Genomic DNA, 72,089 nt, shown 5'->3' with positions numbered 1-72,089 from the left:
TCCCTTCATGTCTTGATCCCTTGTTCTAGTTCATGTTCCTTGTGGTCTGGCGTGTCTCCCAAGGTGTGTGTGTGACCCAGACCTTCATGCCCCGATTCCTCGTTCTCTTGTTTAAATGTCTGTGTGGTCTGGTGCGTCTCCTACAACATTGCACAATACATAGATCATTATCTGAATCCCCTCTCCAGCAAACACCCTAGCTACATCAGGGACACATACCACTTCTTGGAAATAATCCGGCCCATGGCTGTTCCATGGCAACAATACCTACCTTTTTACCCTGGATATAGACTCTCTCTACACTAATGTAGACACAACTCTAGGCCTTCAAACAGTCAAATCTTGTTTCATTAGATTCCCTGACAAGAATAGACCAGATAATGAAATACCACAATTATTAGAAATCTGCCTCCAAAATAACAATTTCACTTTTAACCATAACCATTATCTTCAGATTAGTGGAACAGCCATGGGCCAAAAATTTGCCCTTTCCTACGCAAATATATACATACCACACACACAAAAAGATGTACACTAAAGTATACTTTAAAACTACGGACACAAATGCTCTCCTTGATGTTACCATCCCAAACACACTTTTCCCGGTATTATATCACAACTCATCAGGTTTCACCGCATTTCATCAACTATAGAAGACTTCAATCAGGCCACCCAAACACTTTTCTCAGCACTCCGCTCCAGGGGCTATTCAAAACGATTTCTAAGGACCATTAAAATGGCAACGCTCAGGGCCCTTGCTCCCACTAACTCCTTGGATACCGGGTCCCAACCCCAGACACTAGAACAATTTGGTCATCGCACATCACACCTGGTCCCTTCTCTCATTCCCCCAGCGCCACATCCAAGTCAGAACCTTAATCCTTTACTTTCCTACGATCCCCAACCGATTAACAACCTCAACCCTTCCACCCAAATAATACCCTTTGTGTCCACCTTCTCTCATCAAACCTTACACTTCAAACACAAAATAAAACAATCTAAACCACAGATTAATCTCAGCTTTCTGGAAAAATAAAAACCTCCATAATATCCTCATCTGCTCAGAATAAAAAGACCACAATTCAAAAGCAAACACAGACGCCTACTATCGACACAGGAAGTATATCCACAAGCCTCACAGAAATGCTGGCTTCCCAACCATAGGCACTCATACACAAAATACAACGTCAGAACGTAGCACAGATCTGTTTCCGGGTAAGTGAATCACTTCCTATTGCAAGCATGTTGTGCTGTGTGTCTTGTATAGTTCGTCTACAGATTAGCAACAGACTAGCTATAGTCTAACACTCCTAAAAACTAACTAAACTCTCTAAACAATTCACTAACCACTACATTCCAGTACTAGTCAAGTACCTTTCTGTTTTGACCGGTATTTATTACTATTCCCAGACTCAGCATTCGTTAGCCTACGAGTTAGCTTAGCTAGCTAGTAACATGGCTTCTCCCTCTCTTTCCTGCTTGGTGTGCCACATGGTTAGTTATTCCTCTGCCTCCTTTAGTGATAATGATACCTGTAATAAGTATAACGTTCTGCTAACTTTGGAGGCGAGGATCACTGATTTGGAAGCGCGGCTCCGCACCTTTGAACAAAAGCCAGCTAGCTTAGCCCCGTTAGCAGGTGTGGAGCCACCGAGCTCAGGCTCAGGGTCTGTTAGCGATCCAAGGGCAGCTCCGGAGCAGCCCAGAGAATTGGCCTGGGTGACGGTCTGACGGATGGAATTCAAGCCCACGGCTCATCACCTGCCTGTTCACTTTTCTAATAGATTCTCCCTGCTCAGTGACACACCTGCTGACTAATCGACTCTGATAATTGGCGATTCCATAGTCAGATGGTCATGGTCATGGTCACTAGCGACCATAGTCAAATATATTCCTGGGGCTAGAGCGGGCGACATTGAGTCAAATCTGAAGCTGCTGGCTAAGGCTAATCGTAATCGTTATTCATGACACCCAATAACGCCAATCGGAGGTCACTAAAATTAATGTTGAGTCGGTGTGTAACTTTGCCAAATTAATGTTGGACTCCGTAGTTTTCTCTGGACCCCTCCCCAATCTGAGCAGCGATGACATGTTTAGCTGCATGTCGTCGTTCCGTCGCTGGCTGTCTAGGTGGTGTCCAGCAAACGATGTGAGCTTCATAGACAATTGGGCCACTTTCTGGGGAAAACCTGGTCTGATAGCGAGAGAAGGCATCCATCCCACTTTGAATGGTGCAGCTCTCATCTCTAGAAATCTGGCCGAGTTTATTAGCCAACCTAAAGCCTGACAATCCAGACTGGGGACCGGGACGCAGAGACTCAGTCTAAAACACCTCTCTGCAGTTTCCTTAGAGTTGTCGCCCCCCTCAAGCCACCTAGAGATTGTGTCTGCCCCTCGAACATATAAATCAATAAATCTGATGTTAACAGAAGAGGAGTTATTCATAAAAACCTAATAAAAATTAAGACCACTCCTCTTATCGAGCAGGAAAACAGAACAGTCAGATGTGGATTATTACATATCAGGTCTCTTTCATCTAAATCTCTGTTAGTAAATTATTTGATAACTTATCACCTTCTTACTGAAACCTAGCAACAGCAGGATGAATATGTCAGTCTGAATGAATCAACCCCCCTCAGTCATAAAAATTGTCATGTTCCTCAAAGCACAGGCTGAGGTGGAGGAGTAGCTGCAATCTTCCACTCAAACTTATTATTCAACTTTCATTCTCAGAACAGTTATAACTCATTTGAGAGCCTCACTCTGAGCATCTCATATCCAAAATGGAAAACACAAAAACCAGTTCTACTTGTCATTGTGTACCGTCCACCTGTCCCTTACTCAGAGTTTTTAACTGAATTTCCAGACTTCCTGTCTGATTTGGTGCTTAGTTCAGATAAAGTCATTATAGTGGGAGATTTTAACATTCAATGTAGATGTTGAAAATAAAAGTCGCAGCACTGTATTTAATTCTATATTCAGTTGGTTGTGTTAAATGTTAACAAGCCCACCCACTGTTTCAATCACACCCTTGATCTTATTCTGGCTTATGGCATCGAAATTGAACATTTAATAGTTTCTCCCCAAAATCCTATTTTGTCAGATCATTCTTTAATAACTTTTGAATTTAAGATGATGGATCATGCAGCGTTTGGAAGAAAATTCCACTTCAGTATCTGACTACGCTGTTAATAAATTTAAGAAAATGATTCCATCTTTAGCTATTTATCTATCATCCATTTATCTATCATCTATGCCATGTGCCAACACAGTGGAGGGCAGCTGCCTCAATCCCACTCCCTACCAAATTGATCATGTTGACAGTACTGTAGCCTCACTGCGTGAAACGCTTGATACTGTGGCCCCTGTCATGATTTGTGTATCAAATTGTATGGATCACAACCTCGTCTAACACAAGTGCCCAGGACACAGAAGCAGATTATACCAAAGTTTATTAAATGCAGTACAATGAATGTGATGTGGAATGGTTGAAGGCCTGTGGTGATGAGTGATGAACCAAAAGAGTCGGCAGGTGTTGGTTTCTCCAACGGCCAGTATCGGTACAGCCGGGCTGGTCCTCGGAGATGGAGGTGATATGTCCGTCTCGGGTCCGCAGAGCAATATCTGACGGTGTATGGATCCCTCTGGGGCCTACCAGAGGCCAGGCTCTCTCCAGACTCGGAAAACAGGAAACAGGAGATAACCAGGTTAATGAAGGAGAGACACAGTAACAGAAAACAGTGTTCGCACCCGAACCTCCTCCGGTGCGGGAGCACAGTAGGTGCCTGTTTAATGACAACGACAGTCAAAAAGTAATCCACAAGAGAGAAAGCGTCCCCCACGCCGAGTCTATTCCTCTTCGTGTGAACCACAGTTCAAGGGTTAGCTCCTCCGAGCCGTATCCGCGAAACGAATGAAAAAGTCACTTGCCGTAAGCTATTGATTCCTCCGATCTAAGCAAACAACTAACAAATGATCATATACTGCCAAAGCGTGAATCCACACGGGAGTAATGGTAACAAACAATCCGGCGATCTGTGTCCCCACGATCCCTGCTACTTAAGCCAGGTCCGCAGGTGACACAGATCAGTAATCAAACAAAGCTGAGGACATAGCACCCAAAAACATTTCCCCTTGTCCCTTCAAAATAAAATCCCGGCACCGGAAACCTGGTTTCCGGGACCTGACAGGCCCCTCTGAAAAAGAAGTTAGTGAATCAGAGGAGATTAGCCCCATAGTATAATTTACATATTCATACCTTAAACAGTTTATTAACATATAAAAAAGCTCTCCGTAAAGCCAGAACTGCATACTATTCATCACTAATAGAGGAAAATAAGAACAATCCCAGGTTTCTTTTCAGCACTGCAGCCAGGCTGACAAAAAGTCACAGCTCTGTTGAGCCCAGTGTTCCCTTAGCTCTCAGCAGTGATGACTTTATGAGTTTCTATTAGAGATAAAATTCATCAGATACTACCTATACCTGCAATAAATGAATCTTCTACTACATCTAAATCATCAATGTGTCTCTTAGACCCCATCCCGACTAGACTGCTTAAAGACACCCTACCATTAATTAACTCATCTTTATTAGACTTTATTTATCTCTAGAATCAGGCTACGTACCACAGGCCTTTAAGACTGCAGTAATCAAACCCTTACTCAAAAAGCCTAGTCTTGATCCAGGAGTCTTGGCTAATTATACAACAATATCCAACCTACCATTTATTTTTAAAATCCTAGAAAAAGCTGTTGCTAAGCAGTTATCAGATCACTTACACAGGAATGAACTATTTGAAGATTTTCAATCATCAGGATTTAGAGCACATCATAGCTCAGAAACAGCACTGTTAACCCTCTGGGGTCGACGCACGCACCGGCGCGTTTTGACGCATCTTTTTCTGATAAGGCCGAAACAAACTTAAATTACTCCGTCAATTCTGATCGTAAAGATAAAAGAAGCATATCATTCAAATCTGTAAAGGGTCTAGTTTTAGTGGTATACCATCATAATAACAACAAAACGTTGTGCTTTTTTTAAATAAAGAAAGCCGACAGGGTGCGCTCTCGGACTTTTCTGTCTTTGCCATTTCTCTTCACAGACGCGTAAATAAAACAACCAGAATCTCAGCGAATACTTGCCTCATAAAAATAAGAATTATATGGCTAGAAAGCTTGAAATGTTTTCTTTTGAGTGAAACAATTCAAGTCAAAAACAAATCATCACTTTTTATTTAATCCGTATGAACGTAAGGAGAAGTCCGTTTTTTCCTGTCTCACCTCATTACAGGTAATGCGACCCCGCCTTGTACACTGTCCACTGTTCACATGTAAATAATCTCAGGTGAACCAGGTAAATATGTGCACGCCCCCGAGAAATGACACAAAATATCAAACTTCATCATAGAATTTACTCACTTTTTCGGCCCGTTTGGATGATGGCGCGTTACGCACGTGAAGCGGCGCTCCTTACATTCCACACAGAGACAAATAGTTTAGCTTGTCCTCAAAGTAAAAACACTGATTTTAACTCAAATGAGGATCGTTTGGCTCCTCATTGTGTTGTATTGTACAGCACTAATCCGTCCCATCTACATTGACTGAAAGGCTCATTATGCGCGCCTTTGTCTGGACGTTCAGTGCGTCTTTTGTGTTCTCAGGTAAATCACATGACTATTCATCCTCAGACACACCCTCTTGCATATGGCCTTTCTGGACAAAAAGTGTCTTAGAAAATTTAAATCGGTGTATTGTTTTCTGTGAATGTGTGAACAAGATGACATTCACAGCACTCTGAAGTAAACACTTTAGCCTACAACATGCTGGTCTCCAAAGTCTTGTGAACCAATGTTCTGTTTGTGTTTTATGGTCTTATTTCAGTGAGTAAAAAATTGTAGTTTTTCACTAGCCATGCATAAACACTTTTTTCTCAAAAACACAATAATGTATAAACTTGCTGCTCACATATTATTGTAGCCAATTTTGTGCTGATTACAGTGTTATCAGACTTTAGACATTAATATGTTTAAAAGACACTGAAAAAAGCACAAATGTCAGGACATGTCAAAATTTGTCCAGGCCCCAAAAACCCCCTCAGACCCCAGAGGGTTAAACTATGGTTAGCAAGTGTTACATCTGCCATGTATTGATTGTGTGTGACTTTTTTTTGCAGGAAGCGGAGGTGCGTCTGCGGGTCAACCCTTGGTGGATTGGTGCCCTTTAAAAAGGAGAGTGGGACCTTAGCTCGGGGGCGTCCTATACGGCGGCCCTGCAAACCTGGGAGCCAAGGAAGAACGTGACTCCGCCTCCCGTTGGTCTAGATTCCTGTTGCGACGCAGCAGTCCTATGGCTTCCGGCTCCTGTCTGCATTTGCTGAGTTAGATTTGTTAAGGTGTTGGGCGCGGTGGTTTGTTTTTTACGTTATTATTTTATGTTAGGTGTTAGATTATGTTAGGTAGGGACAGAGGAGGCTAGTCCGGTACGACGGTCCTAAGGCGGGCTGGCCTGGCTTGTTTCCTTCTTTTGCTTGGTTTGGCCAACCCTTCACCGTCTTATGTCTTTTGTTTGGTGACTTAATAGCTACAATTGTGTGCTCCTTCTGTTGTCGGAAAGCTTTATTTCATCAATAAATGATGGTTTTGAGTTTTTGTGATGTGTTTAATGTTGGCCTCTTGTTGTGTTTAGGGGAGGTCGTAACATGTTTGGGGGCTCATCCGAACAGATTTTCACGTTTGGCTTCGGACGTTTGTTTGTTTTGTAGGGTAACTAGGCTTCTTGGGTTATCTGATTGACTCGAGTTAGGGTAATGTTTGTGTGGTCAGCTTATTTTGGGCGAATATGGAGTTTGATTTAGATGGATTCGTTAATGCTCCCTCGTTGGAAGTTTTGCACCGGTGTAGAAAGGATGATTTGTTAATTATTGCTGAACATTATAAAGTGGTGGTCTCGAAACATGCAAAAAAGGCTATTGTGAAGACCGCGATTTATAATGCTTTGGTGGAGCTTGGCCTGTTGACACCGGTCCAGATCCAACTTAAAAGCCTTACCACGGCTGTGGGTGAAACTACAGATGATGCAGTTAAACTAAAGGAGCTTGAGGTTGAATTAGAACGGCTAGCTTTGAAGGAAAAGGAGCTGTACTACATTAATTTGTTGGAGACAAAGAAGTTAGAGCAGCAAACACAGATTCGTATACGTGAATTAGAGCTTCAGGTTGGGTATCAGGCTAAGCATTCGGGTTTCGATGTGTGTGGCAATATACGTTTGGTTCCTCCATTTAATGAAAAGGATGTGGACAAGTATTTTATACTGTTTGAACGAATTGCACATTCGCTCAATTGGCCAAAAGAGGTATGGACGTTACTATTACAGAGTGTTTTGGTGGGGCGGGCACAAGAGGCATACACATCATTATCCTTAGAAGATAGTCTGGATTTTGATAAGGTTAAAGCTGCTATTCTCCGGGCTTTTCAGCTTGTCCCTGAGGCCTACAGGCAAAAGTTTCGTAATTTGAGAAAGCGATCGGATCAGACTTATGTGGACTTCACCAAGGAAAAGGAAATTCTTTTTGATAGATGGTGTGTGTCGCAAGGGGTCGCGAACTTTAATCAACTGAAACAGCTGATTTTGATGGAGGATTTTAAGAACGGCCTTTCTAACACGGTAGCAACTTATGTGAATGAGAGTAAGGTTGCGGATGTTTCTGAAGCTGCTGTTTTGGTTGATAATTATGTCTTAACACATAAGGGCTTGTTTGTGGAGCGTTCAGCTGATTGTGGAAGAATGGAACGAATTAGTGATAGCACCCGAGACTGGGTAAAGCGTGGGCCGTTGCAATTTGAGTATACGGAAAGCCTGGGGGCGGGTAAAAGTGACAATAACTCAGACGGGGCTGTGAGAGAGCTACGGAATAAAGATGAGGTTAGGTGCTTCTATTGTAGAAAGGAAGGACATATCATCGCTAATTGTCCGGTATTAAAGAAAAAGAACATTAAACCAGTGGCTTTGATTAAAACTGTGGGCCGGGGTAATGATTCGTTATTCCCCGAGGGAGTCAGTGAGTATGGTGATTTTAAGCCTTTTGTGATGGATGGATTTGTTTCTTTGCCTGGTTGTGTTGATAAGACACCAGTAAAAATACTGAGAGACACTGCGGCTTCACAATCGTTCATTCTTGAGGGAATTTTGCCGTTGACTCAGGAAACTGTTGGTTTAAAAGTACCTGTGCGTGGTTTTGATCTTAAGGACGTTGGTGTTCCTTTGCATAAAATTACACTCCAGTCGGACCTATGGTCTGGGGACGCTGTGGTTGGTGTGCGCCCTGGTTTCCCAATTAGGGGAGTTTCAGTGATTATGGGGAATGATTTGGCTGGAGGCAAAGTGTTGGTTACGCCGGAGGTAACACCGGTTCCGGTGATCAGCCGCACGCCAGATATGCTTGCTCAGACATATCCTGAGGTATTTACAGCTTGTGTTGTTACTCGTGCGGCGTGGAAACATCGGAATGAGCAAGATAAGGCTGACATCGGTTTGTCCACGTTATTGGGGGACGCCGGTGTTGATGCTAGTTCAGGGGACAACACCCGAGTGGAAACATCATCCATGGTCTCTGCTATTGACTCTGGTTGCCTTACTATGTCAAGGCAGGATTTAGTAGGGGAGCAAAACAAAGATAGTACTTTAGCGCCCCTTTTCGAACGTGCTGTGAGTGGTGAGGATATTAAACATATGTCTACGGGGTACTTTTTGAAGGACGAGGTGCTTATGCGTAAATGGCTACCAAGGCATGTTTCTGTAACGGATGAGTGGTGCAGAGTGACCCAAATTGTTGTTCCGTTGCCATATCGGAGTCATATTATGTCTATAGCTCATGATGGCCCTTTTTCGGGTCATTTAGGGGTTACTAAGACGTATGATCGTATTTTGAGACATTTTTTCTGGCCGGGTTTAAAGAAAGATGTGTCACGGTATGTTAAGACGTGTCACCGGTGTCAGATAGCAGGAAAACCTAATCAGTCCATACCTGTAGCTCCTTTGTATCCAATTCCGGTTGTTGGGGAACCCTTTGAGCGGGTTTTGATTGATTGTGTGGGCCCATTCCCTCGCTCAAGGTCTGGAAATAAGTTTCTGTTGACGGTTATGTGTACCGCTACTCGTTTTCCTGAGGCGATTCCGTTGCGGAAAATTACCACTCCAGCTATTGTGAAAGCTCTGATGAAATTCTTTTCGTTGTTCGGCCTGCCGAAAGTCATTCAAACTGATCGGGGATCTAACTTTATGTCTCGGGGTTTTGCGCAAGTGCTAAATCAGTTAAACATTAAACACTGTTGTTCTAGTGCTTATCATCCTGAGAGTCTAGGGGCTATTGAGAGATTCCATCAGACATTGAAGTCCATGTTACGCACATATTGTTTGGAATCTGATAAGGACTGGGATGACGGGGTGCATATGTTGTTGTTCGCTGTTAGAGAAGTGGTTCAGGAATCATTAGGATTTAGCCCTTGTGACTTGGTCTTTGCACATGTGGTGCGGGGACCGTTGAAAATTTTGAGAGAGCGTTGGATGACTGAGGAGCCACGACAGAATCTTCTGGACTTTGTCATATCATTTCGATCTAGGCTTCGTCGGGCATGTGAACTGGCAAAGGGCCACCTTGAAAGCGCACAATCTAAAATGAAGAGTTGGTTTGATAGACGGGCTGTAAACAGACAGTTTTTGCCCGGTGACAAGGTTTTAGTCTTGTTGCCAGTTCCGGGTGCGAGCTTGCAAGCTCGTTTTACGGGTCCCTATGTGGTGGAAAAGAAAATGGGTGACAGAGATTACCTGATCTCCACCCCTGATCGTCGTCGTGGCATACGTTTGTGTCATGTCAACATGTTGAAGCCATATTGTCAACGGAGTGACAGCTCGGTTGTTTCCGCTAAACCTACAGGGTTGACTGTAGAGGCGGAACCTGGGTCCCTTGCGGAACCTTTATCGGAAGGGTCAACTACCACTTGTCCTAAGTCTCATGTTAGTCTGGCAGCTGATATACCTGAGATAGCTAGTGGTGGACATTCCGATGATGAGGATTTTCAGTTTGGAGCTGTATTGCGGGGTAAATATTCAAACTCTGTGGCATTAGAAACGTTGCCGGTTACCCTGGCTCATCTTTCGGAGTCTCAGAGGGCTGATGTGGAGAAGTTAATTCAGTTCAACAGGTCCCTGTTTGCTGATGTACCTTCTCAGACGCAGGTGCTCAGACATGATATAGATGTGGGTGATTCGAAACCCATAAAGCAGCACCCATACCGCGTTAATCCAGACAAACGCGAGCGATTAAAACAACAAGTGGAGTATATGTTGCATCATGGTATAGCCGAGCGGAGTTGCAGTGCATGGAGTTCACCTTGTTTGTTAACAGTAAAAGCTAATGGTGATGATCGTTTTTGTACGGACTTTAGAAAGGTTAATCGAGTGACAAAGCCTGATTGTTATCCTCTTCCGCGAATGGAGGATTGTGTGGATCGGATTGGTGCTGCTAAATATGTTACGAAACTTGATTTGTTAAAGGGATATTGGCAGGTCCCTTTAACCGAGCGCGCCAAAGAGATCTCTGCTTTTGTGACCCCTGATGACTTCCTTCAATATGCAGTTATGGCCTTTGGCATGTGTAATGCGCCGGCTACATTTCAGAGGCTGATGAATGTAGTTTTGGCCGGGTTACCCTTTTGTGATGCATATTTGGATGATGTGGTGGTTCATTCGTCTACATGGGTTGAGCACGTGAATCACTTAGAGATTGTGTTCCAGCGGTTGCGAGGAGCTAACCTAACCGTTAATCTGCCAAAATGTGACTTTGGGAAGGCAACAGTGATTTATCTTGGAAAAAGGGTGGGGGGGGGACAAGTGTGTCCGGTTCAGGCTAAAGTCGAGGCTATCCTCGTGGTGCCTGTACCTGGCAGCCGTACGGAGTTGTGTCGTTATTTAGCCATGGTGGGCTATTACCGGGGTTTTTGTAAAAACTTCTCCACCGTGGCCGCTCCGTTGACTGATCTCCTCAGCCCTAAAGTTGATTTTTGTTGGACAGGCAGGTGTCAATCGGCATTTGAGCAAACGAAATCTCTGCTGACTAATGCTCCAGTCCTTGCGGCGTCTCAATTTGATCAGCCGTTTAAAGTAGCGGTTGATGCGTGTGATTTTGGAGTCGGCGCCGTTCTGCTTCAGGACGGGGCTGATGGTATTGAACATCCTGTATCCTATTTTTCAAAAAAATTGGACAAACATCAGCGGTGGTATTCCACTATCGAAAAGGAGGCATTGGCTTTAATATTGGCTCTTGAACATTTCGAAGTTTACGTGGGTGGTTCTTGTGAACCTGTGGTGGTTTTTACGGACCATAATCCCTTAGTGTTCTTGGACCGCATGTGCAATACCAATCGTCGCCTTATGCACTGGAGTTTACGTTTACAGCCGTTTAACATACAAGTTCGATATATTCGTGGTAAAGAAAACTGGTGGACGCGTTGTCGCGTCTTTAGATCCGATTTACTGAATGGTTTGAAGTTTTGATTTTCGCTTCAAACTTATTCAGTGTCTTTGGGTGGAGATGTTACCTCTGCCATGTATTGATTGTGTGTGACTTTTTTTTGCAGGAAGCGGAGGTGCGTCTGCGGGTCAACCCTTGGTGGATTGGTGCCCTTTAAAAAGGAGAGTGGGACCTTAGCTCGGGGGCGTCCTATACGGCGGCCCTGCAAACCTGGGAGCCAAGGAAGAACGTGACTCCGCCTCCCGTTGGTCTAGATTCCTGTTGCGACGCAGCAGTCCTGTGGCTTTCGGCTCCTGTCTGTATTTGCTGAGTTAGATTTGTTAAGGTGTTGGGCGCGGTGGTTTGTTTTTTACGTTATTATGTTATGTTGTCGGAAAGCTTTATTTCATCAATAAATGATGGTTTTGAGTTTTTGTGATGTGTTTAATGTTGGCCTCTTGTTGTGTTTAGTGGAGGTCGTAACAGCAAGAACCATGGCTAATTTATGGTTACCACTGTTAAAACATTGTACTTACATTGGCCAGAAATTTGAGTTTGTAACTTTATCAACTTTTCCTCTACTAACTTGATTTTCACAACAGCATCTTGAAGAGGGCCACCTCGTGGTGGGAGTGATGGGTATCAGACGATACTCGTAAATAAGGTCAATCAGATGGGAACAAAAGTGCTGAAGTTACATAAAGCTACGACTTGATGGCGCTCTCGCACAAATCTATTTTAAGTAAGACGGTGACAGAAAAAGAGTCTGACAGCAGATGAACATTGAGCTGCTTTTAATAAACACCACAACGACTACAAAAAATATTGATAAAGAGTTGTTCTATTAAAACATCACTAGAATCAAACAATTTGGTAAGAAAGTGAATAAGTGAGCAACCCAAAATAAAATGCTAAATAAAAGCAAAATAAAAAGCCGCACAAACGGAGCTTCAAGCAGCACAAACCAGCACAAACGGGACTATTTCGGGTGAGTTTGGAGCATGTAGGGGGGCTGATGACGTCATCACCAAAAACGTAATGTCTAATATTTTAAAAACCGAAGCAGCACAAACGAAAATTTTTACAGCACAAACCAGCACAAACGAAGCACAAACGATTGAGACTATTTCGGGTGAGTTTGGAGCATGTGGGGGGGCTGAGTGACCGGAGAATGACCTTTAAATAAATCTTTTATATCTAAAAAACCAAAACAGCACAAACGAAACTTTTTACAGCACAAACCAGCACAAACGGAGCACAAACGATTGAGACTATTTTTGCGAAATTTTGCGTTGGGTGGGGGGCCAACTTCACGGAGTTAGGTCTGGACAACCTGGAGCCGGTTAATTGATTTATGGCACAGACAGGTGAATAGACTGTTGCAATAATCAAGGTGTGAAGAAATAAAAGCATGTAAAACATGTCTGGACAGTCTTTGTGACATGGCGCTCAAAGTTTAGTTTAGAATCAAACCAAACACCAAGGTTTTGTGCGGCGGATGTTGGGTTATGTAAGAGAGGGTCTGTACAGGGCAGAATATGTTTGGTTATATGTTGTGGGCCAATAACAACTAGTAGTTTTGAGCCATCCAACTTTTTATCTCAACATAACAATGGAAGGAGACACCATATTTACGAATGATATGTCCAAGATGGAGCATATAACAGGAGAACAGGATCAGTCCCAGCACTGAACCTTGTGGGACTCCGTACTTTACAGGAGAGAAAGAAGACTTGTAATTATTAACGGAGACACAAAACGATCTATTGGACAGGTAAGAAGAGAACCAGTCCAGTGCAGAACCTGTTATTCCCGCCCACTGCTTCAGCTGCTCCAACAAAATGTGGTGATCGACTGTATCAAATGCAGCACAGAGATCCAGAAGGACAAGAACAGATCACAGACCAGCATCAGACGCCAGCAGGATGTCATTAGTCACATTTAAAAGAGCGGTCTCAGTGCTATGATGTTTGTGAAAGCCAGATTGAAATTAATCAAAAATGTTACAGTTATCTGTGGCTTGGAGTAGAAGAATAGACACATATTTTTCTAAAATCTTCGATATGAAAGGCAATTTGGAAATTGGTCTGTAATTTTCAAGGCAAGAGGGGTCAAGGCCCGGTTTTTTCAAATGCACGCAGGCCATTTTAAAATAATCCGGGACAGACCCGATTGCCAGAGAAGTATTAAAATTGTTAAGAAGAGAAGGTGCAAGCAAGTCAATAATAGAAATTAAAAACCTGGTTGGGATAATGTCCACTGGGCTAGAAGAGGGTTTCATATCTAAGATAATTTGCAGTAACCCTGATAATTACATAGGAGAAAACCGACTTAAAGTGCTTTCTCTAGGGGTATGGGAAACTTTGATTGGTGAGGAGTTGTGGGTAGTAGAAGCTCTAATAGATTAAAATAAATTAAAAATTTCTCACACTCCGCATCATTTTCGGCCAGAATGCCGGGAGGGGTTGGGTTAACCAGTTGATTAACAGTCTGAAAAAGAAACCTTGGGTTGTGGTGATGAGTAGTGATCAGATCAGAGAACTATTTAGCTCTAGCATTCTTTACCATAATATTGTAGTGGAGTAATGAGTCTTTCATAGCTTCATAATGCACCTGAAGCCCGTGGATTTTTGGCGTACAATGGTTGGGTGAAGACAGATATCAAATAAAACACATTTATGGTCAGAGATGGAATCCTTCAACTCAGTGGAATTTAGAGTCAATCCTAAAGTGAATATTAAGTCAAGTGTATGACCCAGGTTATGAGTGGGGCCTTTTACGTTTTGAACCAGACTGAAGGATTCAGTTAGACTGATAAACTCATTTGCTAAAGTATTTGTAACATTATCAATATGAAAGTTAAAGTCTCCGGCAGTAATTACTTTATCATATCTAACAACAATGTCAGCAACATAGTCAGAGAACTCCGATAAGAGTTCGGTGGGCGGTAGATAACAGTACAGCAAACAGGAACAGAGCAGTGGATGAGAAACGAAAGAGCTTCAAAGCTATTTACCTGCTTTAGTGTGAGAAGGGAGCATTTAAAGTGGTTTTTAATGACACTCAGTTGTATCTATCTATTACACCTGTTAACACAAACCAGTTAACCAGACTTCAAGTGTAATGGGGTGAGAAAATGCTATTTATGAGTGACCCCCATATGTGTGTATTTGTGTGTACCGTTTTTTATTTTTTTTACAACACGAAAACTTTTCTAATGTAAAACATTATATCTGTGGCCTTACACCGCCATGCCAATCGATGGCACACTGAGCGCTTGTGAAAGACGCGAGAGAGTTACTTCTCAGTAATAAACTGAATGCCGCTGTGTTAAGACGCAACTTTCTTGTCCTCTCGTGTTTTTTCACAGGTATGAAAATATTTCAAAAACGTGTTCATTTAATCGTATGTGTGTAAAGTGAGATGTGGGATACAGGGAGTTTGGATGAGTATTGAATTGTACCTACAAAAGAAAAAGTGTTTTAATTCACTGAGGATTGTAGGAACAGTTAAAGAGTGAGTCGGATCGTGTTTTACGCCTGACCTGATGTGAATTGGGATGGGAGGGATGTTCTGTCAGACTGAGATGCCATGTCGGTGCCGTCTATTGTATGTTTTAGGAACCACGTTTCTCCATGTTTGTTGTATTCTTGGTTCAGTCGCCATTTTGCGTGTTCAGCACATGCGTTGTTTCCGTGTCTGCATGTGCAGGAGTTACATGAAAACAAGAAAAGAATCATAACAAATGAATTTTCAAGTGCAAGGAAATCTGTAGTATTTTTCTTGTGAAATCTGGTCTTTTAGACTTCCTGGTATCTTGACAATTGGTGTGTGTATTTTTGATACTCTCTCATTGGAAACTAGGATTATTATGAGAAAATGTATGATCAAGGTGTATTTTGCACATATATCAAGTGTACTCATGGATTTGTTAAATTGTATTTCACAGAATGCACTTTGACTGTTGAGTTGTGAAGTGTTGAATATTTTTCAGAATTTCAAGAGAACTGATCTCAGTAATAAACTGAATGCCGCTGTGTTAAGATGCAACTTTCTTGTCCTCTCGTGTTTTTTCACAGTTTACTTACTGGTCCACAGTGCCTAACGCCTGTGTATCCTTTGCTGCTGGCCCAGATATCCCCTAGCTCTGAGGCCGGTAACACAAGCCTGTCTAACTGACATAAAGGCCTGGATGACCAGTAACTTTCTACTTTTAAATTCAGAGAAAACAGAAGTCATTATATTTGGGCCTAAAAATCTCAGAAATAACTTTTCTAAAATTATAGCTACTATAGACCTGGCCTCCAGCACTACTGTGAAAAACCTTGGAGTTATTTTTGACCAGGACATGTCCTGGACAAATCTCTAGAACTGCCTTCTTTTACCTGCACAACATTGCCAAAATAAGGAACATCCCGTCTCAAAATGATGCAGAAAAACTAGTCCATGCATTTGTTACCTCAAGGCTAGATTATTGTAACTCATTACTATCTGGATGTCCCAGTATCTCCATAAAAAGCCTCCAGTTAATCCAGAATGCCGCAGCCAGAGTCCTGACAGGAACTAGCCAGAGAGCTCAAGCTATCAAGCTCCTCTCCTGTGGAACCAGCTCCCAGTCTGGGTTCAGGAGGCAGACACTCTCTGTACTTTTAAGGCTAGACTTAAAACCTTCCTCTTTGACAAAGCGTATAGTTAGGGCTGGCTTCAAGCAAACCTGAACCATCCCTTCGTTATGCTGCTATAGGCCTAGACTGTCCAAGCACCATCGGTGCACTGAGCTCCCTTACCCTACCCCCCCCACCTTTCCTTCCCTTCCCCTCTCTTCCTCTCCTCCCACCTCGCATGTATATTCCACCATTGAATGTCACTAACCTTGTGCTCTCTCTCCCCTAGTTTGTGCTCTCTCCCTCTCTCTCTGTTCTCTCTCTGTACCTTCTGCAGGTGTCCCCGGTCCTGGAGCTCTATATATCGCTGATGTGCAGTTACTGGCCCCACCAACCTGCAGTGTCAATTTGTTATTTATTGTTGCTGTTCTTTTGAGGAATTGTCCACTGGTGCCCAAGGCCAGGTTTCTCTGCAGACTGCCTGATGTTGTTGAGAATTTTGATGTATTGCTCCTTTTTCATGGTGACGTTTACTGTGATTAGGTTCCCTGGTCCACCAGCTGAAAAACACCCCCAAAACATTACATTCCCACCACCATGTTTGACAGTGGGGATGGTGTGCTTAGAGTTGAAGGCTTCTCCTATTTTACGCCAAATGAAGGCTACAGTGGGTACAGAAAGTATTCAGACCCCTTTAAATTTTTCACTCTTTGTGTCATTGCAGCCATTTGCCAAAATCAAAAAAGTTCATTTTATTTCTCATTAATGTACACTCAGCACCCCATCTTGACAGAAAAAAGCAGAAATGTAGAAATTTTTGCAAATTTATTAAAAAAGAAAAACTGAAATATCACATGGTCATAAGTATTCAGACCCTGTGCAGTGACACTCATATTTAACTCACATGCTGTCCATTTCTTCTGATCCTCCTTGAGATGGTTCTGCTCCTTCATTGGAGTCCAGCTGTGTTTAATTAAACTGATTGGACTTGATTAGGAAAGGCACACACCTGTCTATATAAGACCTTACAGCTCACAGTGCATATCAGAGCAAATGAGAATCATGAGGTCGAAGGAACTGCCCAAGGAGCTCAGAGACAGAATTGTGGCAAGGCACAGATCTGGCCAAGGTTACAAAAGAATTTCTGCAGCACTCAAGGTTCCTAAGAGCACAGTGGCCTCCATAATCCTCAAATGGAAAAAGTTTGGGACGACCAGAACTCTTCCTAAACCTGGCCGTCCAGCCAAACTGAGAAATCGTGGGAGAAGAGCCTTGGTGAGAGAGGTAAAGAAGAACCCAAAGATCACTGTGGCTGAGCTCCAGAGATGCAGTAGGGAGATGGGTGAAAGTTCCACAAAGTCAACTATCACTGCAGCCCTCCACCAGTCGGGGCTTTATGGCAGAGTGGCCCGACGGAAGCCTCTCCTCAGTGCAAGACACCTGAAAGCCCGCATAGAGTTTGCCAAAAAACACATGAAGGACTCCAAGACTATGACAAATAAGATTCTCTGGTCTGATGAGACCAAGATTGAACTTTTTGGCATTAATTCTAAGTGGTATGTGTGGAGAAAACCAGGCACTGCTCATCACCTGCCCAATACAATCCCTACAGTGAAACATGGTGGTGGGAGCATCATGTTGTGGGGGTGTTTTTCAGCAGCAGGGACAGGACGACTGGTTGCAATTGAAGGAAAGATGAATGCGGCCAAGTACAGAGATATCCTGGAAGAAAACCTCTTCCAGAGTGCTCAGGACCTCAGACTGGGCCGAAGGTTCATCTTTCAACAGGACAATGACGCTAAGCACACAGCTAAAATAACAAAGGAGTGGCTTCGGAACAACTCTGTGACTGTTCTTGACTGGCCCAGCCAGAGCCCTGACCTAAACCCAATTGAGCATCTCTGGAGAGACCTGAAAATGGCTGTCCACCAACGTTCACCATCCAACCTGACAGAACTGGAGAGGATCTGCAAGGAAGAATGGCAGAGGATCCTCAAATCCAGGTGTGAAAAACTTGTTGCATCATTCCCAAGAAGACTCATGGATGTACTAGCTCAAAAGGGTGCTTCTACTCAATACTGAGCACAGGGTCTGAATACTTATGACCATGTGATATTTCAGTTTTTCTTTTTTAATAAATTTGCAAAAATTTCTACATTTTTTTTTTTTCTGTCAAGATGGGGTGCTGAGTGTACATTAATGAGAAATAAAATGAACTTTTTTGGATTTTGGCAAATGGCTGCAATGACACAAAGAGTGAAAAATTTAAAGGGGTCTGAATACTTTCCGTACCCACTGTACATCACTGTGGCCAAACAATTCAATTTTTGTTTCATCTGACCATAAAACAGAAGACCAGAAGTCTCCTTTGTCCAGATGAGCATTTGCAAAGGCCAAGTGGGCTTTTGTGTGTGTGGAGAAGTGGTGTCCTTCTTGGTCTGCATCCGTGGAACCCAGTGGTGTGCAGTGTCCGTTGGACTGTCTGCCTTGAGATGTTGCCACCAGCAGAGCCCAGATTCATCAGGATGGCCTTGGTGGTGATCCTTGGATTCTTTTTTACCTCTCTCACTATCCTCCTGGCCAGCACAGGGGTAACTTTTGCCTTCCGACCACATCCTCTGAGATTTTTCACAGTGCGGAACATCTTGTATTTTTTAATAATACTTTGCACTGTAGCCACTGGAACTTCAAAACATTTAGATATGGTCTTATAGACAAGGCAAGAGATATATGCTCTATATGATGGACATATATGGCAAGAGACAAGGAGGAACTCCGAGTCGCACAGAAGGAACTCAAGAGGAAGCTGAGTGAGGCAAAGCAGCTCTATAGAGACAGAGTAGAGCACAAGTTGAGACAGAACAATATCAAAGAGGTGTGGAATGGGATGAAAATAATGACTGGCTATAAGAAGTCACACAGTGCTGTGGAAGGAGACTCAAAGTTTGCTAATGAACTTAACCTGTTCTTCAATAGATTTGACACCACCTCTGCTTTTTACTCTGATCCATTGTCCTCACACACCATCCCTCCTCCCTACACCACCTTAGCTGATGCCTTGGGGTCTCTTCACATCACCCCACTCAACATCTCTGCCAATGCTGCCTCCCCATTGCCCACTGATACCCTCTCCTGTATCAGCAGCCATACAACATTGAAGTATACCTCACCTCCAATAACTCCTCCCCTGCCCTCATCATCTGACTCCTCATCAACACAATACACAGGCCCAGCCTTTGCCACAGAACAGGTGAGGAAGGAACTAGCTAAACTAAAGGCCAACAAAGCAAAAGGACCAGATGAGATCAGTCCCAGAGTACTTAAGGTGTGTGCTGGACAGCTTGCAGATGTTTTTCAGAAACTTTTCAACCTCTCTCTGAGGCTCAAAAAGGTGGAAAACTTCCTGTATTGTCCCAGTACCCTTAGTGACTTCAGACCAGTAGTGCTAACATCACATGTCATGAAAGTATTTGAGAGACTGGTCCTGCAATTCAATTCAATTCAATTTTATTTGTATGGCGCCAAATCACAATACAAATCATCTCAAGGCACTTTACAAAAACTAAAACTAAAAACCCAACAATTCCCTTATGAGCAAGCACTTGGCATCACCTGAGGTCCCAAGTGTCTGAATTTCTGGACCCCCTGCAGTTTGCATATCAAGAACACATCGGAGTGGAAGATGCCATCATCTTCTTAATGCACAGAGCATACTCTAGGAATACAGACATTTGATAAAAAGCTTTGTTGACTGGTGTAACAACAACTGTCTAAAGCTCAATATCAAGAAAACCAGAGAACTGGTGGTGGACTTTAGGAGGAACAGGAAGACCCCAGTCCTTGTCTCCATCCTTGGAGATGAAGTAGAGATCGTGGACTCCTACATATACCTTGGAGTCCACATTAACAACAAACTGGACTGGTCAAACGATACAGATGCACTCTTCAAGAAAGGACAGAGCAGACTGTTCTTCCTCAGGAGACTCTGTTCTTTTGGTGTGTGCAACAAGCTACTGAAGAAGTTCTATCAATCTGTAGTAGCGAGTGCACTATTCTTTGCAGTTGTGTGCTGGGGAGGTGGCATCAAGGCTGGTGAGGCCAACAGACTAAATAAGTTGATCAGGAAGGCAAAATCTGTTTGTTGGACTGGAACTGGACAGTCTGGAGGCTGTGGCAGAGAGGAGGATGGTCGACAAAATAAACTCCATACTGGACAATTCTGCCCACCCACTTCATGACGAACTGTGGCGAATGGGAAGTTCATTCAGCCACAGACTAATTCCCCCTAAAGCCAAGACTGAAAGATTCAGGAAGTCTTTTGTGTCCACGGCCATAAGACTCCATAATTCCTCAATATAAACAATAACGCACACACACACACACACACACATATGCATGTACGCACACACAAACACACATGCATGTACGCACACACACACACACACAGACCCCCCTAAGTAATTAGTTAATTACTTTATTACTTTATTAATTACTTTATGAATTACTATTAATCAATAGAATTTAAATAATCTCAAATGTAATAACTGCTGCAACAACTGAATTTCCCCTTGGGGATTAATAAAGTACTTCTTCTTCTTCTTATAGCCTGTTCCTGACTTGTGAGCAACCACAATGCGCAGCCACAGGTCCTCAGTGAGCTCCTTTGTTTTAGCCATGACTGTCCACAAACCTACAGCAGAGAGCTTCTGTTTTTCACCTGTTGAGTTGATTAAAACAGCTGTTCCCAATGAATCAGGGTAATTAGGATGCTTTAGAACAGCTTGGACTATTTGGAATTGTATAGAACTTTGGATTTTCCCATAGACTGTGCCAGTTTGCAAAGGGTATGAATAATTTTGGACATGCCACTTTTTGTTCAAATGTAAATAAAAGCTGAGAAATATTTTTTTTCAACAATGATGCCACTTGTACATCGTCTTATCTTTTGGGAGAAGCCTGTGTCATTTCCGGTTAAAAAAAAATTGCTGGTTGAATAAAAGTAAGTAAAGTAAAGTTTAGTCAGAATTTGCCAGGGGTATGAATAATTTCGGGCTTCTCTGTATATATATATATATCTCTATATATAAAGAAAACAGGCTTAACTTTTAGAATATAACAAAGTAATGTTTGTTATACACCCCGGTACAGTAGGCGGCGGCATGTACCTTAAAATTTGTAGCCCGCCATAAAACCAAAGAGGAGGAAGAAGAAGCGCTCCGAGCAATCCGCCAATAAATTGGAAGAAGAAGAAGAAGAAGGAGCAAAAGAAGCAGCAGCAGAAGAAGAAAAAGAAGAAAAGGAAGCAGAAAAAGAAGCAGAAAAAGAAGCAGCAGCAGCGGAAGCGCTCCGCTCCGCTCCGCTCCGCCCCGCCCCGCCCCGCCCCTTCTGTTTGTCTGACTGGTTTGTGGACGCGCCTCTTACAGTGTTGGCGGGTATTCGTTGTAGACTTCTTCAGTTTACCAACGAATTGCTTTTTCTTTATCGTCAAAGGTATTAATTATTCTCTGATAATTATGTCAGACTGGATTAGAGACAACCGACGTGATACTCTCAGCAGAGAACACAACAAAAGGTAACGTTAACACACGTTTTGTATCACTATCATTACTAGACTCCAGATCATTAACGCTACCAGATGGTGTTTTTGGCAACTTGAAACAAGACTCTATGTTTGCTTATCTAAAAATCTTGTTTTAAACGTTTCGGTGGCTGTGTGGTGCCAAGACATGTTTGTAGTAGCGTTAACATATGCGTGTTTAACGTGATTTTGTTAACGTGAACTCTCGTGAACTCGCGTATCTTAGTTAATTAGTAACGTGGTTAGTTTATAATATCGTGTAATGATTAAGCTAATATCCGTGTGACGTTAGTTTGCTTCTTTCTGGGCTGTTTTGGTAGCGTTGCGACTCAGCTTAACTGCTATTCTGTAGGGTTAACTTTAGCTAATTGTGGAAGGTAAGAAAGAGGCGGCAGGGCTAAACATTTAAGAGTTAACGTTAGAAACGTAAAGTTGTTCGGTGGGTAGTTCGTATTGTCATGTCACTGTATGTTCAGGTAACTGAAATTGTGACAGGAGGATTGCATGTAACACGAACATTAAAGTCAGTGCAGGTGCTATCGTTGTTCTACTAACTCCAGGTCAGGATACAACTGAACTCTGAGCTGAGGGAGGCCTCAGCCCCCACCACGTCTTACGCGACCCTAAAACATGGGCTAAACTGGAACTGCAATAAATGAACGTATGATTAGAACAATAAGTACTAGGCAATTTTAGAAAAAGGCGGGATAAGCTTTTATTAACGAGAATGTCTGCTCTGTTGAGGAAAAAAAAAACGCTTCAATTAGGGCTGCGTCCAGCTAGCGCCGTGTATAACATTTCGTATCTGTGGGTTTAGTCATCTAAATAGCGATGTCTAAGATCTGATTGAAAATTAACCTGAGCATTTGTTAGCACCCAAGGCCTAATTGCCAACCCTGCAATCCTAAACGTGCAGCTTATTGATAGCCAGTTGATCACAACAATATCGTTAAAGTTTAATGTAAACCACGTTCATGAAGTCATTTTCAAATACAGATAGCGTTTTTTTTATAGTATATGTATTATGATTCTTGGTAAGATGGGGTTATTGAAAAATCACAGTGACCTGTTTATGTAATTTTTATAATTATGGTATTGAATCATTATCTATACATGATAAATTGTAAAATTCTCTACAAAAATTTGGAAATATTAGTAACTAGTTATTTAGAATGGACTTTTCAAAGAGTCTGCAAGCAGTTTGTTGCTTTAAAGAGCCTATGACAGGATGGAGTACCCAGAGCATAGGAAAAATCGTATTTATGATTTTGGTGAAGAAGTTATTTAATATTCACTGGCAGTGGAGATGTTTTTATGAAAAATTTCACTTCACATGAAAAAAACTGATTTAATGTGGGGTAAACAAGCTAGTTTCTGAACAATCATATGGGGGTTTTCCTCATAGCACTACTCGGCTCTATTGGACTTTACTCATGTTTTTTTTCTGTTTTGTTTTTTGTTTCTTTTTTGGTAGCAGGTACCAAACCTCGGCTGAGGTTCCGAACGAACAGAGCCGATACTAAAATGTGACGTCAACAGACCACTCATTGGCTGATTGGCCAAGGAGTGATCAATGGAAGAGTCACGAGCGCGACATCCGACCATGTCCACCTCAAGACTCAAATCCGCCATTTTCAAAAAAAAAAGAAAAGGCAAATCTCTAACACTACTCCCAAAACAACACCGTGGTCCTACAATATGTGTGTTTGTCACGTATAAAGGACATCATGGCAGTTTCGCACTGCCGTGCTATTACGACCCCATCCACATTGGGGTGGTATGGCAAAATGACCAAACTGAGTGGAGTGGAGCTAAGTAGTGCTAAAACTGTGTAGTGGAAAAGGGGCAATAGACAGTGGTCTGTGAAACTGCAAGACCTTGAAAATGTCTTTTCACAAATATACGAGAGACCACAACCATATAATTTTGAGCCTGTCAGAAATGACAGAGCATGGGTAGCCAAGATTAAGAAACAATGGACACAGGAGAGAAATCGAGATCGCTCAATAACCACTACCACCAACAATTAGCCATATTCTACTTCCCCCTCTGCCTATGTCATATCACGTGGTGCAGTTTCAGGAAAGATGTTTCAAACTGCCACGTTCTTAATTAATAATTTCTGCCAAATTGTCATATAAATTGTTATAAATTGTTATAAATTGTTTTATAAAAAATATAAAAAAATTCAAACTTGTCATATACTCTTTACGTAACCAGTTGGTTTATTTGCCTGTTTGAAAAAGGGATAAACGTTGCCAGGCGATATGGGAACATTTTTAATTTTTTTGTTTTTTTCATATCTGTCAATATTTTGTCATTTGTCCTTTTTGCTCCTGACATTTAAAGATATAAGGTTAATTTTGATTTAAATATTTTTCTTTTAAGAAAAGACATGGCATGTCTTTTGTAGTGCAGTTTTATTTATTTGTTCAAATAACACAATAAAAATAAATAAAATAGTTATTAGAAATTAAATAAATCCAATTATTCTCTTCCCTGCACAGGAGCACTAGTCTGTCTCGGTGGTCCAACTGCAGGAAGAGAGGAATTGATGGAAGCCTGCGAGCCAAGAGAGACACAGATGGTAGTGACATGGTCAACAATGGGCATGCTGATGGCAGCTACAGAAAGTCTCATAATAGACATGCCAGGTGAATACATTGTACACCTCAGTTGTATTCTAAAAGGCTGGTCGTTTTCTGTGTTTTTTTTCTACAAATACCATACAAAACTAAAATCAACAATGAATTTTGTGTACTCAGTGTAAATGTCCATGAATCCAGACCCTGATGTATCGTATTAGTATGTCCCGTGGACCCATTGTTTTCTGCAAGCTAGTCGACATTTCTTCATCACCACTTCATGCATTGTAATGGGATGCAGTGCTCCTGAAGTGTAGGTATAGCGTTCCAAAAAGCTAGCAATCCCATAATTTGTAGAAACAGAGGTAGCCTAAAAGTTTTAGTGCACCAACAACTGTGGCGCTATTTCAGATATAGAAATGTGGGTAAACTACATTTATATTATACAACATAAATGAGTACACATGTTTCTCAGATAATCATCTGTCTACTAACACATGAAATATAGGGCCTTGTGTTAGTATCATGTTGTTGCTAGTGAATCCAGAAAAATAATTAATGTGCGTTTGAAGATGAACTAGACATTAGAAAGAAAAAGCATTCCTCAGTCTTCTTAAATGGAGCTAGGATTGTATAAAAAGTTTATTTCAGGCTTTTTATTAAAGCATACTGTCTTGTTTTGATCTCTTTCTTAGGATCTTCTTCAAGGTGGAAACATTAAAAATGCTCCCTGTCTCTCTTTAGAAATACTACTTTCTATGGGACCCAGTTTATTGGTTGGAAATGAAATTTATCAGCACAAAAAGCAATTTTCTTTTTTTAATGAAATGATTCAAAACCATTGTATTAAAATGAATGAGAATACTTTTGTAATAAAACTTAATAAAAAGCTAATTAATGGAACTGAACTATAAATTATTATAACCAATCTTCACACTGCCAAATAATTGATAGTGACAAGTGGAGGTAGATTAGTAGATTGGACCTTTGAAATGAATTGAAACGAATACTGAATAAATAAATACAGTGGGGAAAATAAATATTTGACACATCAGCATTTTTATCAGTAAGGGGATTTCTAAGTGGGCTATTGACACACAATTTCCACCAGATGTATCCATCAAGCCAAATATTGAATTCATACAAAGAAATCAGAACATTTAAGTATACAAGTTGAGTCATAATAAATAAAGTGAAATGACACAGGGAATAAGTATTGAACACACTTTATTAATACTTTGTAGAAAAGCCTTTGTTGGCAATCACAGCTTCTAGACGCCTCTTGATTGGAGAGACCAGTCGTCTGCATTGCTCAGGAGTGATTCTGGCCCATTCTTTCACACAAATGGTCTTTAAATCTTGAAGGTTCCTTGGGCCTCTTTTATGAACTTTGATCTTCAGTTCTCTCCACAGATTTTCTATGGGATTTAGGTCAGGTGATTGACTGGGCCATTCAAGCAACTTGATTTTCTTTCTTTGAAACGACTTCATTGTTTCCTTGGCCTTGTGTTTGGGATCATTGTCTTGCTGAAATGTCCACGCTCTTTTCATTTTCAGCTTTCTGGTAGATGGCAGCAGATTTTTATCTAGAATGTCCTGGTACATTTCTCCATTCATCCTGCCTTCAATAATATGAAGTTTGCCAGTACCCCTTGCTGAAAAGCAGCCCCAAACCATGATGCTTCCACCCTCAAACTTAACTGTTGGTATGGTGTTCTTGGGGTAGTGGGCAGTGCCATTTCTTCTCCAAACATGGTGTGTAGAATGACTGCCAAAAAGTTCAATTTTACTTTCATCTGACCGCACTATAGTCTCCCAATAATCCACAGGCTTCTCCAAATGCTCTTTCGCAAACTTTAACCGAGCCTCAACATGCTTTTTGTTCAGCAGTGGAGTCTTGCGTGGTGAGCGTGCATGGATGCCATGGCGGTTCAGTGCATTGCTTATAGTTTTCTTTGAAACAGTACCTGCTGATGCAAGGTCTTCCTGAAGTTCTGCCTGAGTGGTTCTTGGGTCTTGGAGAATTCTCCTGATTATTCTTTGGACTCCTCGGACAGGGATCTTACGTGGAGCACCTGATCGTGGCCGGTTTATGGTGAACTGGTGCTCTTTCCATTTCCGGATAATGGCCCCCACAGTGCTCACAGGAACATTCAGCATTCTGGAAATGCGCCTATAACCATTCCCATCAAAATGCTTTTCAACAATAAGATTACGAAGATCTTGAGAGAGTTCTTTGCTTTTACCCAACATGAAGTCTTTCTTGTGTGCCTCCTGGGTAATGAGAAGCCTTTATAGGCCATCAATTAGGACTAAAGCAGCTGATATCAATTAGTACTGATAGGGAGCAGGGTTTCTTTCTCAATACTGACAGATTTCAGGTGATCTCCTGGCTTTCTATGCAATTTTGCACCTTCTTATCTTCATGTGTTCAATACTTATTCCCTGTGTCATTTCACTTTATTTATTATGACTCAACTTGTATACTTAAATGTTCTGATTTCTTTGTATGTATTCAATATTTGGCTTGATGGCTACATCTGGTGGAAATTGTGTGTCAATAGCCCACTTAGAAATCCCCTTACTGATAAAAATTCTGTCAAATACTTATTTAACAATACTTTAATATTGTTAAAGGTCACAATACTTGATGTAGACCACTTTTTACATTCTACTGGCTACCACTGCAAATATATTTCAGACCTGTGAGAAACACTGCAACATGCAAATTAACTAGGGCTGTACAAAAAAAAATGTATATATCAATATTTAGATATACAGTACTATGCAAAAGTTTTAAAGTACCAAAGGCAGTTTAGATGTTTTAGATTCACACACCACCAGGTGTCTGATTGATGCCAGTTTCATAGTGCATCCCACTGTGCAGAACCACAAGCCCATAAAGTACCTAGTACAGTTCATGAAGAATTATTTTCAGGGGTAAGAAATTGCACAGTGTAGCAAGTGCTATTTTCAGTTTTAAAGCATGGACATTAGAAGCATTTAAAATTGCAACAGGGTTGCTTATCAGTTTTATAGCAGTGATGTGCTACTGCTGAATGCAGTGCGTGATCTTTAATTTGCATTATCTGTTTAAGATAATGTTTACCTTAACCAAGTTAACTGGATTGCTTTCTTAAAAGCTGTTGTCTGGCATTTCAAGTGCTTAGTGAAGCTAAAAAACACACTGCCAATATGTGCCCACATCTGTTGTTAGTATGGCAACAAGAACTTTTATTTCCCTTATTGTGTTGATGCTGATTTGTACCCTTTGCTTTTTTTCTTTCAAGTTTCACCACTCCAGAAAGTACAGGCCCAGTGTCTAGTTTCATTAGGCAAGCTGACTGGGGCAGCCAGGTGGAGGACGATGAGATGAGAAGGGATGTACACAGAGATGTGCAGCGGTAACCAAACTCTGATTATATTGAAGTGGTTTTCATGCCTGATTAATTCAAGGTTCCTTTTATTTAGTACCAGTCTTTACCGAACATCTGTGCACTTGGTTCAGTTACAGGAGGAGGATACTAGGTCCAGAGGTCACCCAGAGAGAGAGAAAGACCTCCTCTGGCTCTTCTGGGAGGTATGTCTCTTCTCATGTTGTTTGTTTTCTGGCCATAAAAAAATTCATGTTGGATTTATTTGTTGATAAGTAATTGGTGTCTGAACACAGGTTGACATGCTAGATTATATTATGATACTGCATTAAATAATTTGCAGTTAGTGTAAAGTCATTATTGTTGTATGGTACGTGTTAATGTCAGTGCACTGTTTACAGAGTCCTAGGATTAATATGGTATTGCAGTATCCCTGACTATTTAAAAGTAGCAATAGTATTCTTTAGTAATCTGCTGTGTAACGTGCACAGTTTATAGTAAATGGCCAAGCAGTGCATGTCGGTGTCCAGCAGCAACACCCCTGACTATGTTCAAAGATTCTAGTAATGACAAACCTGAAAAAAAACTTTGGCAGTCTCATTTGCATCAAGCTAAAATTTTCTCAACCTCTTCAGCAAGTGCTGGAGGAGACTGAATGCATGTAGCACCTTTTTTATTTAATATGTTTTTACTAAACCTGACCGTCTCCTGCAGCTGTGACTCCAGAGAAGGAGAAACCATGGAGACAGATGAGGCTGTATTGCTACGGCGACAAAAGCAGATTAACTATGGCAAGAACACACTGGCATATGACCGATACATCAGTGAAGTTCCAAAGTAGGTGTATACAAACGCACAATCAGTGCAACTTTATAACATCAGTGAGCACAAATATTTTACTCCTGGGCATCCTTCTTTTTTAATGAAAGAAGTATTAAATTGTCTTAAACTCATTGTTGATGAGTCTTAACTGGTAAAAAAAAATAAAAACCAAATAAAAAAAATTGCAAAACTTAAAAAAGAACTGTATCTCAATACAATTAATAGTAACAAATACGTTTTATTTTTTTCCTTCATATAGCTGTATTAATCTATTAGTATGTTGTCCATTGATAATTGATTTCATGTTATTGTAATAACATTTAGGAGAGCAGTAATATTTTTGTGTTACATTAAACACAGTTAAACAATGTTATTGAACTCCTGCCTGTTATTTAAAATACTTAAATAAAAATGTCATTCATATCAATTCACATAACCTAATTTAATCATAATATAGGCCTGGCCTATTGTGTTGATCATATTTATTGATTGTGTTTGTTAAACAGTACCAAAGATAACAAACCTATAAAATAATTGCATATTTAATCACAATTGCAATATTGGTTTAAAAAATTTGCAATTAGACTATTTTCCAAAATCATTCAACCTTAAAAAAATGCACAGGATTACTTTGGAAGGCAGAGGTTTTTCAGTATTTGGGGTAAAAAAGAGAAGCCAATCAAAACCATGTGGCTTCCAGTAAAATGAACCAGTTAACTGATAATAGGTGAACACAACCAGACAATCTTATAATGAACACTGGCCAGTGGTGTTTGTTCATTGTCTTATTCTGCAGAAAAAGTGTGATCCCCACCTTTGCACTTACCACATAAAGGACAAATTATCTCTGACGAGTGCACATATACAGAAAAGGAAGAGTGCAACGTGTACTCAGGCTTTGTGGACAAGGTTTTGTCACATTGTATCCTGTTTTCACCATGTTCCAGTGAGATATATAGGTCTGTGGTTGGAGTCCAGGTTAGAGGATTCATGTGGCTATGGAAAATTTAGATTGAGTTCATGTGGCTGTGGACGTATTAAACAATCAGCATAAATATGCATACTGTTTAGCATCCAATACCACACAATGAGGTAAACTAATGGCTGACTATACAGTATGTTTGGGTTTGTTTTCATGCAGCAAAATTAATTACAGATTAATAAGAACGTAAAAATTCAAAGTGCCTGAAAGAGTACTGTATGTGCACTGTATGTGCATCATAGTAAAATGTTTCGAAAGATAGTTAATGAAAGTGAAAATGATGGCTTCCCAACAAATCTCCATTTAAAGACTCAAGTATCCATAAATAAATACAGCATTAACACCTCTGCTTCCATTGTTTATCTCATTCTGTGTTGTTTCTAGACATATGCGTCAGCCAGGTGTTCACCCAAAGACTCCAAATAAATTCAGGAAATACAGCCGTCGCTCTTGGGATCAACAGATCAAACTGTGGAAGGTCAAACTACACGCCTGGGACCCTCCAGCAAAGAATGCCCAAGATAAAGGCCTCAATAACATGTAAGAAAATTAAATTAGGGATGCAGCTGTTTCCATTATTGAATTAGCTGATTATATTTTCTGTTATATGTCTTATATTTGTGAAAGGATGCCAAAAACTAATCTTTGCCAAACCCAAGTTGATATTTTCAGAAGTCTTTGAAGTCTTTTTTTTAATTAATTATTATTTTTTATTTTTTTATTTCTTGGCTAAACAACAAAAAGGTAAAGAAAAATATGTATTGTTTTAAGGGTTAACTGAACATTTCTTCCATCCATTATCGAACACTTGTTGCTGCAGGGGTCATCCATGTGTCGTGTCACGGGGCTGACACAACACATAAAGACAAACACTCATATTCAGAACTATGGGCAATATAGAGTCAACAATTACCTAACCCCAACCTGCATGTCTTTGGACTGTGGGTGGAAGTTGGAGTACCCAGAGAAAACCCACACAGACACAGGGAGAATATGCAAACAGAAAAGTTGAGTGGGATTTGAATCCGGAACCTTCTTGCTGTGAGGTGATAGTGCTAACCACTGTGCTGCCCTAAGTGAACACTGACATAATAAATTCTAAAAACAGTTTACTGCAACTTCAAATCAGTAAAAGTGATTATTAAAATAGTTGGAAATATAGTTATCGCTTAGTTAGAGGGAGTAATGAAGCTGTTCGCAGCAGTACATGGTGACACGATGAGCAGTTGCAGAGATAAAAATAGTAGCGAAGAATAGCAAAAGCGTTTTTTTCTGTTATGTGGTCAGATAATCAGCATGCAGTTAAATGTTTATGGTTCTCAGGGCAATTGACTAAGTCATCTCCTTGAGCAGACATAATTCTGTCTTAATGTTAATCCACACTGACTCTAAAACATGGGTGCATTTGTGAATTTCTAAAGATAGCTATAGCCTATATAGTACAGTGATTATTTTATTTGAATGAATGGAGTATATGATCACTTAGAAAAGAAAAAAATACTCCCAATTGGTCATGTTTCAGGCATTATTGACCGCAGGTAAAATCAGTCTGCTGCCCTCAGGAGTTGCAGACTAGTAGTGAAGCACTGCAAACAGGCACACTTTTGCATTAATGCATGATGTCATTATATAGTCACGTCCTGGCCGAAAGCTATACAGTGGGTACGGAAAGTATTCAGACCCCAAAACATTACATTCCCACCACCATGTTTGACAGTGGGGATGGTGTGCTTAGGGTTGAAGGCTTCTCCTATTTTACGCCAAATGAAGGCTACAGTGGGTACAGAAAGTATTCAGACCCCTTTAAATTTTTCACTCTTTGTGTCATTGCAGCCATTTGCCAAAATCAAAAAAGTTCATTTTATTTCTCATTAATGTACACTCAGCACCCCATCTTGACAGAAAAAACCAGAAATGTAGAAATTTTTGCAACTTTATTAAAAAAGAAAAACTGAAATATCACATGGTCATAAGTATTCAGACCCTTTGCAGTGACACTCATATTTAACTCACATGCTGTCCATTTCTTCTGATCCTCCTTGAGATGGTTCTGCTCCTTCATTGGAGTCCAGCTGTGTTTAATTAAACTGATTGGACTTGATTAGGAAAGGCACACACCTGTCTATATAAGACCTTACAGCTCACAGTGCATGTCAGAGCAAATGAGAATCATGAGGTCGAAGGAACTGCCCAAGGAGCTCAGAGACAGAATTGTGGCAAGGCACAGATCTGGCCAAGGTTACAAAAGAATTTCTGCAGCACTCAAGGTTCCTAAGAGCACAGTGGCCTCCATAATCCTCAAATGGAAAAAGTTTGGGACGACCAGAACTCTTCCTAGACCTGGCCGTCCAGCCAAACTGAGCAATCGTGGGAGAAGAGCCTTGGTGAGAGAGATAAAGAAGAACCCAAAGATCACTGTGGCTGAGCTCCAGAGATGCAGTAGGGAGATGTGAGAAAGTTCCACAAAGTCAACTATCACTGCAGCCCTCCACCAGTCGGGGCTTTATGGCAGAGTGGCCCGACGGAAGCCTCTCCTCAGTGCAAGACATATGAAAACCTGAATAGAGTTTGCCAAAAAACACATGAAGGACTCCAAGACTATGACAAATAAGATTCTCTGGTCTGATGAGACCAAGATTGAACTTTTTGGCGTTAATTGTAAGCGGTATGTGTGGAGAAAACCAGGCACTGCTCATCACCTGCCCAATACAATCCCTAAATTGAAACATGGTGGTGGGAGCATCATGTTGTGGGGGTGTTTTTCAGCTGCAGGGACAGGACGACTGGTTGCAATTGAAGGAAAGATGAATGCGGCCAAGTACAGATATCCTGGAAGAAAACCTCTTCCAGAGTGCTCAGGACCTCAGACTGGGCCGAAGGTTCACCTTTCAACAGGACAATGACCCTAAGCACACAGCTAAAATAACAAAGGAGTGGCTTCGGAACAACTCTGTGACCGTTCTTGACTGGCCCAGCCAGAGCCCTGACCTAAACCCAATTGAGCATCTCTGGAGAGACCTGAAAATGGCTGTCCACCAATGTTCACCATCCAACCTGACAGAACTGGAGAGGATCTGCAAGGAAGAATGGCAGAGGATCCCCAAATCCAGGTGTGAAAAACTTGTTGCATGATTCCCAAGAAGACTCATGGCTGTACTAGCTCAAAAGGGTGCTTCTACTCAATACTGAGCACAGGGTCTGAATACTTATGACCATGTGATATTTCAGTTTTTCTTTTTTAATAAATTTGCAAAAATTTCTACATTTCTGTTTTTTTCTGTCAAGATGGGGTGCTGAGTGTACATTAATGAGAAATAAAATTAACTTTTTGGATTTTGGCAAATGGCTGCAATGACACAGAGTGAAAAATTTAAAGGGGTCTGAATACTTTCCGTACCCACTGTATGTGTCCTAGCACATACGTAGTCTTGCAATAATGGGTTTGCCTTAAGGAACCAATAAATAGTACCCAAATCTAGTTTTTGTTATGGGGTGCTGGTGCTTGGAATTTCACAACCGCCTCTCGTTCGTAACTTGGCTTCAATTCCAAACACCTAAAGGCTCAGAAAGAGCATGTCTATAGTCTAAATCACCTGTTGGTCCTTTTCACGTGCCATTTGTCATCTGTTTCTCCAGTGAGGAGCTGGGTCTTGATGATGTCATGGAAGTTGAGCTGGACTTCCCAACCCTATCGGACTCTAAGGATACCACAGCCACAAACAGCCTTTCACTGGAGGTGAGCTGGATTAAGTCACTCTTGTTTATTAAGATTGTAGCATATCTAAACCTCAGACATAAACGGACACATGGTTGTGAGTAATTTAAGTAATCAGCATTTACCCTCAAACCTGCATCTTTTGAGAACTAGAGTTTCCACATTTTAAAGTACCTGAAATTATCCATCCATCCATTTTCTGCTGCTTTATCCATGGCCGGGCCAAGGGGGCAGTGGTCTAAGCAGAGATGCCCAGACTTCCTTCTCCCTAGACATTTCCTCCAGCTCTTCCAGGGGAATACCAAGGTGTTCCCAGGCCAGCTGAGAGACATAGTTCCTCCAGTATGTCCCTGGTCTTCCCTGGGGCAAACCACCCCATTGCATGCTGAAGGTCATGGCTCGATGCAGCCAACAGGACATCATCTGCAAAAAGCAGAGATAGAATCATGTGGTCACCGAACAGGACTCCCTCCAGCCCCTGGCTGCTCCTAGAAATTCTGTCCATTAAAAATAATGAACAGAACCGGTGACAAAGGGCAGGCCTGCCGGAGTTCAGCGTGCACTGGGATCAGGTTTGACTTACTGCCTGCAATGCAAACGAAGCTCCTGCTCCATTAGTACAGAGACCAGACAGGCCTTAGCACAGGGCCCCAAGACCCCATACTCCCAGAGCACCTCCCACAGGATGGACACAGTTAAATGTCTTCTCCAAGTCCACAAAGCGCATGTAGACTGGTTGGGCAAACTCCCATGAACTCTCAGGCATCCTGGAGAGAGTATATAGCTAGTTCATTGTTCCATGACGGGATGAAAATCACATAGTTCCTCCTAGAGCCGAGCTTCTACCATCGGCCAAATTCTCCTCTTCAGTACCCTAGCGTAGACTTTCCCAAGGAGACTGAGGAGTGTGATCCCCTTGTTGGAACACATCCTCCAGTCCCCCTTCATGAAAAGAGGCACCACCACCAGTCTGCCATTCCAGAGGCATATCCAGAGCCGTAAGATACTCGGGGTGGATCTCGTCCACCCACAGTACCTTGCCACTGAGGAGCTTCCGAACTACCTTGGTGACTTCAGCCCAGGTGATGGACAGATCAGTCTCTGAGTCCTCAGCCTCTGCTTTCTCTATGGAAGGCGTACCAATGAGATTGAGGAGATCCTCGAAGTATTTCTTCCACCGCCCAACAATGTCCCCAGTTGAGGTCAACAGCTCTCCAACTTTACTGTAAATGGTATTGGCAGAGCATTGCTTCACCCTCCTGAGTCTCTGAACGGTTTGTCAGTATTTTCTGGAGGCGGACCAATAGTCCTCCTCCATGGCCTCATCGAACTCCTTCCTGGCTGGGCCACAGCATGCTTGGCCTGCTGGTACCTCTCAGCTTCCTCAGGAGTCCCACTAGCGAACCATGCTCGATAGGACTCCTTCAGCTTAACGGAATCCCTTACTTCCAGTGTCCAACACCAGATTCAGAGCACCAGAGATCTTACGACCACATCTTCGAGCAGCCGCATTGACGATGGAGGTGGAGAACATGGTCCACTCTGTCCCCAACCTCCCTCAGGATCTAGTTGAAGCTCTCACAGAGGTGGAAGTTGAATACCTCTCTGACAGGGAGAGTGAACATTCCCAACCCTCACAATTCTGCTAAGTCTGTCCAGCTTCCTCCTCCACCAGCAGATTCAACAAATCACCAGGTGGTGAGTTGGATTCCAGAGCCCAAGCTGTGCGTGGAGGTGAGCCTGACTATCTGGTCGGTACCGCTCAACCTCCCACAAAAGCCCAGGCTCCTTCCCCCTCAGCGAGGTGATTGAAGTGTTCCTAGAGCCAGTTTCAGTATCCAGGAATCAGGTCCTTGAGGCCCCTGCCTTAGACCACCGCCTGATGCACAACGTACCGGCCCCTTACTGCTTCTCCTGTCACCCACAGGAGAAGCAGTAAGGGGCCCACAGGAGGATGGCCCAGTGTTGCCTTTTTGGGCTTTGCCTGGCCAGGCCACATGGGGAGAAACCTGGCCACCAGGTGCTCGCCTACGAGCCTCAATCCCTGAAATTATAGGCAGCTTAATTTTTAAGGAAAACGTACGTACTCTTTATTTGAACTGTTCATGTTTTTCCAAAAATTTTATATCTCAGGATATTTTGGCAAAGAAATATTTAGTATTTTTCAGTTAATGAAATTGTTTTTTATTGCATTGTAGATTTCAATTTAAATTGATAAAAATAACCATTACTGCCCATAAGTGTTTATAATAATGCTCTGTTGAAGGCAAACATGTTTTTACATTTGTTAGCAAATGAAAAAGAGTAAAAATGGAAGTATTCAAAGCCTTTGTCGTTTGCTTTATCACTGAAATAAGCCTAGGACCTTAAGTTGTCCTGTGGCAAACTAAGCAGGTTGGACATAGTTTAGAAAGGCACACACTCTTGTTCAAAACAAGTAGATCTCTGCTGGTATGGGGTGAGAGCTGGAGATGGATAAGTCTTGTTGGAGTGGCCAATCCAAAGGCTCTTGTAACATTAGTGGGAAGACCTGAAGATGGCAGTTCATATGCTTACTTTTAGTCTTAAGCAGTGTTGGGCATATTACTTTAAAAAAGTAATTAGTTATAGTTACTTCTCACAAATAGTAACAGAGTTACATAATTATAAAAGTAACTAATTACCAGGGAAAGTAACTTAATTAAAAAAAAAAAAAAAGTTCAAATATGTCAAATAACAGATGTCCCCAATATTAAATATGTTAAATGAATGAAATGGACACTAAATAGAATATATTATGTTTAATTCTGAGTGAAAAGAGTTTGTGGTGGAGAAAAATCTAGTTTTAGTTGCTTTGATGTGGCTCCATGTCCTCCTTTGGTAGTGGCGCTCACGTTATCACCTGCGTTCTTAGCCACTAATTTAGAATTACTTGCCACCGACGTGGAGAGACTCTTTCTTCCTGGGCTTAAGTTGCATGTTTACATACACATTCTTGCCTTTCACTTCACCAAGGGAAAAGTAGCGCTTATACTTCAGTTTGCAAAGGCTACCTTTGAATTTGTTGGACTTGCCATCGCTCTGACTCCTGGTTGTGTGGTTTATTTTTTTAATTCATATTCATTAAATCTTATTACAAAGTGTACATGTGAATGTCATTTCTTTCATAAGACTAGATGAGTATAGACAAGACGTGAACAAAAATAAGGAGAAATAACACAATGTCTGTTTATTGGTTGTGTATGTTTGTGTGGTCTGAGACATTTAGTGCAATACTTATAACTACTAAACTTGAATTAGTGATTTGTTGAACTGGATTGCTTTTGCTCTTTTTTTTCAGGGTGAAGACTGTTTGGGTACTCCAGTTAAAATACAGAAGACAGAACCCACAGCAGAACCAGCATGTTATAGTTAATCGTTACCACTGTCCAAGGAAATAGAATGTTCAAACACACATCATCACACCACTCCATCAGTTTTTACAATGCAACGTGTTATCCAGAATTCCAGGTAGCAGCTGCTTAATGTGTTCAAAGCAATGCTGCATCTGCAGAGCTTCATTAGGCTATCCGAGATGTGTATTAGTTGGACACTAACATTTTCCTTCTTTACAGTTAATAGTAGTGGTTCTTAAACTACAGGTTGGGACTTTTGCTGATAACTAATCTGCTCAGACAGTTGTCCTTTATGGCACAATATAACAAATGTTAAATCAAGTTTCTGACAGTTGAAAGGATTTGTTGTTCCAAGTATACTTGTAGCACTGATCTGAGGCTTGATGGAACAGACATCCAGGTTTGTCCATTAAGTGCAAAAGTTAAAGCACATCTACCTTATTCTTGCTAAATAAAAAAAAAAGTGTGCTGAAAAGGTGTTTTTTAAATAGTTCAAATGACAGTCTAAACAAAAATGCAAAAATATTTTCCTTCAAATGATTGACAAGTTATTTTTTTTCTCCCCCAAATATGTACAATTTTAAATATTAAGCAGCACTTGAAATATATTGAGCTGTGATTTATTTTAACATTGTTTTTTTTTTTCTTCTTTTTTTTTTTAAATACAAATGTAACTGTGTTTCTTATGTTTAACTTGTGGTAAAGACATTCAAATAAAAAACCTGAAAAAACTTTTGCATTCCCCAATTTGACTCATTGTATGCATGTACGAAGGCAGGAATTGTAATATGTCACTGTCAGGGATTATGGACTACTACCCTTACATTTTGTAGTATGAATGTAGTGACTTTTTTTCTCCAAAATGATACAGTTAAAATAATTGAGTTTGTAGTTTGATTCAGAACTGAATCGGGAATTATCTACCCTCTGATTTTCTACTGCCTCAAACTTCATAACAAACCATTTTCAAGTACAATCATTGAACTATTCATTTGAATATTCTGCACACTGATAAAGTGAAATGTGTTTATTCTTTGTGAGATTCAAAAAATTGTGTTTTTGCTTGACAAAATGACCTAAAGGGTTGTGCAGTGATTAGCACTGTCAGCGAGAAGGTTCTACCTTCTTGTCTTCCCCTGTTCCACCCTCATCTGAGATTGATTGAGAGCAGGTTGACCACACCTGGCTTGAATGCTACCTTCCAACAGTGGAGTTTGAGAGGGCTTCTACTGTTTAATGGCGTTTTGGAGGCTAAGGTACACTACCGCCACCAAATGCTGGAATATGGGTTCCAGAAAACCTTTAGAGAAGTCTACTTTCATTTCGACCTTTGGCTGCAGGAGGCACCATTACACCCACGAACTTGTAACATATCCAAAATACGAAGAAGAAGAAGAGGGAGGAGGACGATTAACCCCCTGGGGTCTGAGGGGGTTTTGGGGGCCTGGGCAAATTTTGACATGTCCTGACATTTGTGCTTTTTTCAGTGTCTTTTAAACATATTGTCTAAAGTCTAATAACACTGTAATCAGCACAAAATTGGCTACAATAATATGTGAGCAGCAAGTTTATACATTATTGTGTTTTTGAGAAAAAAGTGGTTATGCATGGTTAGTGAAAAACTACAATTTTTTACTCACTGAAATAAGACCATAAAACACAAACAGAACATTGGTTCACAAGACCTTGGAGACCTGCATGTTGTAGGCTAAAGTGTTTACTTCAGAGTGCTGTGAATGTCATCTTGTTCACACATTCACAGTAAACAATACACTGATCTAAATTTTCTAGGACACTTTTTGTCCAGAAAGGCCATATGTAAGAGGGTGTGTCTGAGGAAGAATAGTCATGTGATTTACCTGAGAACACAAAAGACGCACTGAACGACCAGACAAAGACGCGCATAATGAGCCTTTCAGTCAATGTAGATGAGACGGATTAGTGCAGCACAATACAACACAATGAGGAGCCAAACGATACTCATTTGAGTTAAAATCAGTGTTTTTACTCTGAGGAGGAGAAGCGTAATGAGGTGAGACAGGAAAAAACGGACTTCTCCTTACGTTCATACGGATTAAATAAAAAGTGACGATTTGTTTTCGACTTGATTTGTTTCACTCAAAAGAAAACATCTCAAGCTTTCTAGCCATATATTTCTTATTTTTATGAGCCAAGTATTCGCTGAGATTGTGGTTGTTTTATTTACGCGTCTGTGAAGAGAAATGGCAGAGACAGAAAAGGCCGAGAGCGCACCCTGTCGGCTTTCTTTATTTAAAAAAAGCACAACGTTTTGTTGTTATTATGATGGTATACCACTAAAACTAGACCCTTTACAGATTTGAATGATATACTTCTTTTATATGTACGATCAGAATTGACGGAGTAATTTAACTTTGTTTCGGCCTTATCAGGAAAAGATGCGTCAAAACGCGCCGGCGCGTGCGTCGACCCCAGAGTTTAAACAGAATCTGCAAATGATCAGTGGGGGGCAGTAATATGCTGTAGGCGGGTCTAGTCTGCCAGAAGTTCGACAGAGTAAGAAGCATTGGAAAACGAGGGGGCAAGAGAAGGTTGTTGAATTTTGCAGGCTGAATTCATTCAGATTTTAGATTAAAGTGACTGAAGACGATGCTGAGGTTTTGTCTGAGAAGAGCTAATGCTACTGCGCAGGTAATCACCTTTATCTACACCGGTATTGGCCTGTAAGTTAGTCATTCAGTGATCCAAGCATGGCTCAAGGTGTCGTACTGGATTTCAATGGGAAGAGGAATGGATAAATAAGGTCAGATTGGAGAATAAATACTGCCTTCTGTTGTCATCAAGAAGCCAGCAGAATAGAGCGCACTGTCAGCGCTAGCTGTATCGCTTCCTGTGTGAGATGGCGTTTCAGTTACGTAGTAAGGCTGGCTAACGAGTTGAGCTAACGTTAAGTGTTAGCGGGGAGCTTGTTTTATACGAGGCAACGATCTGGCAAAACACAGTTTATTTCCATTGTTTATTTCGTGTCAGTAACGTTAAAATAGAAAAGGGGAAACATGTTTTACATATGGCTAACGTTAACTGCAGTTCGCTGATTGCAATTCTTTCTCGACCAAGCACTGTTTGTTGATTTATAGTTGTAAGTAGATTTATTTAAAAGCACATAACTCCCACAAATTGGTGGTTCATTCCGGACCAGATTACTGCGTCAATTGAGCCGCTGTTAAAATTTCCGTGGTCAAATCAGCCTCCCCTATATTTCCAATGCGCGACTTCTAGCGGTGGTTTACGGTAATCGCACTAAAACGTCAGCGAGGGAGCTGTAGCCACATCACAACCTAGATATAAAAAATAAAATGAATTTACAAATTTTTTTTTTAAAATTTAAATACAGCACATTCACTGACAGTTTGCTTTATTATTTTTTTAACAGGCTTACTATTAGTGATAACAATAGTTTGCATTCTTTATATATTTACATTTTTAAATGTGATACTTTAAGAGCAGAATAAAATAATGGTAGTGTAAGTTTGTTTCACACTTTTCCTTGTTAGGATGTAAAGGCCTTTTACACACCAGAGGTGAATTTCGCCAGCATTTTTCCCCCCACCTCAATAACTTGTCAATAGACCATTTCACATCAATGGCAGAAGTTCACAGTGCAAAAAAACCCGCATTTGTTTTTTTTGTTTTTTTTCGCCCCCAAGTCGATTATACCAACTTTTCCCACCGTGACAGTAGCACCTCTGACCAATCACAATTCAGCTTGTTGGAGCATCACTTAAAAACATTTAATCTGGTGGACCGTTTTATTAACTTTCTTTACTTTAAAACCTTTAACCTGGCGGATTGTCTTCCTCAGCTTAAGCTCACATCTACAGCACCCTACACATGCACAGACCGTATTATTGCCCATACTGTAATGATTGCATACTTTAAAACTGAAGTAAAGAAAAAGGTCAGGATTTGTTGTAAACTGTGATAATTATGTGTAGATGCTGTGCTACCTTAATATTCTGTGCACTCCTCTCACAGTTGCTACGCATAGACCAGTTTGTCCTGCACTGACGATGGCTCAATTTGATAAAGTTGAACTTGTAGCTCGCTGACTCTTACTACAGGTGGAATATGAATATGAATATATTTTTTTAATTTTACTGCAATGCTGCAGAAGTGAAGTGTACAGTGAAACTGCAGAGCTGTGTGGTATTGCAGCTTCCTCAGGCAATAAACTGAAAATGTCTTTACAAATAAAGTTACAAAATCTTTCTTTAACGTATAGACTAGGGATGCACCGAAATGAAAATTCTTAGCCGAAACCGAAAAAGAGGAAACCAAGGCCGAAAACCAAAACACCGAAAGAAATTATGCCAATTATTTTCACCATTGCATTTATGGCTATGGCTGTGTACTCACTTTACTAAAATCAAGGCATTGCAATTGCATAAATTAATATTAAAGTTTCTGAATACTTATGACCATGTGATATTTCAGTTTTTCTTTTTTAATAAACTTGCAAAAATTTCTACATTTCTGTTTTTTTCTGTCAAGATGGGGTGCTGAGTGTACATTAAGGAGAAATAAAATGAACTTTTTTGATTTTGGCAAATGGCTGCAATGACACAAAGAGTGAAAAATTTAAAGGGGTTTGAATACTTTCCGTACCCACTGTATGTAACCAACACAACATACAACTCAACCTTGACAGGGAAGCAAGGAAGACTTATGTGATTTTTCCACTAGCACCGCTTGACTGAACTCGACTCTTTTTTTTTTTTTTTTTGGTTTTCCATTAGGGGATAGTACCTGTTGGAGGTCCCCGGTCCACCTGCCAGTTTCTCCTCAGGCGAGGTTCCAAGTGACCTAAGCTGATACTAAAATTTGACGTCAACAGACTGCAGGTCACCAGTTGTCCCTGTACAGCTCACTGACCTCACTGAAAGAGTCATGAGAATGCCATGTCTGGCATGAGAATGAAAAAACTGGCATTTTTAAAAAAGTGGCAACACTGAATGTTTTTCCATTTTTATCGTTTTAGCAAGGCAAACGAATAACGCTACTTGCAAAACCATGAGGAGGTGTGGACAGAGGACTAGCATACATGCCATGTATTAGCATATAACATCTGAGCATGTTCCAATCACTACACATTACCTGGGATCCCAATATCACTTCAGCAAGGACATGCCTCAAAGGATAATGGATATGGAGGTCTTCATTCAGCTTTAGATCAGCAATTTTTTAAAAATATTCTTGTTGTGGAATATGCATGTTCATCATAAAATGTGTGGTTTTAGTCAAGCAGTAATAAACAGGTGTTTATAAACTAGCTGTAGCTAACTGATTTACTCTCTTCATTTTCTCTATATATCTCTTTTGCTCTTTCATTAGAAGACTTGTGGGAGAACTCCTCTAATCAACCTGCAACACTGTCGGTCCTACACAGCAGGACAGACCAGGTAATAGAGTAAGACACATTCTACAGAGATGAAATATGCCAAATTTTATGAGAGTCAATTGGAGAGCTTGCACCTAAACCACTGTCAATTTGAAGATGGAGAGTCATTATCACCTTATATATGTATGTAAGATGTTACTTATCCTGTTCTATGTTCTCTTTTTCTACCATAGTGGTGCTGCTAAAGTGGTTGCTGCTGGATTGGTGACAGTTGGTGGTGCTATTGGAGGTACAATACTCTATGCCAAATGGGACCCCAAGTTCAGAGCAGCTGTCGAGAGTAATGTGCCATATTCAGACTGGCTGTTGGGTCTAGCTTTGGGACGTGCTTCTCAAGATGGTGGCCTCTCTGTCAAAAAACAGGTCAGCATGTTTGGGAAATGTGCTGATGCTAGCAGGAATTTTTTCTTTGTTTTATTTGCATTTATTTTGATAACATCTTATAAAAACGCTTTTTATTTTCAAAGTTTTATGTGTTTTGGCTAATTTTGCAAAGCATAATGGACAGATGGAGGCAATTTTTAGTTCCAACCGTCTGTCTATTGCCTGTTGTCATGTTCAGGCAATAAAAGTCTACAATTACTTAGATACAATTACACATTTTTACACCGCTGCAGAACAAAAACTACTGCTGAAGTGCTATGAAGAATGTAGAAAAGAAATTGGTACACGAGGCAACTCTGCAAAAGCTGCGAAAATGCAGAAAGATGAATGACAAAAAGTGGCTGACAAATGACTAAGTTTATTCCTTTCTGTTGCTGCAATTGCATAACATATCCTGTGCATGACAGTTGACCTATATTTTATTTCACTGTATTCAATATAGTACAAGCACAACTAGAACCTCGGAACAAGGGAAAGTAAAATAGAAGAATATTCTGCCAATGGTTGTGTAGCCTACTTTAGCTATACAGACATTATTTATAGGATAATGGGGCTAATGGGCATCAGATAAATTAATTTAATTAATTCAACTCTTTTATAATGCAAATTGAAAGACAGACATATTTGTGCTGTCTGTTGCTCTTGTCACGAGGAATACCTTAAGAGGGGGTTAAATTTTAACTCAGTTCCTGATTTGCGTACATAAAATTAATGCTTGCACATTTATATTACCAGCAGCAGCATAAACAGCCTCCTTCATAGACTACACACACAAGTGGCCAGGGAAAAGGATGTAAACTTTGAAAAATATTAAGAAGCTACAACCACTGTTCGCTAAATGTTCTGCATCTATGAATGTATAAAGAAAGCTGCCATTTGCTTAAGAAGCACAGTATAATTTTCATTGTGTATTGTTTGGCATTTTAATGAGGCACTGACAAGCCACTCGAGTGCATGATGTCTGCCCAAGTAAATTTTTCTATTAGGAACAGGTGAGTAAATGCTTGTCTTATTATAATCACCAAAGTGTCAATTGACTGCTCACATAAAAACTGAGCATTCATAGTTGAATGGTTTTTCTTGTCCAGTTAAATCCAAAAGGTTATTGTGTTTGCAAGAGCTAAACCTCAGAATAATCCTGCTCATGAGCAGGTTTAAGATTGCAGATATTTTGCCAGTATACCAACTTCACCATGACTTTTGAAGATCTAGGATAATGTCGATAATGATAATAATTGTCAACTAAATAATCCAGTTTCCACCATTATCACATAATGTAGAATGGGCCTCATACTAAAGCGCTAAAAAACCTTATTTAAAATGTTTTTGTACTATGTCTGAAATGACTAAATCCTGCTGCTGTTTTTGATTTTTAGATGGAGTTGATCCAGCCTCCCTCTATGATAGAAAAACAGGTCAGAGCATCAAAAGCCACGTCAGAGAAAAAGATGAAGGAAGCAATGGCGAATCCAACCGAAGAATCAAGTTCTGCCCTAATACAACCTGCACAAACCATGGAGGGTAAGTCAATTGAAAGGTAACTTGTTATTGTTGTTATTGTACCTTAATGCTATAAGTGTCGTGACACTTTTAACCAGAATAAAGTGGACTTTGTCTTAAATGTATTGTGATAATTATTAAATGTGGGCTTTTTTGATGACAGAGCAAAAATTGCAGTAGTTAATGAACCCCCTTTTTTATTGCAAATTAATCAAACTGCAAAATTGTCAGCTGAGTTGAATGGTTGAGACTTTAAATGTGCCCACTAAGTTTGGTTTTTGCCAGATAAATAAAATTTAAGCTGTAGTCAAAAAAACTGACCTTTGGAGGATCAGATATTTTGGTAATTTGTACTTATATACACAGTAAAATCACCACTCTTAAATCAACACTAAAATGTATTTCAGCCTATATGTGAATAGTGAAAGGTACACACACACACACACACACACACACACACACACACACATACACACATATACACACACACACACATATATATATATATATATATATATATATATATATACACACACTAATAAAAAGTTAGGGATATTCGACTTTCAGGTGAAATTTATGGAAAATGTAAAAAGTTCATACTTCAGTGATATTATATCATGAAAGTAGGGCATTTAATGGTATGCAATGGTAATTTCTTCATCTCAAACAATTTATTGAAACAAAAGCTAACAACAGTGGTGGGTATACCACAACAAAAAATTTCAATGTCTCAATAACTTGTCAATTGTTAGGTGTCGTCTTGGTCTCATGATGTCAAAATGTGAACAGCATGATGAAGAGGACTGTTTAAATACAAACTGTCATTGAACCAGAATATTTAGTGGTCGATGGTCATGGATCAGACACTTGTTGTGATTTTTGTGGTTAATCACCTTGTTAGAGAACACCATGTTATGCAATAAGTGCTGAAACACTTGGACATGTGCATTCAAAAGTTTAGAGAAGGTCAAATTAAGTTCAGCTGTAAAGGTTATAGTGCATTTTAGGTGCATTCTGAAATTCTGAAAAAGTCAAATATCAAAGTATTGAGATGAACTTTTGTTATTGACCAAATACTTATTTTCCACCATAATTTGCAAATAAATTCTTTAAATATCAGACAATGTGATTTTTCTGGATTTTTTTTTCTCATTTTGTCTCTCATAGTTGAGGTATACCTATGATGAAAATTACAGGCCTCTCTCATCTTTTTAAGTGGGAGAACTTGCACAATTGGTGGCTGACTAAATACTTTTTTGCCCCGCTGTATGTCCAAATACTATAACTTCTGTTTTCTTTTAATCTAGTAGAATGTTACTCTTCATACAGACATTTATTTCTTTGACGTGTTTGAAGAATAGTTGATTTGTTGCATATATAGATATAGCTGAGTTATGGTAATTAAGGTAGTGCTTCCTAATAACATTGTCCAAGGGAAGCATGTATAAGGTGTAAAAAGTTGGTCCTACTACAGAACCTTGTGGAACTCTGTGACTAACTTTTGTGTGCATGGAAGATTCATCATGAAAATAAAACTTGCTGTTTCTTTAATCCTAATCACATGACATAACTGTACACATCACATAATTGTAAAGTTCGCTTTTAATATTAATTTGTTAGTATTACAGACAGTGGGCTTAGTGAAAACTTCTCTTGTGTTTTGTGTGATGTTCCATTTTCTCTTGTTGTGTTTCATAAAATGATGTGTTTTAGTATTATTTGCTCTTGTGTTTTGCAAAATGCAAACACTTTAGGGCCACCATACTTCCAAAATATTGTAGTTAACATAACATTTTTCCATAAGTCATGAGCCTAGTTAGATTACTGTGAGTTCATTCCTTTCTCCTGCACAGTCGGTGTCTGTGAATGTTGCTGCACATACTCACATGCAAGGTGCCAAATCCTATATTTTTATCTCTTTCAGAGGCTTCAGCACAGGCAACTCATATCATCTCGGCTATCAGTGAGGTCCCATCAATCCCAGCTCCATGTGACACAGAAGCAGCAGTACTCAAAGGTAACATTCGCCATTTTATCTTTGATGTCTTATGTAAAAGCAGAAATTCAGCTTTGGACATGTAAATCAGTGAAGAATTAAGATGCAACTGGTAATGAAAGTATCAATGCTTAATTTTTTATAGCATGTCACAGTGGATTATCTCTAATTTAGTGAATGTTTCTGCCAGCTCTGTGAAATTAGACTTCAGATATTGTGTCCAGATCAGCATTAGACATTAGAAGAGTTTAATTGTATTGGTCCTAATACACAAAACCTATGCATGACTTAATTGGGTGCACTAAACTTTATACAACCAATCAATCTAACAAACTCAACTGTGCACAGAGGTTTTTCATGTTAGCTTATCTTGTGTAGTTTATTTTATTTTAAACATATTATGTATAGTATTCTTAGTTGTAAATATTTGTAAAATTTAATTTCTGCACACATTTTGCACACTTTAAAAAAAAAAAAAAAAATTCTCATTCTTTGCACCTGTTGTTCTTTGCACGGGACTGTTGTCCCGGAGCTGTGGTAACAATTGAATTTCCCACCGTGGGATCATTTAAAGAATTATCTTATCTTATCTCATCTTAAACCCTGCGACTGAATTAAAAAGTGCAAGTTATGAAGAAGCTGATTGTACTATGTATCTGTATCACATTACTTTGTCATTATAAGGTTACATTACATATACGTGTGTGCATGATTCTTCTAGATGATTGCAAAGTGTGTCATGACCATAATGATACACCAGCACAAGTAGCTCAGCAAGACACAGAGTCACCTCGAGCAACACAAACACTGAGAGAGCGTCCAGTAGAAGAAGTGGCAGCTCGACTGGCTCAACAAGACAAAGAGGAAGAGGACATTGTAGCATGTAGGCTGGCAACACACACACATACAAAATATAGCAGATATGTGGTTGTGATCAATCAATATTAAACATCTAAATAAATATATATATATATTTTTATTTATTTATTTTTTCAGTCTTCCAGTACTTTTGGAAGACTGACAAAAGTATTGGAAGACTGAAAACATTTCAGTTTGACATCAAAAAATGAATATGAGACAAGAGATCAATTTAGAAGATTGCAATATTTGTAACGGAGCACCAAATCTTTAGGTGAGCAAAAGTATTGGAACAGACAGACTTAAAATAGATGCAAGTGAATAAGATGCAATATTTAGTTGCAAATCCTTTGCTTGCAATAACTGCATCAAGCCTGTGACCCTTTGACATCACCAAACCTTTGCAGTCTTCTTTTGTGATGCTTTTCCAGGCTTTCACCACAGCCTGTTTCAGTTTTCTTTTTGGTGGGTTAGTCCCTTCATTGTCCTCTTCAGCAGGTAAAATTCATGATCTATAGGGTTTAAGTTTGGAGATTGACTTGGCCAGTCTAAAACTTTCCTTTTCTTGCCCCTTTGTTGTTGGCAGTGTGTTTTGGGTCATTGTCTTGCTGCATGATAATGGGATCTGCCAATCAGTTTAGTTGTATCTTTCTTTCTTTCCATCCCTGAAGAAGCCATACAAGTCCAAGCCATGACATTACTTCCACTGTGTTTCACTGATGAGCATGTTTTGGATCCTGAGCAGATCCTTTTCTTTCTCTGAACTTTAGCCTTTCCATCGCTTTGGTAAAGGTTAATCTTTGTCCCATCAGTCCATAAAACTTGTCCCAGAACTTTTGAGGCTCGTCTCCGTATTTTTTGGCAAATTCCAGACTGGTCCCCCTATTGTTCTTGTTGTTGAGTGATTTGCATCTTCTGGTGTTGCTTCTGTACTTCTATTCATGACCTCTCCTGCAAACAGTAGATTGTGATGCCTTCACTCCTGCCCTCTGGAGGTTGTTGCTGATGTCACTAACAGTTGTTTTAGGGTTTTTCTTTACAGCTATCTCAATGTTTCTGTTGTCAACTGCTGCTGTTTTCTTTGGTCTACTTGTTTGAAGTCTGTTACACAAGTGGTTTCTTCCTTATTCAGGACATTCTAAATGGTTGTATATACAGTATCTCACAGAAATGAGAGACACCCAATCCATATCTTTTGTGATAGGCTATAGTTTATTATGAAAGATGTGGTAGGCTTTAGCTCATAAGGAAATGTGAAAATATGTGATTCCTGCACTGTTTGCACATCTATTCATACTGAGTGTAGCAAAAGGTTTAACGGACAGGGCTTGTCATTTTCTATATTAGCAGTATATATTCAACACTCCCCATATTGAGACTAAAACCAAGAAAATGAATTGTTTTGTCTGTCAGTCTCTGGATTAGGTTGTCTGTTTTGACCTCCATTATTTTTCAGAAACAAAAACACATCAATTATGAGAAATATTCCAACTGTGCAAATGAGATCTCTTTGTCACTATTGACCAGGTCTGGTGGCAGGTGCAGACTGTGGAGAGTCAGGAGGCTATTATTGATAGTGATGGATTTAGTGTCTTGCTCTTGATATTTTCTGAACTTAATATGTAGTAGATACGAAAGGTATCATTGTACTTGCACCTGGACTGCCTCAGCTCCGTGAGCTCCGTATTCAGGCATTATTGGGGTTAAGGCCAATGGCTTAAATTTTATGGCTGGGGATCACTATTATCCTCCACCTCACTGCTTGCTTCAAGGAATTCAGAGAGCCCCTCTAGATTTCAATTCAATTCAATTCAATTCAATTTTATTTGTATAGCGCCAAATCACAATACAAATCATCTCAAGGCACTTTACAAAAACTAAAACTAAAAACCCAACAATTCCCTTATGAGCAAGCACTTGGCGACAGTGGAGAGGAAAAAACTCCCTTTAACGGAAGAAAAAAACCTCCAGCAGAACCGGGCTCAGTTTGGGCGGCCATCTGCCTCGACCGGTTGGGGTGAGTGGATAGAGCAGAGAGAAAAGAACAGCAACAATAAACAACAAATAGACACTGCAAGTTGGTGGGGCCAGTAACTGCACATCAGCGATAAACAGCTCCAGGACCAGGGACACCTGTAGAAGGTACAGAGAGAGAGAGAGAGGGAGGGAGAGAGCACAAACTAGGGGAGAGAGAGAGCACAAGGTTAGTAACATTCAATGGTGGAATATACATGAGGTGGGAGAGAAGGGGGGGGGGGGGGGGGGGGGTTAGGGTAGGGGAGCTCAGTGCACCGATGGTCCTCGGGCAGTCTAGGCCTATAGCAGCATAACTAACTAAGGGATGGTTCAGGGTTACCTGAAGCCAGCCCTAACTATATGCTTTGTCAAAGAGGAAGGTTTTAAGTCTAGCCTTAAAAGTACAGAGAGTGTCTGCCTCCTGAACCCCCAGGCTGAGAGCTGGTTCCACAGGAGAGGAGCTTGATAGCTAAAGGCTCTGCCTCCCATTCTGCTTTTGAGAACTCTGGGAACCACAAGTAGGCCTGCACTCTGAGAGCGAAGTGGTCTATTGGGATAATATGGTACTATGAGGTCTTTAAGGTATGAAGGAGCTTGATTATGAAGGGATTTGTATGTGAGAAGAAGGATTTTAAATTCTATTCTATATTTTACAGGGAGCCAATGAAGAGAAGCCAATATAGGAGAAATATGATCTCTCTTGCTAGTTCCTGTCAGGACACTGGCTGCGGCATTCTGGATTAATTGGAGGCTTTTTATTAAGATATTAGGACATCCAGATAGTAATGAGTTACAGTAATCTAGCCTTGAGGAAACAAATGCATGGACTAGTTTTTCTGCATCATTTTGAGACAGGATGTTCCTAATTTTGGAAATGTTGCGCAGGTGAAAGAATGCAGTTCTAGAAATTTGTTTTATGTGTGAGTTAAAGGACATGTCCTGGTCAAAAATAACTCCAAGGTTTTTTACAGTAGTGCTGGAGGCCAGGGCTATGCCATCTAGAGTAGCTATAATTTTAGAAAAGTTATTTCTGAGATTTTTAGGCCCAAATATAATGACTTCTGTTTTCTCCGAGTTTAAAAGTAAAAAGTTACTGGTCATCCAAGCCTTTATGTCAGCTAGACAGGCTTGAAGTCTGGTTAACTGGTTTGTGCTAACAGGTTTAATAGATAGATATAACTGAGTGTCATCCGCATAGCAGTGGTAATTAATAGAGTGCTTCCTAATGATATATCCTAAAGGAAGCATGTACAGGGTGAACAGAATCGGTCCTAGCACAGAACCTTGTGGAACTCCATAACTAACTTTTGTTCGTGTGGAAGGTTCATCATGGACATGAACAAACTGGAATCTGTCCGATAAATAGGATTGGAACCACTTTAACGCTGTTCCTCTGATACCAATCACATGCTCCAGTCTCTGTAATAAGATGTTGTGGTCAATGGTGTCGAATGCTGCACTAAGGTCTAGGAGGACAAGTATCGAAACAAGTCCATTATCTGAGGCTAAGAGAAGATCGTTGGTAACTTTCAACAGTGCTGTTTCTGTACTATGATGTGCTCTAAATCCTGATTGGAAATCTTCAAATAGTTCATTCCTGTGTAAGTGGTCTGATAGCTGCTTAGCAACAGCTTTTTCTAGGATTTTAGAAATAAATGGCAGGTTGGATATTGGTCTATAATTAGCCAAGACTCCTGGATCAAGACTAGGCTTTTTGAGTAAAGGTTTGATTACTGCAGTCTTAAAGGCCTGTGGTACGTAGCCTGATACTAGAGATAAATTTACCAAGTCCAATAAAGATGAGTTCATTAATGGCAGGGTGCCTTTAAGCAGTCTAGTCGGGATGGGGTCCAAGAGACACGTTGATGAGATTTAGGTTCTGTGATATAGGTTCACTGGGATCCTGTGTTACTCACCATTTTTCTGACTAGAGGATTAACACTGTCACACTGGCAAACTCCCTTGTCACACATTCACATACCACCTCACTCACATGCCCACTTTATTGGCATTTCTCAAAATTATGCAGTCAGCAACCCTGGATGTACCATAACATTTCAATGAATACAAACATAGAGCAAGTCATTTTTCCCTAAAAATGGTGTTACCTTTGATAAAAACTAACTTTATAATTATTTTTTCCAAGAATTAATTACATTTTTGCCTCAGAAAAAATGAGCATAAAGCTTCCTTTATGCAAATCTAATTAAACACTTAATGGCAACCATAAAAAGGCTACATGTATACAAAAACTACCGTCACCCACATAGCAACACCCAACATTTGATCAGTGAATAACACTGAAAAGGTATAAAGTAACTGTTTGTTCTCTCGTCTCTCTGTCTGCCTGTCTTTGTGGTCTGTTCTGTAGCTCTGTCAGCAATTCTTGAAGAGTCATTGGCCAGTTCAGCTAAAACTACACTGCAGGCCATTGGCGCTCAGGAGGCCGCCCTGCAGGCTATCATATGGCACACACATAAACTAAAGGAGGCTATGGAATCGGAGGTACAGAACACTCTACTATGACCACACAGATGTGATCTGATTGCAGCAATGGTGGTACAGGTCTGAAAGATCTGATTGGATTTCTATGAATTGCTGTGTTTTAGAGTTTATTGAAACAGTGGGTGGGCATTTGATTGAGCACAAAATGCTTTATCAAATAATAATCATTGCTGAGATGGTTTATCATCATTATCACTATTGATTGCCCACTATGTTGACATCATTGGACATATGATGGGTAAAATGGACGCTATCTGTTCATAATTAAACCTACAAAACAAAAATGTTTTGTTGAAAGTTGAAGTTGAAACCACTGTAGGAAGAATGTAGAGAGAGTATGACTTTTGACTTTATGTTGTAACTTCATTTTTAATTATTTGCAAAAATTCAGAATGGTGGGATATAAGTTGCCTGTCTAAAGATAGGTATGCCAAGAATATTAGAGATACAAAGACATAAGTGCAGAGCTGCTGTCTAAATAAATAAATTGAAACCAGCACTGTGGTTGTTGACACGAGTAGTGGAAAAGAGTGAGCTGGCCTAACCATCCAGGGAGTGGAGAAGTAATGTGAAGTTCATTGGGGTTCAGGTAAAACCTGTGTCCTCTTTTGCTTGTACCGCCAGAAGGCTCAATGATAATGGAATTTCCTAGACTTAACAACATAACCAGTACTACCTATGCTGTTAAACTTTTAATGAGCAATGTTATTGTTTGCAGTAGAGTGAGTGTGAGTAAGTTAGTGTTTTTATTAAATCCAGGTTCCACCTGAGGAGAAGTCAGACCAGTGGAAGAATCTAGAAGCTGCTCTTGCTGATAAAACCTGTGCTGTTAATGATGCAGGAACTGCTCTGTTGAAAGCCAAGTAAGACATATCTCATAAACACATAGACACACACCCATGTAGTATACAAGGATTTTAGTGACACTATATGATTTTTAATAATTTCATAAAATAATTTAATGATTTGGATTAAGTTCATAGTTGCATTTATTTGGAAAAAAAGGCACCAGATTTCTCTTTTCTTCAAATTAATTACCAGTATATCAAACTGAATCACAGAGAAATTCAAACAAATCAGTTCATCAACAACAGTGTCAAATTCAATCTGACGTAAATTCTTTTAACACTCACTCATAGCTGTAGGCATATCGATCTAAATATTGCTAATATCGATACTAACATTGGTATTGATATTGATCGATAGCAGTGTAATGAGATTGATATTTTAGTCTCAGTAATTCTCCTGTATGCAATGCTGAAGTTTCTTCAAAGAGGCAACCGGGCTGTCTGTCTGTGTAAATGCAGCTGCCGTCACAGCGTGGAGCAGGCAGACCCTCTTGTTGTACCATTACGAGTCAGAAGCACCAGGCAGGCAGCAGCACACACACACAAGCAGCACAGAGACGGCGCAGAAAAATGGATAAGATGAAGACAAGCGCCATGTAACTATATTTTATGGCAGATGATGAAACAACAGCAAGCTGTGCAATTTGTAGAAAGGCTTTCAGACATAGTGGCAGTAAGACAAACTTATACAAGCATATGAAGAATCATGCCAAAGAGAATAGTGAGTTAGAGAAACGGAGAGTGGAGAGAAATCCCCCAACCCCTGGTCTCGAGAGACCTAGAACCCCAATCCAGCGGCAGAGGTCATTGGCAGAACCCTTTCAATCTGGTAGAGTAAAACTGGTCATTTACTTTAGCCAACTCAAAAAGTAGAAATTATGCTAAGACCATGATATAATACATTTATCCCATAGAAATGTGTTATTTAAATACATTTAATGGAATGATTTCAGGGCAGCTGAAACAAAAACAATAGAGGGTTATGATCTGTATATACAGTTCCTTTCTCGATGGTTGAATACTGCTGCTTATTAAACCTTTTAGAGAAATAGACAATAAGATAATCAGTGCCTTTATTATCTTCCTGTAAAATAACATATGTAGCTCCTACAGCACTGGCATTGCTCTCTACCTTAAAGAGATAAGGAAAATCTGAGGTTGTGTGTACAAGTGACCACACAAATTCTACTTTTGACCTAAGATCAGTAAGGAGGTCTGAGGTGATCAGGTGATCAGTAAAAAGTGATGCCATGGAGGAAAAATTTCTGCAAAAACTTTGATCATCTCTAGGAAGCGTCGGCGTGCACATCATGTAGTAGGAATGGGATAGTCCTTTATAGGGATAAGTTTTGTCTCAATTGGTCTTAACTGTTTTACTTGATATCTTTTCATATCTCTGTAATTTTTGCACTAAATCTAGTAGGGATGCAAATCACCAATGCTGTGTAACAACTATCAGTCACTGTGAGATGTTTACAGCTACTGACACAGAAGAACAGAAACGGTTCTGTCAAATTTAGACAATTTATTTTCAACTTCTGGCCATAAAGTCTTCACTTCAGCTCCCACTTCTTCACCAATAGATCGCTCTCTCTCTATTATAAACCCCACTCTGGTGCCTTTACTAAACAAACCTGGGGTAATGAACATAGTGCCAGCTACACTAAACATCCACACGCATTTACACTGTCATACATACCTACATCACTACCTGCCTCACCTCTCCTAATCCACAGATGGCCTCGTCTCCAAATATAGTAAAATTTTGTATGATATATATATATATATATATATATATATATATATATATATTTTTTTTTTTTTTTAATGTGATAAATAACCTCTTTTTGTTATACAGTGGGTACGGAAAGTATTCAGACCCCTTCAAATTTTTCACTCTTTGTGTCATTGCAGCCATTTGCCAAAATCAAAAAAGTTCATTTTATTTCTCGTTAATGTACACTCAGCACCCCATCTTGAAAGAAAAAAAACAGAAATTCTTTTGTAACCTTGGCCAGATCTGTGCCTTGCCACAATTCTGTCTCTGAGCTCCTTGGGCAGTTCCTTCGACCTCATGATTCTCATTTGCTCTGACATGCACTGTGAGCTGTAAGGTTTTATATAGACAGGTGTGTGCCTTTCCTAATCAAGTCCAATCAGTTTAATTAAACACAGCTGGACTCCAATGAAGGAGCAGAACCATCTCAAGGAGGATCAGAAGAAATGGACAGCATGTGAGTTAAATATGAGTGTCACTGCAAAGGGTCTGAATACTTATGACCATGTGATATTTCAGTTTTTCTTTTTTAATAAATTTGCAAAAATTTCTATATTTCTGTTTTTTTCTGTCAAGATGGGGTGCTGAGTGCACATTAATGAGAAATAAAATGAACTTTTTTGATTTTGGCAAATGGCTGCAATGACACACAGAGTGAAAAATTTAAAGGGGTTTGAATACTTTCCGTACCCACTGTATGTCCAGGTGAAGATAGGTCAGAGTTAGCAACTCCGATTGAACACTGATTGATTTGCAACACTGAAGAGACTGATTTGTAGCACTGAAAAGAATAAAGCATTTTTATCAGATATTAAAATTTTATTATCAAATGTTTGAATCATAGCTTTCAGGTTTGAAACCAAAATTTTCACATTCAAAATGTATTTTCAAATATTCAAATCCTAGTTTTCAGTGTTGTTAGTTGTGACCCGGTCTTCACCTGTGTTCATAGTCCTTAGTCTAGATCAGACTTCAATGTTGGAGAAGCTGCGAATATAAAAAAAAATGGGAATTCCATAATTTAGGGGCAGACACTACAAATGCATAGTAGTGTCTCATGCTTAAAAAACTTAGGTAGATACTGATGATAGGAAGGAGCCAATTTGTTAAGTGATTTATTGACATACAATAGTATTTTGTAGTCAATAGTTTGTAGTTTTGGAAGCTAGCAAAAAGAATGAAGAACTGGGGGGACATGATTGTGTCTAGGAATATGTGAAAGAGAAAAGGGCAGGTGAGGAACAGGCAGAACCAACTATAACAGAAAAGGTCCTATTTGTTACAAAATATTTGGTACGTGTCATCAAGATTAAGGCTACAAGGCCGTCTCCAAGTACCTCGGTGTTCCTGTGACTACAGCTGCTTGTAATATTAAAAAGTTTTAGTCCATTGGGCTGCAATAAGCAGTCCTGGACTTGGCTACACAAGGAGAATTGACCCCAGAATGAATTAAAAAGATTATGAAAAAGTACACTGCTAATCTCGCTTCAGACCCCTATGTAATGTCATTCTGTTCTGACAATGATTCTTCTGTGTTTGCATTAGCAGGGAGATCTGTTGCATCAAAATCAGCATTCATTTTTCCTTGCTAAATAGCGTTAACCAATAGGAATATGTTACATAGTTTAAACAGAAAAATACTGACTTAAAAACAAATCAAACCTTTTTGACAGGGCAAAAGAAAGGCTCTAATAGCAATGCTAAAATGAGACTTGAGAAGAGCCTTCCAGTGAAACTAAGGAAGATGAAACAAATGTTTACAACCCTATTACGTACTGTAATAGCAGCATTGTAAAGATCACGTTGTTACTTCTGAAATAATATACAAAATTATGTAATGCAAACAAATATAAATAGAACATTTCACTGGTCATGAATAATGAGAAAAAAGTCTGTTTCAACTTTAAATGAAAAAAGTTATTCCTATTTTACTCAAGATCATGCAGTCCCTACTGCTCAGTGTGAGAGCTGTGTCTCAGTAGCAGGTCAAAACCCAGTTGCCCATGCCAGTTTCACTTGTTGTATTTAAAATGTAATATCAAAAATCAAAGTAACTTGTCTGTTGTATTAAATGTCTCATAGAGTATATCCATCCATCCATCCAGAGTATAGTAGATAGGAATTACTTTTGTCATTTTAAACTTTTTTCCCCATGTCTTTTGTGTAGTGAAGCCTTAGACAGTCTCAAGTCAGTGATTGACAAGTCTAAAGAGCTGAAGGTCACTGCTGTTCACCCACTGGTTTTAGCAGCAGAGGAAAATCTCCATAACATGGTGGTAGACTTGGACAAAGTGGTCACTAAGGTAAGGACATTGCTTTGTACATAATTTCTAACCAGATGAGAAGACTGGTTCAACAGCAGGATAGTAGTATGTTTTGGGGACATATTTTTTGTCCTTTATTGCTGAGGGTTAGATGTGCAGGTTGATATCGCTTAAGTCTTTCATTAAAACAGCTAGCCTACCTCAATCCAGGGGTAATAAATATGAATATTGATTGCATATTGTCAGTATTGTCAGTGCTAAATGTTTGTACGTAGGTGCAGTCTGCAGAGTCGGAAGCTAAGATTGTCTCCCAGTACAGTGAACTGGTTAATGAAGCCAAACAACAGTTCGAGACAGAATTAAGAAGCCTTACTCCAGAAGTCCAGGTCAACTGGAAGGGTCTCAGTAAGAACGCACACACACACACCACTTCATGGGACAATTACTGGATACTTCCTCTAACCTCACCCGTAACTACCATTTATCAAACCCTAACCCATTAAACCCAATTTTATCCTTAAACCTAACCTAACAAACTTGTCACTCTGAAAGGTAATGATACATTTTAGGGACATGCTTCCTGTTCCGCTAATGACTCAAGGTTCTAAAATATCACTGCATATACAGATTTACAGTATGTCCCCACAGCCTGAATAATAATTGTCCTTTCACTCATGAATATAAAAATCTGAAATACAGTTCTTTTGTGTATTATTTGAAAAATAATTGTCTTTTTGTGTGTGAGCTGGTAAACTGTCAGTGGATGATCTGAATGCCCTGATCGCCCATGCACACCGTCGCATTGACCAGCTGAATCGAGAACTGGCTGCGCACAGAGTAAGAGAACAGATACATATTGATGCTGCACTGGAGCAGCAGAAGCTGGAGGACCAGAAAGCCCTGGAGAAAGCTGTTAACTCTGCACTGCAGCATATCAAGGAGGAGTCCCGGCTGGAGCAGGAGAGGAAGGTACAGAGGGGGAGGATGGAGGATGGTTAAGTGTTTTCTGAGTTTCATCTTTGTTTGGCACCACTAAGATTTACTAAACTTTATCATGCCTCCTAGCAACCTCAAATTGCCAAAAGGTGATAGTCAGTCATCAAATTTTCAGTTTTTATTGATGTAAACTGTCCAAAATCTCTGTGTGTGTATGTGTGGGTGTGTGTGTGTGGGTATGTGTGTGGGTGGGGGTGTGTGTGGGTGGGTGGGGGTGTGTGTGGTGTGTGTGTGTGTGTGTGTAGCTGTCTGAGTTTAGGGAAGTGATGGAGGCAGAGATGAGAACTCAGCTCCGGCGTCAGGCAGCTGCTCACACAGACCATGTACAAGATGTCCTTAAAGTCCAGGAACAGGAGTTGAGAGCTGAGGCTGAGCAGGTCTCCACACTGCCCTAAACTGTACACACATTTAAAATGTCAGCATGTTGCTTGCATTCTATCTAACTCCTGGCTTGTGTTCAGATACTTAGCAGTAAAATGTTAGAACAGGAGACCCGCTACCGACAGCTGACCCAGGAACAGCTGGATAACTTCACTCTGGATATGAACTCTGCCTATGCAAGACTGAAGGGGATGGAAGAGGCCATTGACAGTAAGAAACACATGTTTACAGAGCTATATTTGATATAATGTATTCCCTGGTCTCTTACCTGAGCTGACCTTAAGGCTCACATGACATGTACTTAAACAAGTTTAGCCTGAGCATGGGAAAAATACGTTTTAGCATTAACCCTCTGGGGTCTGAGGGGGTTTTTGGGACCTGGACAAATTTTGACATGTCCTGACATTTGTGCTTTTTTCAGTGTTTTTTAAACATATTAATGTCTAAAGTCTGATAACACTGTAATCAGCACAAAATTGGCTACAATAATATGTGAGCAGCAAGTTTATACATTATTGTGTTTTTGAGAAAAAAGTGGTTATGCATGGTTAGTGAAAAACTAAAATTTTTTACTCACTGAAATAAGACCATAAAACACAAACAGAACATTGGTTCACAAGACTTTGGAGACCAGCATGTTGTAGGCTAAAGTGTTTACTTCAGAGTTCTGTGAATGTCATCTTGTTCACACATTCACAGTAAACAATACACTGATTTAAATTTTCTAGGACACTTTTTGTCCAGAAAGGCCATATGTAAGAGGGTGTGTCTGAGGAAGAATAGTCATGTGATTTACCTGAGAACACAAAAGACGCACTGAACGACCAGACAAAGACGCGCATAATGAGCCTTTCAGTCAATGTAGATGGGACGGATTAGTGCAGCACAATACAACACAATGAGGAGCCTAACGATCCTCATTTGAGTTAAAATCAGTGTTTTTACTCTGAGGACAAGCTAATCTATTTGTCTCTGTGTGGAATATAAGGAGCGCCGCTTCACGTGCGTAACGCGCCATCATCCAAACGCGCAGAAAAAGTGAGTAAATTCTATGATGAAGTTTGATATTTTGTGTCATTTCTCGGGGGTGCGCACATATTTACCTGGTTCACCTGAGATTATTTACATGTGGACAGTGTACAAGGCGGGACCGCATTACCTGTAATGAGGTGAGACAGGAAAAAACGGACTTCTCCTTACGTTCATACGGATTAAATAAAAAGTGATGATTTGTTTTTGACTTGAATTGTTTCACTCAAAAGAAAACATTTCAAGCTTTCTAGCCATATAATTCTTATTTTTATGAGGCAAGTATTCGCTGAGATTCTGGTTGTTTTATTTACGCGTCTGTGAAGAGAAATGGCAGAGACAGAAAAGTCTGAGAGCGCACCCTGTCGGCTTTCTTTATTTAAAAAAAGCACAACGTTTTGTTGTTATTATGATGGTATACCACTAAAACTAGACCCTTTACAGATTTGAATGATGTACTTCTTTTATCTGTACGATCAGAATTGACGGAGTAATTTAAGTTTGTTTCGGCCTTATCAGAAAAAGATGCGTCAAAACACGCCGGCGCGTGCGTCGACCCCAGAGGGTTAAATATGTTAGTGAAGAGAGGGAAGAAAGCAACACAGGATGTACAGTGGGTACGGAAAGTATTCAGACCCCTTTAAATTTTTCACTCTTTGTGTCATTGCAGCCATTTGCCAAAATCAAAAAAGTTCATTTTATTTCTCATTAATGTACACTCAGCACCCCATCTTGACAGAAAAAAACAGAAATGTAGAAATTTTTGCAAATTTATTAAAAAAGAAAAACTGAAATATCACATGGTCATAAGTATTCAGACCCTGTGCTCAGTATTGAGTAGAAGCACCCTTTTGAGCTAGTACAGCCATGAGTCTTCTTGGGAATGATGCAACAAGTTTTTCACACCTGGATTTGGGGATCCTCTGCTATTCTTCCTTGCAGATCCTCTCCAGTTGTGTCAGGTTGGATAGTGAACGTTGGTGGACAGCCATTTTCAGGTCTCTCCAGAGATGCTCAATTGGGTTTCGGTCAGGGCTCTGGCTGGGCCAGTCAAGAACGGTCACAGAGTTGTTCCGAAGCCACTCCTTTGTTATTTTAGCTGTGTGTTTAGGGTCATTGTCCTGTTGAAAGGTGAACCTTCGGCCCAGTCTGAGGTCCTGAGCACTCTGGAAGAGGTTTTCTTCCAGGATATCTCTGTACTTGGCCGCATTCATCTTTCCTTCAATTGCAACCAGTCGTCCTGTCCCTGCTGGTGAAAAACACCCCCACTACATGATGCCACCACCACCGTGTTTCACTGTAGGGATTGTATTGGGCAGGTGATGAGCAGTGCCTGGATTTCTCCACACATACCACTTAGAATTAACGCCAAAAAGTTCAATCTTGGTCTCATCAGACCAGAGAATCTTATTTGTCATAGTCTGGGAGTCCTTCATGTGTTTTTTGGCAAACTCTATGCGGGCTTTCATGTGTCTTGCACTGAGGAGAGGCTTCTGTCGGGCCACTCTACCATAAAGCCCCGACTGGTGGAGGGCTGCAGTGATAGTTGACTTTGTGGAACTTTCTCCCATCTCCCTACTGTATCTCTGGAGCTCAGCCACAGTGATCTTTGGGTTCTTCTTTACCTCTCTCACCAAGGCTCTTCTCCCACGATTGCTCAGTTTGGCTGGACGGCCAGGTCTAGGAAGAGTTCTGGTCGTCCCAAACTTTTTCCATTTGAGGATTATGGAGGCCACTGTGCTCTTAGGAACCTTGAGTGCTGCAGAAATTCTTTTGTAACCTTGGCCAGATCTGTGCCTTGCCACAATTCTGTCTCTGAGCTCCTTGGGCAGTTTGCTCTGACATGCACTGTGAGCTGTAAGGTCTTATATAGACAGGTGTGTGCCTTTCCTAATCAAGTCCAATCAGTTTAATTAAACACAGCAGGACTCCAATGAAGGAGCAGAACCATCTCAAGGAGGATCAAAAGAAATGGACAGCATGTGAGTTAAATATGAGTGTCACTGCAAAGGGTCTGAATACTTATGACCATGTGATATTTCAGTTTTTCTTTTTTAATACATTTGCAAAAATTTCTACATTTCTGTTTTTTTCTGTCAAGATGGGGTGCTGAGTGTACATTAATGAGAAATAAAATGAACTTTTTTGATTTTGGCAAATGGCTGCAATGACACAAAGAGTGAAAAATTTAAAGGGGTCTGAATACTTTCAGTACCCACTGTAATGTAATATGCAACCAGGTTTAGGATAGGTAAGTGTTCGAGAGTGGTCATAGGGCCTTAAAAAGTTATGACGGTATAGTCTGATAACCCCGTCTTTGGCGCCACATGTTGACAGGGAAGTATAGACAGAGAGCTGCCATAGAAAGGCTCACCTATTCCTTTGGACATTCAATTTTGGTAATTGGTAGTGCTAGCACCTACTAGTGACTGCTGTGAACAGGGCAGCTCACAACTGGAAAAAGACCAAGTGACCGCCTGGAAAGACGACTGACAGGACGGAACAGGCCCAGTTCATGCCATCACGGACAGGCAGCCTAGATGTAATAGTTTTCACCTCTCACATCACAAAGAAACAAAAGCATACACTGAGAGTCTGTGGCAGAAGATGACTCACTGCCAGGAAATCTGGTTTATGACTTTGGAACAGATGCACTCAAATGGAAATAGTGACTAGGGTAAAAGAAAGACGTCTAGTCGCTATGGCTGGAAGAAGGTGACATCCAACAAGGACCTTGGAATAAATCAGGGAAAGAAAGATGCTTGAAGACAGGTGAAGGCAGTGGCCAGGACCCCTGCATTGAACAGTACTCCCTAAGAAGTCACTCAAGTCAGCTGAGTGAAATGCAGCAACAGGCTAATAACCAAAATGTTCAAGATATCAGCATCCCTACCAGTGAGGAGGAAAAAGGTTGGTAGCACCAGACAGCAGGAGAATGGTGAGCATTAGGCATCCAAAGAAAAGAGAAAGGTACAGAGCAGACACCCAAAGGAAATTGGCCTAGAGCTAGTGAGAAGAGTATATGGGCAACTGTTAACTCATATTTAGTAAGTGTTCTAGAAGGATTGAATGGGACAGTCAAGAAGAAGTTAGAGAAAGTGAAGGACTTTAATTATGAATGTGGTGTTGGAAGATTTGGGATTTGTCAAAGTAAGAAACAGGCAGCAGAAGAGACAGTGAAGTCAAGACGGCAGCAGGTGATAGACTAGTCCAAGAACGAAAAGAGCTTAGAAAATAATGGAGGAAAGCTACAGCGAGAAAGATAAATGTGTTTCAAGCTTCAATCTAGACTGTCAAGTTTAAGGAGAGCAGGAAGTCTGAGGAAGGCTAGACGAACAAAGAAAAACGCTAAGAAGTTTTTACAAGGATCCATATAAGTTTACTAAGGCGATTCGTGGTTTATGAAAAGTATGAATTAATATATTAATTATTCATTTTTGTGCTTTCACCCATCATCCTTGACTGTCAGCTTGTCAGTGAGGATCAGCCGCGGTTTCTTAGGAATGACACAGATGCTAAAAACAGTAAATTGTGAGAGTTGATTTAAAACAGATACACTGTTAAACCTCAAGTTTGAAATGTTTACAAAGATGTTTTAATTCTGCGAAACTGTACATGGTGTTTACTATTTTAGTAACTTGTGGTGTTGTGCTCAGTGTTTAATAGATCTTTAACAAGATACATGAAACTTGGTCTAACAGATTAGAATTATTTATATGTCACAGTGCCTGTATGTTTGTGCATCCATAAACAGGCTAATATGTTTTGCTACACCTGGTGGCAGAAAGGAGACTTGCAGTTTGGATGTTTTTTGCCCGGTGCAGGATTAAAATCCCTGCATTTCTGACATGCCACCACCAGGGCACAGCAAACATACTACAGTAAAAAAGTGAGACATGTTGAATTTGTACCTAGAGAGTAATAGGTTTATTGATACCTCAGTGCAGAAAGCTGGAATCTCATGTTTTTTGAATCCTCAGAGTACACAAGCAGGATGTGGCACCAAATTCAGTCAGCAAGGAGAGAAAAATGAGACTTGTCCAAGGTATTCTTAAATCTAGCATATGCCTTTGGCTCTGTACCACATAGGTTACTGAGGGAAGCACTAGATTACTTTAAGGTACCAGAAATAATAAAAGGTTTAATGACACTCGTACTTTAACAACATCCATGTATGTTTTACAAACTACAGCATGGCAAAAATTTACAGCTAAAAGGAACTGTCTTGATGGGGGAAGTATGCCTGAACGTGTTAGAGAAATCACACAAACGTTAGGCAGGTGGTTATTTAATAGTACCAGTTTATGCTTACCAGCTTAGTTTTTCTGCTGCTGAGAAGGCTGTCTGAGCCAGCAACATCTACACTAGTTTCTCTGACCATGTTAGAGGTGTGGGTGTGGGCAAATAGGGGGTGGGACACTGAAACACACTGCTGAGCCTTTTTAGTGTCGTGGGCCTAACTGAACATCCATCCATCCATCCATCCATCTTCTTCCGCTTATCCCGGGCCCCGACTTCCTTTTCCCTGGACACTTCCTCCAGCTTATCTGGGGGGACACCAAAGTGTTCCCAGGCCAACCGAGTGACCTAGTCCCTCCAGTGTGTCCTGGGTCTTCCCCGGGTCCTCCTCCCGGTGGAACATGCCCAAAACACCTCCCCAGGGAGGTGCCCAGGAGGCATCTCGTACAGATGCCCGAACCACCTCAGCTGGCTCCTCTCGATGTGGAGGAGCAGTGGCTCTACTCCGAGCTCCTCCCGGGTGACCGAGCTCCTCACCCTATCTCTAAGTGAGTTGCCCGACCACCCTACGAAGGAAGCTCATTTCAGCCGCTTGTAGTCATGACCCAGTGCTTATGACCATATGTGAGAGTAGGAACGTAGATTGACCGGTAAATAGACCACAATGGACTTGTACATCGGCCACATTGCTGCTGCCGATGCACCGATCCTTCTGTAAATCTCACGCTCCATCACTCGTAAACAAGATCCCAAGATACTTAAACTACTTCACCTGAGGCAGGGTCTCTCCCCTGACCTAGAGATGGCAAGCCACCTTTTTCCAGTTGAGAACCATGGCCTTGGACTTGGAGGTGCTGATTCTCATCCTCGAAGTATTCCTTCCACTGTCCGACAATATCCCCAGTCGAAGTCAGCAGCTCCCCGCCTCCACTGTAAACAGTTTTGGCAGAGCATTGCTTCGCCCTCCTGAGGTGCCAGATGGTTTGCCAGAATTTTTTCAAGGCCAACTGATAGTCCTCCTCCATGTCCTCACTGAACTCCTCTCATAGCCAAGTTTTTGCCTCCACCACTTGGCCTGCCAGGACCCATCAGCTGCCTCAGGAGTCCCACAAGCCAGCCAGACTCAGTAGCAGTCCTTCTTCAGCTTGACAGCATCCTTTACCTCCGGTGTCCACCACCGGGTTCGGGGATTTCCGCCACAAGAGGCACCAGAGACCCTACGACAACAGCTTCGAGCTGCTGCGTCGACAATGGAGGTGGAGAGCATGGTCCATTCGAACTTAATGTCCCCCGCCTCCCTCAGGATCTGGTTGAAGGTCTCTCGGAGGTGCAAGTTGAAGACCTCTCTGACAGAGGGTTCGGCCAAATGTTACCAACAGATCCTCACAATATGTTTAGGTCTGCCGAGTCTGTGCCACTTCCTCCTCCGCCAGCGGCTCCAAGTCACCACCAGGTGGTAATCAGTGGACAGCTCCAGTGTCCAAGACATACAGCCAAAGGTCAGATGACACGACCACAAAGTTGATCATCAAGCCCTTTTCGGGCTTTGCCTGGCTGGGCCCCGTGGGGGGAGACCCAGCCACCAGGCACTCGCCTACAAGCCCCAGCCCCAGGTCTGGCTCCAGGGTGGGGCCCTGGCTTCGTCGTGCCAGGCGACGTCATGGTCCTTGTTTTTGTCTTCTTCATAAGGGGCAGTTGAACCGCTCTTTGTCTGGTCTGTCACCTAGGACCTGTTTGCCTTGGGAAACCCTACTAGGGGAATACAGCCCCTGATAAACATAGCTCCTACGATCATTCGAACACTCAAACCCCTCCACCACGATAAGGTGGCGGTTCGGGGAGGGGCCTAACTGAACAAAACACCATTATTGAGAGGGTGCTCACCTGATGACCGGTTTGCGGTGATAATTTGCAAATAGTGAATAGATCTGAAATACACATACACAGCATACCCATTTCCACATGTAACAATGGTAGGTAAAGTTCAGCAAAAACTATGCACTGGACTCTTGATATTTAGTGACTATGGAACACCACTGATAGGAATTTTGCAGTAACGGGCAGTTGCAACCACATAGTGACTATTGGCTAAGGAAGCGCTACATTTCATGGTAAGCCAACCAGTCAGAATTGCGCGAGTGTTCAGAGGTTTACAGTTACATTTACGATGTTGAATATAATTTCTTTTCGAAATATAACTTATGTGCTCAAAATCTCCCATTGCTCGCTCAGGATAGAGGCACAAATATAACACCATAGACCAGTCAAATAGGAATAGTGACAATAACTAAGACCTATGCACACGTGCATAAAAATACCTCAGTATTGTATTAACACCAATTTTATGAATCCCAAACTGGAAATGAATGCATAAATGTTTTTACAACAAAGCTATAGACAGCATATATAATGTTCAGTAGTGGAATGAGTAGGTTTGATCTATTCAAAGTTTCTGAAGTTACAGAATTGGGGCACAATAGAAGCTCTGAAAATTACATATTCTTAAATGTGATGTGGTGCTCCATGACAGTGCATCATGTCTTTCCTGTTTTATAATTATAGGCTATGTGGTAGCAGAGGATGAGGCCCGTAAAGCTCACCAGCTCTGGCTCTCTGTAGAGGCTCTCAGCTACACTCTGAAAACTGCAAATGTTGATTGGCCAACTATCCCTTTGGAGAGTGCTGCTCAGGCTGTGCGAGACTGCTGTCACGGCAATGATTTCGCCTTGGCTCTGGCATCGGCTCTCCCAGAGGAATCCCTGCAGCGGGGCGTGTACAGTGAGGACTCTCTTCGTGCCCGCTTCAACTCCCTACGATTGCTGGCTCGACGGGTAGCCCTTATTGATGAATCACACAACTCCTTGTACCAGTATTTCTTGTCCTACCTTCAAGCTGCACTGCTGTTTGAAGCTAAACAGGAAGTCCCACCTGCCCAGTTGAGCAGTGAGGATTTAGACCCTTTCAAACTTCTGTCATATTCTAGTTACTGCTTAGAGCATGGAGATCTGGAGTTAGCAGCTAAACTGGTGAACCAGTTGAGAGGAGAGGCTAGGAGAGTGGTAGATGACTGGCTGACTGAAGCCAGACTCACACTTGAAACCAGACAGATAGTCAGTTTGTTGTCTGCTTATGCAAATGCTATGGGGTTAGGAGCCACTCAGGCACCATAGGCTGCCCTTGCACTTAACCTGAGAAACCTTAAAAGAGCAATCCACTAAAAATATCTTTAGTTTCACGTATTAGCCTTTTAAAGGCTTCAAAAATAATATCTCCATAGAGTTTGTAGCTCATTGTGATCAACCATCTTTATGAAGGAACATGGCTGCATTCAGTGTGGATTCAGAACATCATCAGAATCAGTGTCTGATACAATTTCAGTGGTGTATTCTTTTAACTAAACCAAATGATGGATAAGATGCAGAATAAGTTCACTTGTTTTAAAGCACTATCTCACTAGGAATTATTTGTTGATTCACTGATGCATCTTCTCAATCTAATTCTTGTCCATTTAGGCCTTTATGTTTGGTCATAATGTCTGGATCGTTCTTTTTTTTGTGTGTGTGTGTGTGTGCATTATGGCAAATTTATCCCAATACTGAATAAATATGTCTAATTGTATATATTTTGTTCAGTACTACTTGTGATTAAATTTTGAACAAGAAAGCTGTCAAAAAGCTGTTAAATCTCTTTCATTCATTGTCGTCTGATCATTGTGAGCTGCACTGTTGTGTTTTCTCTATTACAGTTAGTTATTTTCATTTAACTATATTTACATGTGAACGTTCTCATAACTGTTAATACTAACACCAGTAGCCAGTATACTAGTGTCCTCTAGAGCACTGTTACCTCAGGGAACTAAAACAAAAAAAAATCTTAACAGTAAGAATAAACTAACATACACACAGCTAGACCTTAATGGCTCAGAGGTACAGAAGGTTCATCACATCCACATCTCCCTCTGAGAAACTGCGGGAGGATAATAGTGTCTTAAGGTGTGACGTTAGTCCATGCTGTCAATAGTCCATAGATAACACTACACTGCACTACATTTAGGGCTTTTCCAGCCAGGGGACCACCATAACAGGAGTGTAGAGGCTGCCTGGAGGAGCTATAACTGAGGATACACTAGTGGATCCTTTGTGGGAGTCCATTACAGATTCACACGACCCTTTATCAGAAATCAGTTTGTGATTGGATGTTGCACATTAAGACTAAGAAAAGGATGTCTCTTAAAACATTTTTCCCAGTTTATCTGACCTTGCTTCTTTTCCTTGCATGTTACATGGGCTGGATTAGGACAGAGAAAAGACGCAAGTGAGGAAAATATGAATGTAGTTAAAGCTACTGGCATGTATCCCTAGTGGTCCCACAGCACTTGTTTTTGGAACTAGACAACCTGATGCTGGACTTTGTGTCCTACTGGCCTGGATCCCATCATTGCAACCAAGTGTGGGAAAGGCCATAGCAGCTACAAAAGTGGTTACTTATAAAAAGTGGTACTTATATGAGTATTAACTCATTCATTAGAACCAGTGTGTGACACCTTCTTGGTTCACATATTAATACTCTAACCACATAATGTCAATAAATCATAACTAGTAAAATAAGAGCACCTAACACTATCCATCCATCCATCCATCCATCATCCATACCCACTTATTCTTAACCAGGGTCACAGGGATCTGCTGGAGCCTATCCCAGCTCTCCTTGGGTAAAAGGCAGGCGTACACTCTGGACAGGTCACCCACCTAATGCTAACTGAACATAAAGAATACTTCTTTTAACCTGAAAATATTGATGGTAACTTTAATAGAACATATAACTTAAAACTAGTGATGGGTAACATTAAGCTCTCTACACTGACTGTATAAAGATAGCAGACATTATAGAAATGTGCTGAAAATCCAAAAACATATAATACTAAAGGCACAACAATCAAAGCAACTAGCTGAAAATTGTATATTTCGTCAACCGCCTTTTTTCACATATTCAGGTCTGGGGATCGGTAATGAAAAAGCATGCATATCCCAGTGCAGTCATGTGTCTGTGAAATAGACAAGCTAATCCAGGTTGAACTGCTTTTGGTCTATACTTGTGTTGAAAATCTTATTTTCTTTTGCATTGCAGAGAGCACTACAAAATGGATAGATTACCACACTCAGTATCACAAAGCTACTACAGTAGCTAGCTACAGTAGCTCTTGAATCACCAGTAAGACCTCAGTTAGGTTTAGACTGAATTCACATCAGTAGTTGCTTCATCTAAACCATCAACGTGTCTCTTAGACCCTATCCTGACTAGACTGCTTAAAGACACCCTGTCATTAATTAACTCATCTTTATTAGACTTGGTAAATCTCTAGTATCAGGCTATGTACCACAGGCCTTTAAGAGTGCAGTCAAACCCTTACTCAAAAAACCTAGTCTTGATCCAGTAGTCTTGGCTAATTATAGACCAATTTCCAACCTAGCATTTATTTCTAAAATCCTTGATAAAGCTGTTGCTAAGCAGCTATCAGACCACTTACACAGAAATGAACTATTTGAAGATTTTCAATCAGGATTTAGAGCACATCATAGTACAGAAACAGCACTATTAAAAGTCACCAACAATCTTCTCTTAGCCTCAGACAATGGACTTGTTTCTATACTTGTCCTCCTAGACCTTAGTGCTGCATTCGACACTATTGACCACAACATCTTATTACAGAGACTGGAGCATGTGACTGGTATCAGAGGAACAGCATTAAAATAGTTCCAATCTTATTTATTGGACAGATTCAATTCAGTCAGATTCAGTTTGTTCATGTCCATGATGAACCTTCCACACACGCAAAAGTTAGTTATGGAGTTCCACAAGGTTCTGTGTGTAGGACTGATTCTGTTCGCCCTGTACATGCTTCCTTTAGGCAATGTCATTAGGAATGACTCTATTAATTGCCACTGCTATGCAGATGACACTCAGCTGTATCTATCTATTAAACCTGATAACAAAAAAGTTAGCCAGACTTCAGGCGTGTCTAAAGGACATAAAGACCTGGATGACCAGTAACTTTCTACTTTTAAACTCAGAGAAAACAGAAGTTATTGTATTTGAGCTTTTCTAAAAATATAGCTACTTTAGATGGCATAGCCCTGGCCTCCAGCACTACTGTAACAAACCTTGGAGTTATATTTGACCAGGATATCTCCTTTAATTCACACATAAAACAAATCTCTAAAATTGCCTTCTTTCACTTGCGCAACATTGCCAAAATTAGAAACATACTGTCCCAAAATGATGCAGAAAAGCTAGTCCATGCATTTGTTACCCCAAGGCTAGATTACTGTAACTCATTACTATCTGGATGTCCTACTATCTCCATAAAAAGCTTCCAGTTAATCCAGAATGCTGCAGCCAGAATCAGTAGTCAGAGTCCTGACAGGAACTAGCAAGAGAGCTCATATTTCTCCTATATTAGCTTCTCTTCATTGGCTCCCTATAAAATCCAGAATAGAATTTAAAATCCTTCTCCTCACATACAAATACCTTCATACCTTAAAGACCTCATAGTACCGTATCATCCCAATAGAGCACTTCACTCTCAAAGTGCAGGTCTACTTGTAGTTCCCAGAGTTTCCAAAAGTAGAATGGGAGGCAGAGCCTTTAGCTATCAAGCTTTCCTGTGGAACCAGCTCCCAGTCTGGTTTCAGGAGGCAGACACTGTACTTTTAAGGCTAGACTTAAAACCCTTCTTTTTGACAAAGCGTATAGTTAGGGCTGGCTTCAGGTAACACTGAACCATCCTTCAGTTGTGCTGCTATAGGCCTAGACTGCCCGAGGATCCTCCATCGGTGCGCTGAGCTCCCCTACCCCTCCCCTCCCTTCTCTCCCTATCGCTCAGTTCTCTCTCCCTGTACCTTCAGCAGGTGTCCCTGGTCCTGGAGCTGTATATTGCTGATGTGCAGTTACTGGCCCAACCAACCTGCAGTGTCTGCTTGTTGTTTATTGTTGTTGTTCTTTTCTCTCTGCTCTATCCACTCACCCCAACCGGTCGAGGCAGATGGCCTCCCAAACTGAGCCCGGTTCTGCTGGAGGTTTCTTCTTCCGTTAAAGTGAGTTTTTCCTCTCCACTGTCGCCAAGTGCTTGCTCATAAGGGAATTGTTGGGTTTTTAGTTTTAGTTTTTGTAAAGTGCCTTGAGATGATTTGTATTGTGATTTGGCGCTATACAAATAAAATTGAATTGAATTGAATTGAATAACAAATCCCTTATGAGCAGCACTTGGCGACAGTGGAGAGGAAAAACTCCCTTTAACGGAAGAAAAAAAACCTCCAGCAGAACCGGGCTCAGTTTGGGCGGCCATCTGCCTCGACTGGTTGGGGTGAGTGGATAAAGCAGAGAGAAAAGAACAGCAACAATAAACAACAAATAGACACTGCAGGTTGGTGGGACCAGTAACTGCACATCAGCGATATACAGCTCCAGGACCAGGGACACCTGCAGAAGGTACAGAGAGAACAGAGAGAGAGGGAGAGAGCACAAACTAGGGGAGAGAGAGAGCACAAGGTTAGTAACATTCAGTGGTGGAATATACATGAGGTGGGAGGAGAGAAGAGAGGGGAGGGGAAGGGAAAGGGGGGGGGTTAGGGTAGGGGAGCTCAGTGCACCGATGGTCCTCGGGCAGTCTAGGCCTATAGCAGCATAACTAAGGGATGGTTCAGGATTGCCTGAAGCCAGCCCTAACTATATGCTATATGTTTTTTGTTTTTTGTAAAGTGCCTTGAGATGACTGGATTGTGATTTTATGCGCTATAGAAATAAAACTGAATTGAATTGAAAAGAAACCTGGGATTGTTCTTATTTTCCTCTATTAGTGATGTAGTTAGTATGTAGTTCTGGCTTTATAGAGAGCTTTTTTATATGTTAATAGATTGTTTTTCCAGGCTAGATAAAATTCCTCTAAATTTGTGGAACGCCACTTCCTTTCCAACCTTCGGTATGTGGCTTTAAAGTACGAATATGTAAATTATACCACGGAGCTATAGATAAACATCTGCTTTTCTTCTGAATGCTGCATGATCCATCATCTGAAATTCAAAAGTTATTAATGATTGACAAAAGAGGATTATGGGGAAAAACTAAATGTTAAATTTCAATGCCATAGGTCAGAACAAGATGAAGGGTGTGATTGAAACAGTGGGTGGGTTTATTCACATTTTGAGTGAAACCAATTGAATATAATATTGAAGTAAATGCAGTGCTGAGACTGTTATTTTGAACATCTACATGAATGTTAAAATCTCCCACTATAATGACTTTATCTGAACTAAGCACTAAATTGTTGTGGGAATTGTTGGGTTTTTAGTTTTAGTTTTTGTAAAGTGCCTTGAGATGATTTGTAATGTGATTTGGCGCTATACAAATAAAATTGAATTGAATTGAATTAAATCAGACAGGAAGTCTGGAAATTCAGTTAAAACCTCTGAGTAAGGGACAGGTGGACGGTACACAATGACAAGTAACTGGTTTTTGTGTTTTCCAGTTTGGATGTGAGAGACAAAGAGTGAGGCTCTCAAATGAGTTACAACTGTTCTGAGGATGAAAGTTTCATAATAAGTTTGAGTGGAAGATTGCAGCTACTCCTCCACCTCGACCTGTGCTTCGAGGAACATGACAATTTTTATGACTGGGGGGGGGTTGATTCATTTAGACTGACATATTCATCCTGCTGTAGCCAGGTTTCAGTAAGACAGAGTGAATCAATTTGGTGATCAGTTATCAAATCATTTACTAACAGAGATTCAGATGAAAAGAGACCTAATATTTAATAATCCACATCTGACAGTTCTGTTTTTCTGTTCAATAAGAGAAGTGGTCTTCATTTTTATTAGGTTTATGAATAGCTTCCTCTTGTGTTAACTTCTGATTTAGATGTTCGAGGGACAGTCTCTATGGGGTTTGGCGGAATGATGGCTGAGAGGCGTTTTAGACTGAGGTTCAGGACCCATTTAGAAGGCTTTTGTGGGCTAGATGCCTGTAACATCTTCCATCACACAGATCTACTCTTGCTTATTTCTTGCAGTGGCTGAGCCATGTCAGAATTTATTGTTATGAAGAGAATGTGTACAAAATATATTTATGTATTTTTCATTTTTTTCCATTGTGGTGTGTTATGACCCTAGGTCATAATGTGTGTGGTTGTGTCAGGCTGGGGGTTACCGGAGGGGTTACCGGAACCAACAATTCCCTCAACAATTTAGTGCTTAGTTCAGATAAAGTCATTATAGTGGGAGATTTTAACAGGGGATGGTACAGGCCCTCACAAACAAGCGCTGCA

The 72,089-nt window shown here is 40.7% G+C and overlaps 2 protein-coding genes across 4 annotated transcripts; both read left to right on the top strand.

The window, feature by feature from the left end:
- The first annotated feature begins 21,483 nt into the window (after positions 1-21,483).
- slbp (stem-loop histone mRNA binding protein) lies at positions 21,484-37,264 on the top strand. 2 transcript variants are annotated; one of them, XM_026331037.1, is made up of 8 exons: positions 21,484-21,682; positions 24,196-24,342; positions 27,564-27,677; positions 27,788-27,853; positions 28,362-28,484; positions 29,836-29,991; positions 33,088-33,187; positions 36,486-37,264. In XM_026331037.1, the coding sequence occupies exons 1-8, from the start codon at positions 21,624-21,626 to the stop codon at positions 36,558-36,560; spliced, it is 840 nt and encodes a 279-aa protein (XP_026186822.1). In that variant the 5' UTR covers positions 21,484-21,623; the 3' UTR covers positions 36,561-37,264. The 2 variants fall into 2 exon arrangements, with proteins under 2 accessions (XP_026186822.1, XP_026186821.1); XM_026331036.1 differs by having other exon boundaries at positions 21,485-21,682; positions 27,782-27,853; positions 36,486-37,263.
- A 1,778-nt stretch (positions 37,265-39,042) lies between these two features.
- immt (inner membrane protein, mitochondrial (mitofilin)) lies at positions 39,043-66,446 on the top strand. 2 transcript variants are annotated; one of them, XM_026330266.2, is made up of 14 exons: positions 39,043-39,210; positions 41,914-41,978; positions 42,151-42,340; positions 43,738-43,882; positions 45,786-45,878; positions 46,579-46,740; positions 51,103-51,236; positions 51,996-52,099; positions 56,029-56,164; positions 56,401-56,530; positions 56,871-57,094; positions 57,367-57,498; positions 57,583-57,712; positions 65,333-66,446. In XM_026330266.2, exons 1-14 carry the CDS (start codon positions 39,169-39,171, stop codon positions 65,938-65,940), a joined length of 2,295 nt encoding a protein of 764 aa, XP_026186051.1. In that variant the 5' UTR covers positions 39,043-39,168; the 3' UTR covers positions 65,941-66,446. The 2 variants fall into 2 exon arrangements, with proteins under 2 accessions (XP_026186051.1, XP_026186050.1); XM_026330265.2 differs by having other exon boundaries at positions 39,044-39,210; positions 41,911-41,978.
- Positions 66,447-72,089: the final 5,643 nt, after the last annotated feature.

This window comes from Mastacembelus armatus, chromosome 10 (assembly GCF_900324485.2).
Source record: "Mastacembelus armatus chromosome 10, fMasArm1.2, whole genome shotgun sequence".
NCBI lineage: Eukaryota > Metazoa > Chordata > Actinopteri > Synbranchiformes > Mastacembelidae > Mastacembelus > Mastacembelus armatus.
Note: the sequence above shows the minus strand (reverse complement) of the source record. Positions and strands in the feature narration are given on the sequence as shown.

Excerpts from the sequence above, each read along its gene's own strand:
- slbp (XM_026331036.1), top strand. The coding sequence starts at position 21,624 with ATGTCAGACTGGATTAGAGACAACCGACGTGATACTCTCAGCAGAGAA. Across the intron at positions 28,485-29,835 it reads TACATCAGTGAAGTTCCAAA|ACATATGCGTCAGCCAGGTG; the intron begins GTAGGTGTATAC and ends TGTTGTTTCTAG. Across the intron at positions 29,992-33,087 it reads GATAAAGGCCTCAATAACAT|TGAGGAGCTGGGTCTTGATG; the intron begins GTAAGAAAATTA and ends CTGTTTCTCCAG.
- immt (XM_026330265.2), top strand. The coding sequence starts at position 39,169 with ATGCTGAGGTTTTGTCTGAGAAGAGCTAATGCTACTGCGCAG. Across the intron at positions 51,237-51,995 it reads AGGAGGCTATGGAATCGGAG|GTTCCACCTGAGGAGAAGTC; the intron begins GTACAGAACACT and ends TATTAAATCCAG. Across the intron at positions 56,531-56,870 it reads GGTCAACTGGAAGGGTCTCA|CTGGTAAACTGTCAGTGGAT; the intron begins GTAAGAACGCAC and ends TTTGTGTGTGAG.